Genomic DNA, 72,089 nt, shown 5'->3' on the forward strand with positions numbered 1-72,089 from the left:
TGTGTTTGCCCTTCTGGTTACCTGATGGACGATGATACTTGTCAACCCGAAAGAGAGTGTGGATGTTACCTGTCTGGAGCCAATGACGGCAGGGGATTAGTTTTGCCGGTAAGGTGTACTCTCGCTAATTTATAACAAATGTCTAACATATCATCAAAACTGAAATTAACTTCAAAAATTGTGGTCTGTCGATCGAAGTCAATGAAAATTCCAAAAATGTAAACACTGAATGCTTAATATATTGATATAGAACAGATTTTACATGTAAATTAGACACGCGATTTGTTTTGTTCCTGTGTCATTAGATATCTTTTTTTTTCAAGAAGGCTTTAATTATCCTCTTCGAGCTAGCTGGATATGTTTGTCTTTGTGTTTTTTCTTTGGTGGGGGGCGGGAATGGGGGTGCTACTATTCTAATGGTGTTTTAACTCTTTTGTACATTTAACTTTCAAATGTAGTTTGAAGTTAATTCATCACAGTTCTGTTTATCATTGCAGGAAGGAGAGGAATACATTGCTCCCAACTGTCAGAGCAGATGTTCCTGTAGTAATGGTCAGTTAGATTGCGATGACAGCTATCAGTGCCACCCTAACGCAATCTGTGAAGAAAGAGACGATCTCTTGCAGTGTTACTGTAATGTAGGGTACACGGGAAACGGTTTGTTATGTACAAGACTAGTACCACCGTCAGACTGCCAAGAAATATACGGAAGTGGCGAGAGAGATAATGGTATTTACCAAATCAAGCCAACCTCTTGGACTGGTTCGCCTTTCGACGTTTACTGTAACATGACAGATGAAGGAGGTTGGACGGTAAGGTGTAGCCTATCGTATTTAATATGAGTGGTAAATAACGCATAACCAATTGGTATGCCTCTATTTCTAACTTTTAATGTGTTACCCGAATCATGATCGGCGGCGAGGAAATCAGAATAATTTAAAGATGAGTCAGTTGCTGAATGAACATAAAAAGGAGCAGAAAGAATAGATATGTGATCATTTTTATGTATGGAGATTAATTGGAGTTTGACTGTATTTTTCAAGTATTCTTGGGGGTCTAGTAACTGGTACTTCACGTTTGACAATAGAGAGAGAGTGGTTGTAATGTTTTGTCACATTTCTGTCCAAGCTTTTTAATATCGACTACGTTTCTGTCATATTACAGGTTTTTCAGCGTCATATTGACGGGTCTCAAGATTTCTTCCTATACTGGGATAATTACAAGCAAGGTTTCGGTAGTCTTACCAACAACTTCTGGTTAGGCAATGACAAGATATACAGCTTCACGAACCAACGACGTTATCAACTGAGAGTAGATTTAGTAAATAGCAACGGGGTGCCTTATTTTGCTAAATACGACTTTTTTCGCATCAACGACGAAAATGACAACTACAGACTTCAACTTGGTAGTTATCGGTCCGAAAGCAATGCAGGTAAGTCTCCAAAGATACGCAATGTTATTAAGTGATATTAATGTGGCTGACAATGTAACATGTTAAAAGTGAAACAGAGGTCTTGGCAATTTCTAGTTGTAAACATCAAATCAGTATATAGTTGTTGAAGCTGACTTAATTTTAAGATGAACCGTTTTCCTGGAAATATATTGTAGTCCATAATAAGTTGAATCTGTTCTATATCGTTATCATGACATATGTTATTCGAAAGGTTTCTGTTTCATTTTTAAGTTGTTGTTGTTTACTTCACTCTACTTGACCTGGCATTGAAATTTGATACATTTGAACGTGCGCTTAGCTCTCTTTATATTTTATGTACGTCTTAACCAAATACATTTACGATGGATTCATAGAGTTTGGAGAAGACCAAAGACAGTTTACATATTATTTAGTATGACTACATTAGCCATGAAACTGTTAACGATGGTAACTATGGCTTACAATTTTCCGCGGATACAAGAAATCTGATGGGTCTTCCCCCCATTTATACCATACAATGCATTTTATGATAAACAGTCAAGACCGTTATACGTTTACCTACCTTTATACTCGCAAAAAATCTGAACACATCTACTTCAGAAAGATGACCAAATTGAAACACCAAATTTGTGGCTGCGACAAATGCAGCATTTCTTCGAACAGAGATCAACATATTAATTCACGCTGAGAAAATTAGTCAAAAAAAATAACGTCTTCTTTACAGTTCAATGCAATTTTAAAGCAAATGGCATGTTTACACTTTCCACTTCTAAAGGCATTTATAAATTTAAATGTCAAAGAAAACCGTTACTTTACAGAAAGCAATACTAGGACAAATAGGTTTGATGGAGCACAGTGCACTTAAAGAGGGACAATCAAAAAGTAGATACCACAACACCATACCTTTAGTCCGAATATCATTATTCAACTGGAAACAAATATTTATGATATTATAATTTAGAACGATTTTTCATCAAATAAAATGTTTATAGATGGAAGAAACGAAAAATCGAAAAATAGTTAAAATATTTACCTTTTCTAACTATTTTAAATGCTAACTGACGGCCTAATTGTGATAGCAAAGCTTAGCACTTTTATTCCGCGGTTCACAAACTCCCTTTCTCACAATTAGACACGTACACACTGCAGATGTAATTGAAATATACTCTAAGAGAGATTCATCTGCAACGTGGTTGTAACAACCGCTCCCCCTCTCTAAATCAGACAATGTTACTAATATGCCGTTCCCAACGAATTTAATCTCACCGGGGTTCTTGATATTCACATTATGTATTATATTGTCAAAAGTCAACATTTTTTACTTACGTATTAAATGTAAACTTACTTTATTGTATCATCTCTATTTGCTACAGGAGATAGTCTTACGTATCATCACAACCGACCGTTTACCACACGTGACCGTGACAACGATGCTTGGTCTAGCAACTGTGCAACGGATTGTTATTATTATTATTATTATTATTATTGTAACGGTGCTTGGTGGTACGGTAATTGTGCTCACTCGTCTCTCAACTCACCATATGGCCAGAACAGTTTCTATTGGTACCATCTACCTTCCGGTAATAAAAACATCAAATTTTCCGAGATGAAACTACTTCCGGTATGATGGCTAGTCTGCTTATACTTCACAGAAAATAATCGTACAAATTCATAACGCTCTTCAAAGATACACTTAATTTGTGTTTGTCAAATATAAGCAGCTGGCATCTGATTCATAAAAAAAGTAATGTAATTGATCGCTGTTCTTTGGTCGCAAGAAGACACAGATAATTGATTTTGAGGATGAGCTTTTTCGGTAAAAGAATCAAAATTAGTATTAAAGGCATCTATAACTTCACGGTATTTAGTAACATACTTAAATTTCAATTAAACAACACATGAAAAGGAGGTGTACATTAAAATATCATTTTAAGATTCTTTGTTGTAAGTCATGGACTAGTTTTATTAAGTATGTTGGAAAGAAAACATTAATGCTTTATTCAATTTAAATGACATTGAAAAGCATTTCGATTACATTGGTTGATTATCAACAAATTTCAATAGAAAATGATTTATATGCCTGGTCTAATGCGTAGTGGACTTAACGTATCAGTAATAAAGAATACTATACTCTGTTTGAATTATTGGTAACACTTCTTTATGTTAACGTCTTCATGATGCCCTTGACCAATCAGTGACTGTCATTCCGATATGTCTTCATACCTGTTTGTATCTTTGTTTTACTGTGTTAATACCTTTTTTTCTCTTTGTGTTGATTTATGTTGGACCATAAGAGTGACCTAAACATAAACGTACGAATAAAGAGAAAATTTCTTAATCAAACTTGGTGTTCTTGTTTTATTTTGATAATTATATGGAGCTTAACACTGAAGTGATGCGAGCATTTAAAATTCAATTGATTAAAAATGAACCAAAGATGGCAGGCAAATCATGATCGGCTAATTATTATTATGATTATGGTTAACTATAAGTTATCCGTAGTTAGTGTTTATTGTTTAACTTAACTTCGTTTAGAATAGTTTGAACGGGATAGAGATTGTCCCCACCTCTAACTCAACTATAACCATAGATCAAACATTGCTCACAATATCGCTTAGGTCTGTGGAAGTAAGCTCAATCGAGGCGATTGTTGTTACTACAAGGACAAACAAAGACATAATCATACCGAAACAGCTCAAAAGAATATCGTAGGTATTCAAACTGATTAAGACAATTAAACTGTCCCAGTCTCTTACGTTGATATATTTATATCTTCGCGGTGCCCTTAACAGAATTGTCTGGTAGCCCTTAAAAGTTACCTTAAAAAACGATAAATAATTGTTCAAACATGCTTTCAAAATATGAGAACGTTAATGTTGCGTTTGACAGAGAAACGATGTTTTAATCGTTTAGGATGGATATTTCAAATATACTTTGAACAGTACAGAACGTGACGTCAGCTTCGCAAATGCGACATAACCCACGCACCATACAGTTCCTACAGTAATCACAACATAAACCGCGTTTGAATACAGATTAATTTCTTCCTTAATTTTCGGTGAAATTTCTTATAAATCATATATGTTTTTTTTTTAAATCGTTACCGGACGTCATAAATGTAGTGCATCGGGAACTTTTTTTTGTAACACAAGATAAGTTTCAACAGCAGACTCTGCGTTGTTTACACATCGCGCTGTATAGCTCCAACGCGAAGAATGTACGCATGTAGTCTACTCTAACGTAAACGATCGGACAGTTCTGCGAAGCCTAAGCTTCTCGGTACTGCATTCTACTCTGACATCGATTCCGCCAAGTTTTATCTTTCGGTGTTCCAAACACTTTTCAAGTTTCCTTTTATTGTGAAGTTTATCCGTGAATTTTTATTTCAGCGATTTTGAAGAAGAGTTTATGACCTGTGGTTTGATTGTGAGAGTGTATTATGTGCAACGTTATATACGTATATCAACTGGGCATGGTAGGCTGTATGTGTTCGTGATGTGTACATATTATATAATAGGCAATCACCTGTGCGTGTACACGCCAGAGTGTATTTGCTGCGAAAATGGGAGTGAACGTGAAAAGAAGAAAACGTCGAATGGCGGCAATTGTCACATGGTTAGAAAGGGAAAACTAAAACTATGAGAACAATGTATCAAAATCTTCCACCAGACAATTCTTTTAGCAACAAGTTACCCAAGATGGAGTCTAGGTACGGAATCAACGCATATTGACTACATTGACACTCTTAGCTCCTGCAGTACTAGCCACCTTCCACGGAAACTAAATTGTACATTCTGAGGCACAATTATACCCTTGCTATATATTCGGTCTTTGTTTCTGTAAGAACACATGGTGAAGTTGCTAACTAATTTGAAATTTCGGTGCCATTAAAAAGTACGGTAGTTTCCACCCTCGCATCTTCTGGATTTTGACCTATTACCCTATGACCTGTATTTAGAAGACAATTTTCATAAAGGTGAATCTGTTTAGAAGATGTCCAAAATAGGTTCCATTTCCTTTAGCCCTCAACCCAACAACAGTCTTCTTCCCTTGAGGCAGCTTCCGGTTTTGCATAGAATAACAATTAGGGTTTGATCCCAGGTTAAATTAAATATAGGGATCTACCCCATCTAAGGAATATATAGCGCAGTTGGTAGAGCACATGAATGTCTTGGAGACCTAAGTTTGAGTCCTGTCTTAGCCAATAACTCAGGTGCTCTTTGTGAGTACATACAGTCAAGACGCACTTTTGTTTCATGAATTGAAGCAAAAGCTATAGGTTTGAATTCACGTTTTTTTTTGGGGGGGGGGGAGGGTAAAATACCTATTTGTTGTCACGAATCACACCGCTTGACATAGCATAATGTTGTAACCGTTAAGAGATGATTCCAAATAATTGAATAAGTTTATTGTTCTTTCAAGTAGACCATGCTGTTTAAGTGTGCTGATTTCCCTTTATTTACTCACATTTGTTTCAATACAACCAGCTTCACACATTAAATGTTTACTTGAAAGACTTTAAGAAACGTATGAAATAGTCGTCATGAGGGGAATCTGCAGTTATACTTTCTTGTCAATGAAGCTTCAATCTCCAGACTTTTTAAAAAAAAACATATGTTATGATATGTATTACGTTGTTTCTTTTTGTTTCTCTCTCCCTTTTCCTTTTTCATCTCTTTGTTCTTCTTTTGTCTTGTTGGTAAAGTAGCACATTCCGCTGCGATACGTCTGAGCGAAATTACATTTAAGCAATACAAGTGAGAAAAGAAAACAAGATCAAGTTTAACATATTTAATCAAATAACTCTTTTATTGATTTCTACTGAATGTATATCAATCACCATTTTAATACAATCACTATAACTCTCTGCAACGTTGCATGTATCATGATTTTTGTGTTGATTTTTCATTTTCATCTTTGACGGCTTCTGTTATTTCTTTTTACGTTACAGCTGCAACTCTAAGGTTTCCGCCTCATTAAAGCGATATGTTTACGAAATGTACTTTGATGTTTTTGAACTGTTATTACGTCAAGACTCACTGAAGACATCAGATAGGTCGAATTTTCATTTTTGTGAACTTCAAGTGGTTTCTGGTGATGTCATGGTTTGACCAGATGGTATTTTTCAGTCTTCCAAAAGCCCAGGAAGCCAACCTAATGCGGCGTTTGACGTCTTCTTCCATTGCGGGGACATTGCTGCCAATGAAGACAAAGTTGTCAACTTTCTCAACATGTACTTGGTTAAGGAGAACATATTTGGTGTCTTCAGACATTATTTTACACTTTGTTTGGTTGAATATATATATATATTGTTGCGTTCCGAGGGTCCTCAGCACGGCCAAGAATTCTGCCAGGAGATCTGTTTGGAGAAATCGTTGCTAGCCTGTGTATCAGTTAACCACCGCAGGGCAGCAACTAGAGACCAGGCCAGGTTACAAACACACAACAAAAATGACTCTGCGCACAAGACTTTAGAGTGTGTGAGTGCCAGTTCTTCAGAAAAGAACAATTTTACAGGCGTTTATTTGACCGTCTCACTCTGGTCCATATACCACGCAATATAACAGTACAACATGAGAAGTACAATCCCTTTAACTATTTAATTAACAACAATAACATTATGCCCCCAAACATGTGCAGACATGTCGTAGACATATAACGTAATGATAACGTTGGTTTACTAAATCCATAACTCTCTTAATAAGTCTATAAAACACAGCAATTAACATTTAACCCCCTAAAATTACATCCTAATAGATTATGAATATTCATGACATAGCTGGCTATGAAGCTAAGTGCAGTTTACTACGGATGAGTATAAAGGCCATTCACGTTACACTGCCCCCCACTTTCTAGAACTCGACCCGAGTTCTAAGGTATTCGAGTCGTAACTAACTTAGCTTAACACATAGCACAAAAAAAGGTCTTCGATAAGAAAAATACAGAAAGGCATGAAATTTAAAGTTCGAAAAGTGGAAAAGCTTATATATGGCATATATACAATGTGATGACCTCTAATGTAAGAGTACAAAACAATAGGCAGTGTTTAGATAAAGTACATAAACAAAGCAATACAATTCACTACGTCACCGATCCAAAACATGTGACATGAACAACAACAAACATCGCACTATCGAATACAAGAATTGACGGTTAGATTAATATAAGGTTCAGATGCAGATAACGTCCATGCTCTCATACGTTTAACATTCACTAATATCAACGACATAAACAAAGAAAATACATTTAGAAAACTTATCACAACTTAATTAAATGAATTTACAGTTTGGTAAACATCATGGAAATCTTCTGACGCGAAGTAGCGGCTTTGATATAGCTGACCTAAACTGAACTAATACACGTAGACCTAAAATCACGTACACATTGACGCGGAGCTAAACTAAATCACAAGCTATAACTATAAACGCGGTTGGTGTCTCGGTAGTTTGTCTCGGTAGTTCGTCTCGGTAGTTCTACATCACATCGTTCGTCTGAGTTGGTTTGTTTGGTTAGGCAAAATCCAAGCACTATCATGGCAGCGTATGACCTTGCCTAAGGGCCTTCACCATGCCATATAGTAGGTAGAAACCATTTCCATTAACCATAAAGTAGAGGTTGACCATACCGATCAACGGGTCGTCTCGTCCTCCTGGGTCGTCTATTCGAAGATGGGTCAGAGTTGACGTTCTGACCTGCAGGAACTGATGAGTTGGGGGTTGGTGAGTCAGTATGATATGTCTGACCATTTCCAGGCATCTTGTCTGTGGTGTCGTCTGCAGTGTCTTGTGACATGACACTTTCTCTGTCTGGTTGACCAAAGGCAGAGACATCAGCCACTTCAACTGTTGCAGTCGATGGTTTCATTTTCCAGGTTGGTGGGTTCCTGCCATCATACGGTAAGAGTTTGTTGTGGTGCACTATTTTTGGCTTACTGAGTGGTCCCATTTGCACTCGGTAGGTAACATCGGATATCTTCTTAAGTATTTTGCCAGGTCCAATCCAAGATTTCTGAAATTTAGGAGAAATCCCTTTCTTGCGTTTTGGTTCGTACAGCCAGATGTTGTCGCCTTCTTGATAGCTCCTTAGACTTGAGTTCCTGTCGTAAGTCTTTGTCTTCCAAACATTGGTCAGGTCCAGGTGGTTACGGGCAGATTGGTGTACTTTCTCTAGTCTGCTTTCTAATCTGTCTACGTACTCACAGTAGGTATTGGCTTGGTCTGTCATTTCTGGTTTCTCTGTAAGGAGTGTGACTGGGATGGAAGCTCTTCTGCCCATTAGAATCTCGAAGGGAGAATAGCCTGTGGACTCATGTATTGCAGATCTGTAGCTTAGCATTACGTACGGGAGCCAGCAGTCCCAATCTCGTTGGTCCGGTGCGACAACTAATGCCAGCATAGCTTCTAAGGTCCTGTTGAATCTTTCAATCATGCCGTCGGATTGTGGGTAGTATGGAGTTGTCCTTGTTTTGTTAATCTCCAGAAGTCGGCACAGCTCTTGAAATAATTTGGCCTCAAATTGTCGACCTTGATCAGTGTGTATCTCGGACGGGATGCCATAACGACAAATGAATTCTTCAACAAGGGTGTTTGCTACAGTTGTGGCCTCTTGGTTAGGTATTGCAAAAGCTTCCTTCCACTTGGAGAAGTAGTCACCAATAACCAGGATGTATTGGTTTCCACGGTCTGTCTTAGGCAGGGGACCAATGATATCGATGGCTATTCTCTGCATCGGTTCTCCTGACTTGTAGTTCTGCATACCAGCCTTATTCTTCCTATTGGGGCCTTTCCGGGCACTGCAGAGGTCGCACTTCTTACACCATTTATCAATATCGTTACGATAGCCACTCCAGTAGTAGTTGTTCCGGACTCGGTCGATGGTCTTCTTGGTTTTAAAATGACCTGCTACTTTGTGGTCGTGAGACAGTTTCAGTATATTCTCTCTCATAACTTCCGGAACTATCAGCTGATATGTAAACTTTTCACCAGTTGGAGATTCAAATTTTCGGTAGAGTATACCATTCTTCACTTCAAGTTGTTGCCATTGGTTCCAGTAATTTCTAACAGCATTATTGTTTCCAGCTACTTGTTCCCAATGGGGTCTGTCATTCCCATTTTCTTTCCAGCCTAGCACAATGCCCAGATCTTTATCTTCTTTCTGTTTGGATCTGATTTCATCATGTGTAAGGCAACCAAACCAATGCTGTTCCTTCTCTTCTGTGCTACCATCAGCTTTTAGCAAATCTTGTTTACTGGTTCCTTCTGGTGGTTTCGCAACATTAGATTCCTTACTGGTGGAATCGGTTTGTCCAATGGCACGAACTTTTATCAAACTACAACTTGCTCCATCGGTGTTATTGGTTGTTGTAAGTTTTTCCTCCAACTTGTCGCAATGGTTACAGTCACTGCACGGCCTTCGGGAGAGGGCATCTGCATTGCCGTGAAGTCTTCCTGCTCGATGTTGGATTTCATAGTCATAAGTGTTGAGTACCTCCAGCCAGCGGGCGACCTGACCTTCGGTCCACTTAAATGATGTCAACCAGCGTAAGGCACCATGATCTGTTCTGATGGTAAAACGTCGACCGTACAAATAATGGTGGAAGTGCTTCACAGATGCCACAATAGCCAGGAGCTCCTTCCTCGTGGTGCAGTAACGTCTTTCCGGTTTAGACAATGTTCGGCTAAAGTATGCCGTGACTCGTTCTTGTCCTTCCTGACATTGTGACAGTACACATCCAAGTCCAAAGTTACTAGCATCGGTGTCGATTATGTAGGTTCCATCATCTGTTGGGTAGGCCAGTATTGGTGCTGTGATTAGGGCAGTCTTCAATTTCTGGAAAGCTCCTTCACATTCTTCTGACCATGTGAATTTTGACTCCTTTTCGGTGAGTTTGTGGAGAGGTTTTGCTATGTCGGCAAATCCCTTTACGAACTTCCTGTAATAAGTGCAGAGACCCAAGAAACTTCTCAGTTGAGTTACTGTCATCGGTGTTGGCCAATCTTTCACTGCTTTGACTTTAACTGGATCAGTGGAAACGCCCTCACAAGACACCAAGTGTCCTAGGTATGATACTTCCTGCTGGAACAGACAGCATTTCTGGGGGTTTAACTTCAGTCCAGCTTCTTTGATGCGGTTGAACACCTGTGTTAGACGAACTAGCTCTTCATCAAAAGTCTTACTAAAGACAATTATATCATCTAAGTACAGAAGACAAGTCTGCCAGTGAAGTCCCTTCAATACTCTCTCCATTAAACGTTCAAAAGTCGCCGGAGCATTGCAGAGACCAAAGGGTAGCACGTTGAATTCGTAAAGACCACTGGTTGTAATGAACGCAGTCTTGCTCTTGTCGGCAGGGTCCATCTCTACTTGCCAGTACCCGCTCTTCATATCCAAGATCGAAAACCATTTAGCCCCGGATAGTGCGTCCAGACTGTCATCAATCCGTGGAAGGGGGTATGAATCTTTGATGGTGATATCGTTGAGACGTCGGTAGTCCACGCAGAATCGAGTACTGCCATCTTTCTTTGTTACCAAGACTATCGGTGAAGACCAGGGACTGGATGAAGGCTGAATAATGCCTCCCTCTAGCATGCGCTGTACCTCTGTCTGTTCTTTGTCTCGGCGATGAGTTGGTAACCTTCTAGCAGTTTGTCTTATTGGTCGTTCTGTCCCGGTGTTGATTTTATGTTTCACCAGATTTGTCTTTCCGATGTCTATTGAAGTAGTAGCGAAAGTGTCTCTATAGGTATATAGTAAGCTCATAACTTGATCTCTCTGCCGTGGTTCAAGCAAATTGGTGCTCCTATCTAGAAGGTCCTTCAAGTCGGCATGAATCTCACGTGGGACTTCCGTTGACTCTTGGGAACATTTCTCTTCAGTAGGGCTAGTGTTGATCATTCGGCAGGAGATCTCCTTGGCAGGTTCACAGGTGGCAACATTTGTACCCTCATAGATCGTCTTGTGTTGGTCCGTCAGGTTCAGCACTCTTACTGGGATAACTGACATCGAGGCATCAACCACTGCTCGAGCTACCATCATTCCATGTTTCTCAAGAAACCTCGGCAGCATCTCTACAACGGCAATTCCATTGGATTTCTTTTCCAGGGATCCCGGTACAACTGCTTCACAGCCAGGAGGAATCATGACATTCTCGGCAATCCTAATGCGGCAGCAAGACACTTCAACTTGCTCCACATTCCCGGAGGTTTGCTCTCCTATTGTCACCTTTCCGCTACCAGCCTCAATCTGACAGTTGTAGTCCCGCAAGAAATCAATTCCCAGGATTCCTTCAGTCTCGATGTCCGCTACCCATACTTCGTACTGGACCAACTTTTCTTTAATAGTCAGCGAGAAAGTTGCGAAGCCGTCGTAGCCTAAGGGCTGTCCATTTGCCATTCCCACTTGCACTGAAGATTTCTGCAACTTCGGTTTTAACTCTTCAGAAATGGCATTGTAGACATCTGGCCTTACGATGGTGACATCTGCCCCGGTGTCTACGACAAATGACAATTTGACGTTCTCCAATTGCCCTTCAACTGTTACATCTCGGCTACTTCTTCCCCTTTTCGCTGACTTCACGGAGGGTCTGTTGTCCCCTACTGCCGACCTTCGACCCCTAAACTCGACAGGTTGGAGTTTTCCTGTGGTGATGTTTGCATGGCATCTTCAGGACAATCTCTAGCCCTATGACCTTGCTTGTTGCATTTAAAACATCGTCCTCTGAACTCCACTCCACTTTGTCTGTTACTTCCTGTATATCTCTGGCTCCTGTTATTATTCTTGAGCTCGCCTTTAAGTTCGTTAAAGCCACTCTTAATAGCTTCGATGAGGGCGCTTGTCATCTCACTTTGAGTCTGCTGAGTCTGCTCTCTGGTTTTTGTCTGAACAAATTCACCGGAAGTCACAGTTTCGCCGGAAGCCACAGCTCGAACAAGCTTTCTTGCAGCACCTTTCTTCTGCTCTGCAATGGTGAAAGCCTCCATTTCAACTGCAATAGTGACAGCTTCCTGTAGAGTCGCAGGTCTAGATTGGTAAACCCGCCATCTGGTATCTGGGTCTTGCAAGCAGTCAACAAAATAATCTTTTGCCAATGCATCATGCATGGAGCTGGGAGCATCAGGATAGGCCTTAACTACTTGTCTACGCAGATCTTGTGCCAATTCTGGTAGACTCTCTGTCATTTTACGGCTTCTGTTCCGGAGTAGGGCTTTGTGCAATTCGCATTGATTTTCTGGAGCGAACCTCTGCTTTAATGCTACTGTCAGGGCCTGGTAATTTCTCCTATACTCTTCAGGGAGATCTGCCAATAGTGCTTGAGCTGGCCCTCTGAGATTTGCTGCCAGGTTTAATGCCATCGAAAGCGGGCTCCAGCCATGGAGTTCTGAGACTATCTCGAATTGAACGAGAAAATCTTTCCATGGGGTTGATCCGTCATATGTCGGAGTGTTAGCTGTTACACGTGCTCCGGATGATTGAGGGTACCTGAACTGATTGTTGGTTCTGGGCACATATCCATGACTTTCTCTTTGGTATGGTGTGTAGCATAAAGATTGGTTCTGATCCCTTTGGTCGAAGTCTGTATTCAGGAAAGGATTGGTCTCGTGTCTTTCTTCCTTCTGAAATGGATTCCTTGATGGCTGTGAGCTGACAGGTGACGTACATTCGTCCATTAGCAGCCAGTGTTCACTTGAACGTGCCTCTGACATAATTGGTGTAAGCAGAGTATTTTCTTGATGATTTCGGGAATAATTTGACAAGTCCGAAATTGTTCTTCCTTCAGATATCAGAATTCCTCTCTATCAGTGGTTCAAGCTCTGGTATTGCCAGACTGCATTGTAGATCAGTCAGAAGGTTGTACTTGTTCTCTGCACTATGTTCCTCAGCATGTGAAACAAACTCTTTTCGTAAAAATTTAGCAGAGTTCCTTGTTGTAGAGCCAATCTTTTCTGTGAGAAAACATCAGAGACCCTCGATGGTGAGCCAATCTTTTCTGTTAGAACCAGAGTCTTTTCTGTGAGAAAACATCAGAGTCCCTCGATGGTGAGCCAATCTTTTCTGTGAGAACCAGAGTCTTTTCTGTGAGAAAACATCAGAGTCCCTCGATGGTGAGCCAATCTTTTCTGTGAGAACCAGAGTCTTTTCTGTGAGAAAACATCAGAGTCCCTCGATGGTGAGCCAATCTTTTCTGTCGGAGAGCCAGTCTTTTCTGTTTTTCAGATCCTGGTGTGGTTTAGTATTCTTCTCCAGGAGTTCAAAATCCCACCGTTGCCACCAGTTGTTGCGTTCCGAGGGTCCTCAGCACGGCCAAGAATTCTGCCAGGAGATCTGTTTGGAGAAATCGTTGCTAGCCTGTGTATCAGTTAACCACCGCAGGGCAGCAACTAGAGACCAGGCCAGGTTACAAACACACAACAAAAATGACTCTGCGCACAAGACTTTAGAGTGTGTGAGTGCCAGTTCTTCAGAAAAGAACAATTTTACAGGCGTTTATTTGACCGTCTCACTCTGGTCCATATACCACGCAATATAACAGTACAACATGAGAAGTACAATCCCTTTAACTATTTAATTAACAACAATAACATTATGCCCCCAAACATGTGCAGACATGTCGTAGACATATAACGTAATGATAACGTTGGTTTACTAAATCCATAACTCTCTTAATAAGTCTATAAAACACAGCAATTAACATTTAACCCCCTAAAATTACATCCTAATAGATTATGAATATTCATGACATAGCTGGCTATGAAGCTAAGTGCAGTTTACTACGGATGAGTATAAAGGCCATTCACGTTACAATATATATATATATATATATATATATGTATGTATATATATATATACATACATATATACATTTCCGTAGTTGAATGAAATATATATAATCTTTAGCTATTAATCTCAAGATGTGTAATTTTTGATAACGAACTTAGAAAAGGAACAAAAAAAGCAAAACAACAACATCCAATGGCAACACAACGTAACCGGATATAGACTGAATATTTATGGTTTTTTTTCAAGCTTTGGGTGCCTATTTCACAGGTGTTAACAATACAAAAAACTACTGTGTTGTGTACAATCTCCATCTAGATAAATGATAATGTAAACAAAAACATATTGAATGTAAACAAGCATAAAAAACGTCTTTGATTAAAAATCAAAACAATTCAAGAGATGGATTTGACATAGGCCACACAGAATGAAACGAAAGAAAGCATTTACATCAGATCACCGTTTTTAGGAAGCTTTCACAAAGTTGAATGTTATTCAGGTCACTATTGTTTAATATATAAATATATATAAAATAAATACATATACCGATATATATATAATATATATACGGAAAAGCTCAGCAAATAAATGTATATGACCATTGTCAGATGTTTTATGTGGTTGCGTTCCCCTGCCATGTGGCTCCATTTGAAACCCCCACACCCACCTCTTCTCAAATTATCTTTAAAACCTCTTCCAAATATATATATATATATATATATATATATATATATATATATATATATATATATATCTTCTCAAATTATCTTTAAAACCTCTTCCAAATATATATATATATATATATATATATATATATATATATATATATATATATATATATATATATTTAGTGAAGTGATGCGAGTCTTAAAAATCAATTGAATAGAAATGAACCAAAGGTTGCAGGCAAACCTTGATCGGCTAATTATTATCATTATTATTATGAGTAAACTATAAGTAATCAGTAGTTAGTATTTATTGTTTAACCAAACTTCGTTTAAAATAGTTTGAACGGGATAGAGGACGGCCGCACCTCTAACTCAACTATCACCATAAATCACATATTGCTCAAAATATCGCTTAGGTCTGTGGAAGTAAGCTCAATAGAGGCGATTGTTGTTACTACAAGGACATACAAAGACACAATCATACCGAAAACAGCTCAACAGAATATCGTGTCCCAGTCCCTAAAGTTGAAATATTTATATCACGGTACCCTTAAAAGAATTGTTTGGTAGCCCTTAGAAATTGCCTTAAAACACGATAATAAATATGAGAACCTTAATGTTGCGTTTGACAAAGAAACGATTTTTCAATCGTGTAAGATGAATATTTCAAATATACTTTGAACAGTACAGAACGTGACGTCAGCTTCGCAAATGCAGACTTCATGCGACATAACCCACGCTCCATACAGGTCCTACAGTAATCACAACATAAACCGCGTTTGAATACAGATAAATTTCCTCCTTAATGTTCGGTGAATTTCTTATAAATCATATATATTTTACAAAATCCTCAAGAAGTCATATATGTAGTGCATTGGGCTGCTTTTTAACATTTTATTAAGTATATATGACGGAAATGAGAACGGATTATTCTACGGTGATATTACGCAGAATCCGCAGATTGAATATGGCCCTATCCCCTACCCCCTTATGCACCCTTCATAGGAGCTAAAGGCCTACAGCCAAGAGAAAACGTTGGAGCCGTAAAATATTATTTCTTTAGAGAAGTCTTGCGGTCAATAAGAAATATCGGTAAACGCAACATAATGAATTCAGTACTTATTCATCATGGTCATAGCTACTATAGTAACTGTATTCATTACACTTTGTAACCCAAATATGAAACGTTTGTATCAAATATGTTCAACGAAACATAAATAATATGTACAATATTGTCGCCTTATTTGCACAATCATAATATTGAGATATCAATGTAACTTTCCAATGTCAATTTCGTATGTAGCTTCTTCTAACTAGCCATGCATTTCAAAGCATCCAAATCTGACACTACACATGTTCTTTGTACCATTTTGTGTTTCAATCCTCCTCCGAACACGATTATACTGGGATCGAAACATCTGGTCTTTTAGTTTATGTATATTTTAAAATAAATTTGTTTCCACAATCTACTCTCCCATAAAATCAATCCCGATGATAGAGTGGGGTAGCTAATAGATGATACACTTTATACCTGACCTGAAAACGCTCCAACTCTCTATCAAATTACTGCAAATAATTCCCTCTGAAAAAAATCGCCGATTTGAAATATGTGTCTCCAAATAGTGCAGTGTTTGCCCACAGATTGAAGTGCAACACAACAGTATTTACGGCTATCATTCGTATCGATGCGCAATAGACTATACCGGGAAAGTTCCTTTCCCAACGTTGGCATCAGTGCGGGAGGGCGTTGATAAATCATCGCATATGCATTATGATCATTTATACTTCTGAAAACATATAGCTGTGTAGAGTCGTGGTCCATATTTGAACTGGTGTAACGCTACTATTACTTGTTATGTTGTTGATGTATAATATTCAGTTTAAAATAGATTGAATAAACGATAGGTCACATTAAAGGTAACATTGAAAACCCCTTGTTAACCCGGTAGCGTGTATATATCAAGTTGAGATATTTATCTCACAGATGCCTTCTTGACTTTGTTTGACAAATATTTCAGAAATATTCTACAGAAGATAACCTGGACATGACGACTAATGTCACTAATCCAAGATCTTCCACTGATATATAAACTCTCTTCCTCAGTCCCATTACCTTGCACAAGTTTAAACGAAGGTAAACAGTGGAAAACATCAGTTTGCATGATACATGGTAACATAATTCATGGGTATGAAAATCAGCACATTAAGTTCACTGCGCGATACCACACTCAGGTCTGAGCATCGTCAATGGGACGTTGACTACACAGTAATGCCTGACAAGCCGAGACTAGCTTGACTGCTTTAAAGACACAAATTACGGTGTAGAAACATGTCTTCTCTTTATTCCGTCCTAAGACCCTTACTTTCCCTTGATTAACGAGATTATGTGAGGTATTGCAATATATAACAACCAGTTAGGAACGAGTTCTTTTTTATAGCCAAATTAGGTGGCTTACGTTAAATTCATAGTATGCAATGTTTAGGTACAGCTGAAGGGACTAATGTGGACCTCTGTAGCTGTGTACATTTACAAGTTTGCTAAACGACTACTATATATATATATATATATATATATATATATATATATATATATATATATATATATATATATATATATATATATATATATATATATATATATAGCAATGGTATATATATATACCATTGCTATCCTTATTATACTTTTATTTTAAATATATAACTATTTTATTACTATGATTATTAATTTTATTATCATGTTTTGCTTTGTTTGGTTATATAACTCTGTACATTTACTCTATGGCTGCGATTTATTTTAGAAAAAACACCCAAAAGCTTCGGTCGTATTAACGATATGTTCTTTCTATTATTTAATATATTGGCACGATGGTCTTGGCATTCATCCAAATAGTCACGCGATCTATAGCCTACGGTGGCTCTAAGATAAAACTTGGAAATGGCATGGTATCTCTTTTAACCTTAACTAAACTTAACACAACTTCTGATTACGTTACTTTTTAAAAAGCCAAACACGTTGTGGCATCAGTTTTCTACCGTGCCCTCCTACTTCCTTGTATCTCCTCGTCACCGTCAGAACAAAAATACTTAAAATACTTCATTACGACTTCAGACGAGCAGCAAACGTAACCTCTTCCATCACGATGTTGTGTATTGTTCGTTTTACGGCCTTTGCCGTAATTTTACTTATTTCGTTGACAACGAAGAGCGCTGTCTCACAAGAACTGGTGAGTTGAGTTTTAAATATACATTTCTTTCGAAACAAAATGTTAGCATTTCGGGTACAGTATTTCAAGACATCATGATTTGGCAAAAAAAAGAGTGATGACTTAGTCTAGAAGACTGGTCTATTCGTATACATTGCTTCATTTAGACCGTATTGGTTCGAAATTTAATTATGAATTCCATTTTGCAAAAGACATTACTTACGAAGTGTCACAAACATTTGCTTCAATTGTTACATACAGTATATTTTGTCTTCAGCATATAGTGGCAACTGTGACGTGGATCATAGAACTAGTTATACTATATATTTATATCGATAATAACTATGATTTTCCACCCACTAAACGATATGATAATCGTATATTTTTATCTGTAGCATCCTTTTGGATACATGATTTTTATGCAATAGTGTTTCAATTTGGTTTAATTTAAGCAGCCTTAAGTACCTTCCAAAAATTAAACTACACACAGAATCGTTACAAATTTTAATCTGAATTCGGTACCATCGTTCAGTTTGCCTATTTGATCAAAAAGGGGTTTCTTTCAATATGAAAGTGATGCAATCTATCTGATAATTAAACTTTGCCAGTTTCATTTAAATAAGTATATTAAACTCAAATGTTCTCAATAATGTGCTTTATACTGAATTTAAAGGGGATGCGCCGATTGAATGAGAACTTGCATCATGTTTGGTTAGTAGTTTTGGCTGCATTGAATCAAACAACCTTTAGCAGTTCATGTATTAGTTTTATTCTTTATTATACTTTACATTGGACAGTAAGGAAATTAGGATTAGTTAAAACAATTAAAATTATCAAAGAACATTACCAGTTAATATCTTAGACAGAGAAACTTGAAGAAAATGCATCGTTTTCAAGAAGCTATTTGTAGCTTAAAGCAAAACCGAAGTTATACATGTCTCCCATACTTCACTATATTATAAAAACAGATATTTGTATCTTCATTTAATTTTTTTTTCCACCGTTTATTCATCGTTTATCATCAATGCAACAGAAATTTGCTTTAGATTTGTAACCTAAATTCCTTGTTTTGTTTTTTTTGTAAGTATACATATTACATGGAACACCACTTTTCGAGTACATGTGCAAGTATATAGCAAAATACTAGGGTAAAGGAAACGGAGTCGATATGGCTTAATTGAATAAATCAGGACATAAAGAAAATGCGTGTTATAACTCCACAAAAGTAACTTTATGTTTTCTAAAACTGGAAGTTCTTAAATAATTGAACCTTTCAATACTGATTATGAATTTGAATTTAAAGAAAAACTCATTGATTAATGGATTTCGTTCATACCTTTTGCAATCATAAATATAGTATTTCATATGAAGTATCAAAAAGTTGTAGGGATGTCCCCTCCCGTTGTTATAACCAAAAAAGATATCCTGCTTTGAAAAAAAGAACTGCTTCTTAAGAAACATACATTCAACATCTCAAAATAAAAAAGGCAGTTATGAGACATTTCCAAGAAAAGTGCTCAATATTCTCAGTTTCAATTTTACAAAAGCTACAAAGATCTGAATCACTTTTTCCCATCAATGAAAGGAGCCTATTCGTGCCAACAATTCTATGAATAAATTTGAACTGGAAAAATTGGATTTTAGCTTCAGAGACATAATTGAATAAAATGTGGAAGATACTTAATTTTCCAAACAATAACGAGTAATTGATTTGATCATTTCAAAATTTGTATACAAATTATAACATCCGAATTTCCTTCACAAGGTACCGGGTATGAAAGTAACCAACTCGGTAAAGTATATCCCAGTTAGTAGGGCATTGGATTTAACATCCTAGTAAAATTCTTCTTGTATAATTCCTATAATTTAATTCCTCTGTAAACGAACGCAAGTATTTCTCCCGTTCATTGAACACAACGTTTGATATCATTGGAAAACCCTGTAATACTATAACAACAGTTTAAACTAGTATTTTCTTGTGGCATATCGCACTGATAGTATTGCTTAAAGATATGTAATACATTACATAACACTCCGTAACGAATGGCATTTTGTATTCTTCTCAAGTACTTTCTAATTTGAATTCAGGTTAAACATTTCATATTATACTTTGTCGACGCAAGTAGCTGTTGCAACAATTTAGGATTTAGTAAATGCACAATTTGTATCCTCTAAGTTTGAATACACAATTTATAAAAAGTTACTTTTTCCAAATGTTGTTGCAATTCTTAAATTGTGAGAAAATAAATATATTGCAGCGTTTATATGAAAAATAGACCAATTACTTAAATCTAGTTATATAGCTTATCTAGCTGTTTTATATAACGGAACGTATAGTTACTAGAAATACGTGTTTGAGAGGTTTACGATCTTCTAATGGATTTCCACAAGACGATACTTTGCAATGCTAAGAATGAGTAAACTTTTCTTAAAGTAACACATTTGATAACAAATATTTGGAATTTATTTTATTAACATCATCTCTGATAATGGTATTACTGCTGTATATTGGCATTTTCTTCGTAGTACTCTAGTTTGCGTTAATTTTATTCATCACATTTTAGGTAACGTGATTATTGCAGGCATATATTTTCGTCATTACCACCGCAACGAAATTTCATTTACTCGACTTTTACGATAAACTATCGATGTCTAGTAGCAAGATTCTGATTCAAAATTTTTCGTCTTTTTATACAATATAAACCGAATTCAGAAACCAAAATTCCTTAAGCGAATTCAGTTGTTTATTAACAGTAAACACTGTTTATCCTCACTTTTTAAACTTTTACAACTCACTATTCCCTTCTTTTATTACAGAATGCCCGACAAACTCCCCTCGAAGATATAGACAGCAAGATTCCACGTATGTATTATATTGCCATTAATATCCAAACAACTATTGGTACATTTTATAGCAAACTATGATCAATTGTTTCAAACATATTTTCTATTGTCAAATAAATGTACACTTTTTTATGTATTCTTACCCCAATCACATTGTTTTATCTTCATAAACATATTTGTTTGTTAAGTAAAAGCTCGACGAGGTTTATCAACCCCTATGGAGGTTATTCTATAAAACATCAGTTTATTGTTCAGGAAAGAAGCAAGTATTTCCGTTGTTTAGCTTGGTGACTTTTTTTCATTTATTGACATTACTTACGATACTACAAATGTTTTCCAATTCTGCGTTAAATGAATTGGAGCACTCGAAAATATTTAAAACACATTAATTTCATATCGTGTGGACTCACAAAGCGGTTTTGTTCATATTTATGATGTTATGCGATATTAATGTTGATTCTGACCCAATACTGTTATGAACATAAAAACTCTCGTTACATCAAGAAATCAATGATGCACCACGCTGATGAGAATTTTACTACAAACATTAACATTGCATTGATAAATGTAAACGTTGTTTTTAACGGTAGGACCAATAGGAATTATTCATGTCGTTGCAACTTTCTATTCTTCTCCATTTTTATGTGCTTTGATATGTTAAAGTTGGTTTCATTTTCTTTAAATCGCTTAAAACATTTTTCATTATTCTCCAATAGTATTGAAGGCAATGTCAGCATCAAAATGAAAGCACTTAAACTTTGTAAGTTTCTTGTTTAAATTTTATTGTATTCATGTATGGTACAGTAAAGGTATCTTCCTTGATAAATTACTCATTATTAATTAAGTGCTATATGGACGATTTGTTTTACAGAGTCCTATTTCTTTTATCGTGAATCCGAGTTTCCCGTAGACTGTTACGATGCCATGCACCAATGTTCCTCCTCTGTCGAAAGCGGCGTCTACTTCATCAAACCCGCCGGTTATCCGGAACCATTTGAAGTTTACTGCGACAATAGCTTAGAAAATAGTGGATGGACGGTATGCGATTCAATATTTCCTATTTCCAAGTTAGCATAAAAAATCTTTTTTTTTTTCTTTTTTTTTTTTTGAATAAAAAAATTACTAACTTTCATCATTTTGAAAGTTACGTGAAAGAGATGGCTTAATTACTGCCATATTTTTAATTCTTGTATCTAAATTAAGAGTGTATAAGGTGCTTTTTAGTTCAACGTGTCTAGTCAATTCCCGAAAATTAATTATTTCCTTTACTCAACCGCTGAAGTAAGTTAAAATTGGCCGGTTTGGGCAAAACAACATTTAATCTTAATAATTTTATATTTTGATTCTATTAGATACGAAAACAATAGTTGAAATATTAAAATTGAAGTTCGTTATAGCCAGGCTAATCATATTCTTTGTTCGTAATATTGAACAGAAATTTTGGTTTTCTTTTATGTGGTAAAAGCACCTACATATAATGAAGTGTGAAGAGGCGACGAATCTTTTATGTTCGAATGAATGATTATAACCCAAATAAATTATCTTCATCATAAAAGCTGGCTCCGAAACTTTAAACAAAAAACACATTTCTTTAACACTAGTTTCATCTGGTTTGTCAACAGGTACTGCAACGTCGACTGGATGGATCAATTGACTTTAATCGAACATGGGAGGAATATGAGGCTGGATTTGGATTTCTCTCAAATGAGGTTTGGCTTGGAAATGATAGAATTGCATATCTTACAAACCAGAGAACTTACCAACTTCGAATTGAAATGACAAAAGCAGATGGCTCCATGTTTAACTTGACATACAACGACTTTCGCATCAGTGACGGCTACAGTAACTATAAACTTGTCAGTGTCGGACAAGCTAATCTAACGTCAGGTACGTTGTAGTTCTATACCCTTTATAGTAGTGCAATAAAAAGTAACATAGGTCGTTTGTTATTTTCTTTGACCATCAAATGTACACAATCACTTGAATATTAACTTTAATTGGTAGTTTGATGCAGTATTTAATATGACACCATAGCAAAATTTCTTACGAAAGTGATCAATGATTTGATAACTTAAACACATAGTAGGAGAAATACAATTTTGAACAGACGTACCCTGCTCAGTATCCCTTCCACTGAAAAGTTGGGACTAAAATTATTCATGAACTCTCAAGTTTTATGAAAAATAACTGTTATACTTCATCTTATTCATGAACAGACAATTGTGATTCAATAGTTGTGATCCAGGCTATTGTGATCCAACCAAACAGTTGGGCTAGTAACTTTTGTTATCGGTTTGGGAAGTAATAAATGATGTTCAAATGTACAAACAGCAGACAAAAATGCCAAAACAAACCATGTTCGTCTCGTAAGATTCCACAAAAAACAAAATGGAGTTGTATCTCTTCATTTACCGTTATTGCAACTTGTATTGTCAGCCTCCGTCATAACTGTATTCTCTCCTCTTTGTTTACCATCATTTACTACATGGAATGTTGTATACGCACCGAGTTTTGTGATTTCTCTAAAATACATTGTTCAGTGAAACATATATTTTCATACTACGTTTTCTTCACAGACGTCACTATCACTTTGTGTCCAACCAACAAAGTGTTTGGCAACTGTACTTGTGAGGGCTCTTGTTCTGACCCGAACGGTTGCACTAATTCCTGCAGTAGTGGATCAACAGCATGTGTTTGCCCTTCTGGTTACCTGATGGACGGTGATACTTGTCAACCCGTACAAGAGTGTGGATGCTACCTGTCTGGGGCCAATGACGGCAGAGGAAAAGTTTTGCCGGTAATGTGATCTCTCGTTAATGTATAACAAATGTCTAAAATATCATCAAAACTGGTATTAAGTACAAAAATTGTGGTCTGTCGTTCAAAGTCATTGATAATTCCCAAATCGTAAACACAGAATGCTTAATATATTGGATATAGAACAGGTTTAACATGCAAATTAGACGCGCGATTTGCTTTGTTCCTGTGTAATTAGATATCTTTATTTCAAGAAGGTGTGTAATTATACTCTTCAAGCTAGCTGGCTGTGTTTATTTGTTGTTGTTGTTTTGTTTGTTTTTTGGATGGGAGGGGATGCTACTAATCTAATGGTGCTTTAACTCTTTTGTACATGCAACTTTCAAATGTAGTTTGAAGTTAATTCATCAAAGTTCTGTTTATCAATTGCAGGAGGGAGAGGAATACATTACTCCTAATTGTCAGAGCAGATGTTCCTGCAGTAATGGTCAGCTAGATTGCGATGACAGCTATCAGTGCCACCCTAACGCAATCTGTGAAGAAAGAGACGATCTCTTGCAGTGTTACTGTAATGCAGGGTACACGGGAAACGGTATGTTATGTACAAGGCTAGTACCACCGTCAGACTGCCAAGAAATATACGAAAGTGGAGAGAGAGATAATGGTATTTACCAAATCAAGCCAACCTCTTGGACTGGTTATCCTTTCGACGTTTACTGTAACATGACAGATGAAGGAGGTTGGACGGTAAGGTGCAGCCTGTTGTTTTTAATTTGAGTGGTAAATGTGCATAAACAATTGATATGCCACTATTTGTAACGTTTAATGTGGTACCTGAATCATGATCGGCGGCGAGGAAATAAGAATAATTTAAAGATGAGTCAGTTGCTGAATGAACATAAACAGGAGCAAAAATGATAGATGTGTGATCATTTTTATGTATTGAGATTTATTAGAGCTTTACTGTATTTTTCAAGTTTTCTTGGGGGTCAAGTAACTGGTAGTGCATGTTCGATAACAAAGAGAGAGCAGGTGTCACGTTTTGTCACATTTCTGACCAAGCTTGGAAATCTCAATTACGTTTTGTTCATATTACAGGTTTTTCAGCGTCATATTGACGGATCTCAAGATTTCTTCCTATACTGGGATAATTACAAACAAGGTTTCGGTAGTCTTACCAACAACTTCTGGTTAGGCAATGACAAGATATACAGCTTCACGAACCAACGACGTTATCAACTGAGAGTAGATTTAGTAAATAGCAACGGGGTGCCTTATTTCGCTAAATACGACTTTTTTCGCATCAACGACGAAAATGACAACTACAGACTCCAACTTGGTAGTTATCGGTCCGAAAGCAATGCAGGTAAGTCTGAAAGATACGCAGTGCTATTCAGGGATATTAAGGTAGCAGACAATGTAAATCTTAAAATTTAAAATTGCAACAGAGTTCTTGACAATTGCTAGTTGTAAACATCAAATCAGTATATAGTTGGTGAAGGTGACTTAATTGTGTCAGATGAATGGTTAAGCTGAATCTGTACTCTGTTGTCCGATGTAATTCAAAATATGTCTTTTTCATATTTAAGTTATTGTTGTTGACTTGACTTGACTCGACATTGAAATGTGATACATTTGAACGTAAACGCTTAGCTCTCTTTATATTTTATATACTGTGTCTCAACCAAATGCAAACCTGTTTTAACATATTTGTAACACGATGGATTCATAGATTTTGAAGAAGACCAAAGACATTATACAAATCATTAGCCATGAAACTGTTAAGGGTGGTTACTATGACTAACAATTATCCGCGGATATAACAAACCTTTAAGCTTCTTCCCCCTATTAGACAATACAATGTATTTCATGATAAACGGTCAACACCGTTACACCTTTACATACCTTTACACTTGGAACAAATCTCAACACGTCTGATTCAGAAAAGACAGTTTAGGAAATTGGGAAGTATGAGTATATTAAGCTTGTTTATATAGTAGCTAATGTTTATGTTCTAAGTGACTGTCTTGTTTATGAAGAAACAAATCATAATAAGGTACGAAGTTTTTCTGATGAAGACTGTTAGATGACCAAACGGATTAACAAAATGTAATACTGTGCTAAATCATTTGTTTGAACAAAGATCAACATATATATATTCACACTGGGAAAATTAGTCAACAAAATTAAAATTAACGATTTCTTTACATTTCAGTGCAGTTCTAAAGCACGTTAACAATTTTACTTCCAAAAGCATTTAGAAATTAACATGTAAAAGAAAGACGTTACTTTACCGCAAGCAGTACAAGAACATATACGTTTGATGGAGCACGTTGCATTTAGAGAGGGACAATTAAAAGTAGATACCACAACACCATACCATTAGCCCGAATATCATCATTCAACTGGAAAAAAATATTTATGATATTATAGTTTGGAATGATTGTTCATAAAATGAAATGTTTATAGATGGAAGAAACGTAACATCTCAAAGTAGTTCAAATATTCACCCTTTCAAACGGCTTGTGATAGCAAAGCTTATTTAGCCCTCTTATTCCGCGGTACTCACCCACCCCTTCCTCACGTTTACGCACACAACCGCTACCCCCCCCCATCCACCCCATCCCTATCGGGCCCCTCCCTAAATCAGACAAGGTTACTTGTACACCGTTCTCTGGAGATGTAACCTCTTTTTGATATTCACATATAACAATATGGATTAAACTGTAAAAAAGTCAAATTTCTTACATACGTTTAAAATGTAAGCTAACTTTATTGTATCACCTCTATTTGCTACAGGAGACAGTCTTACGTATCATCACAACCAACAATTCACCACACGTGACCGTGACAACGATGCTTGGCCTAGCAACTGTGCAAAGGATAATGGTTATAATTGTTATTATTATTATGATCATTGTAATGGTGCGTGGTGGTACAAAACTTGTGCTCACTCGTCTCTCAACTCACCATATGGACAGATCAGATTTTATTGGTATCATCTTCCTTCCGGTAATAGTAACATCAAATTTTCCGAGATGAAACTACTTCCGGTATGATGGCTAACTTGCTTATACTTCACAGAACATAACGGTACAACTTAATAACGATCGTCGACGAAACACTTATTCTTTGCTGCTAATGTTTGACAAAAGCGAGATTCTACTATAATAAGATTAACATAGTACTTATCTGAAGGATGACTTTTCTACTGGTCGTAAGAAAATACAAATAATTAATTTTGAAGATGAGCTTTAAGGTAAAGAATAAAATTAATATTGTAGGGATATTTAACTTCACGTTATTTAGTTACATACAGAAATTTCAATTAAACTAGATAATAAATGTAGTTGTACGTACAAGTATAATGTAAGATTTGTTGTTTTAAATTAACTAATTTTATTCTGTTTGTCGGTAAGAAAATATGATTGCTTTATTCAGCTTAAATGACATTGAAAAGGATTTCGGCTACATTAGTTGATTATCGACAAATTACCATACTATATGCCTAGTCTTCTGCGTAGTGAATTTTACGTATCAGTAATATTACTATACTATATATACTCTGTTTGAATTATAGTTAACCCTTTTTAAGTTAACTTCTACACGGAATAGTGAAATATGGCACTTGATGGGCTTGACCAATCGGTTACTGTTTTTCCGAAATGCTTTTATACGTGCCTGTATGTTTGTACCACTGTGTGTATCTTTTTTTCTCGTTGTGTTGATTAAGAGTGACCTAAACATAAAATTATGAATAAAGAGAAAATGTTTATCAAACTTGGTCTTCTCGTTTCATTCTAATAAATATGTGGAGCTTCACACTGGATTATTGCGCGCAGTTAAAACTCAATGGAATAGAAATCAGATGCCTCAGATGGCTGGCAAATCTTGATCAGCTTATTTATAAATAGTATGATGGTAAACTATAAGTAATCGGTAGTAAGTATTTAATGTTTAACAAAACTTCGTGTAGAATAATTTGAAAGGAGAACGTCCGCACCCCAACTCAACTATCACCATAAATCACGTATTGCTCACAATATCTCTTAGTATGTTAAAGCGAGCTAAATAGCGGCGATTGTTGTTACTACAAGGACATACAAAGACATAATCATACTGAAAACAGCTCACTGTTAGTGAGATTATCGTGGGTATTCAAACTGATTAAGACCATAGAACTGTCCAGCCCTTTACGTTAAAATATTTACATCGCCACGGTACCCTTAAAGACAAATTACCCAATATGAAGTTTATGAACGAAATGAACGCAAGTTGACTGCATTGTACTCTCAGCTCCTGCAATAATAGCCTCCTCCTACTCCCGAAACCAAGATAGTAAATTCTGAAGCACAATTAGACCGTTGCTATTATTCGGTCTCTATTTAAAAAAACACATGGTTAAGTTGCTAACTAATTTTGCAATTTCGGGGAAAAAGTAGTCTACACCCTCGCATCTTGACCTGTATTTGGAAGACACTTTTTCATGAAGGTTAATCTGTTTAGAAGATGTCATAAGATGTACAAAAAAAGTTCCATTTTCTTTAGCCCCCAACTCAACAACAGTATTCCTCTCTTCATCTAGTTTTCCGGTTTTGCATAGAATGAAACCGGTGTTTGATCCCAGGTTAAGTTAAATATAGGGATCGAATCCTTAGGGTTGTATACCACAGCTGGTAGAGCACATGAATGTCTTAGAGGTCCAAGTTTGAGTCATGTTCTAGCCAATAATTCGTGTGCTCTTTGTGAGTATATACATTCACGACGCACTTTCGTTTCATGAATTGAAGCTATAGGTCTGAATTCACTTTTCTTTTTCTTTTTTCCTTTTTTTTTCAAAAGTTTTATTTGTTGTCACAAGGCACACCACTGGACAGAGCTTATGTTGTCAACATTAAGAGATGATTCAAAATACTTATAAGGGGTTAATCAACGGTCTAGCGGGTGTTAATACTCCGGGTGTTAATGCTATCGCTGGATGCACTCGGGCTCCGCCCTCGTGCATCGCTCGCATTATCCCCCGATCGTGCATTAATCCTGTGAGTAACGCACGCTAGACCGTTGATTAACCCCGTTCATTCATACGCTACCATTTGTGTGGGGGTAAAATCATAAAACAAAACATTTTTTCATAAGCAAAGATATATTAAAGTAATGCCCCGTAATTTTACCGTGCGTTACTCACAGGATTAACCACGGTCAGCTGACCTGAATGGACCAATAGGATTTAGGAATCTTTACTAAGTATGAATGAATATAACTTTATTGCCCTTTCAAGTGGACCATGCTGTTTAAGTGTGCTGATTTACCTTCCTTTTCTGATATTTGTTTCAATACAACCAGCTTCACACATGAAATGTTTACTCGAAAGGGCTGTAAGAAACGTATGAAATAGTCGTCATGAGGGACATCTGCACTTATACTGTCTTTTCTCTGAAGCTTCCATCTCCAGACAAAATCAAAACAATATATTTTATGGTATGTTTTACGTTGTTTCTTTTGGCAAAGTATCTCATTCCGCTGTGATACGTCACTACTTGAGCTTAAATTAAACTTAAGCAATTCAAGTTAGAAAAGAAAACAAAAACACGAAAACTTGTTGTTAAGCACAGAGTAAACCCGTATCGCATCCAGTAAACCAAAATGAAGCAAACCAAAGATAAAGCAGCGTATCAGTGTTATAAAAACGTTTCTCATAAAGACATGCTTATCATGTCCAATAGTGACAATTAATCAAAGTAAATTTAGTAAAGATTCACTAGATTCCTGTACCTATCAATCGAAAGGAATATTCAGTTTGCAAAAAAAAATCATATGATCACGTTTACATAGCTTGTAACAATAATCAACTTTAAAGGAGAAATAAGTAAAACATGGATTATTCGGTTTTTGGCTATTCGAATCCAAGACCCAACATTCATAATAATGTACGTCCTGTGCGTGTATCAAGATGTAATTTATTAACATATTTCTACATGAAAACGTAGCATCTAACCACATTTTCTTGTTGAAGAATTGTAAAATATAAGGGAGTGTAGTGCAATGACATATGTGCCATTGTGAAAAAAATATATATGAAAATCCGATCATGCGTACCTGACTAGCGTTCCATATTAAAATATGAGTATGCTTTGATACTTGAAAAGAGTATATGGTTACTGACATCTCATAAAGCGCTATCTAACGTTTCGGTGTGTACAGTCTAACATTACTCCATGATGATGTTGCTTTGGCAATGACAGTATCGCTTGGCAGATTCATAAACTTCAGGATGCCCTGCAGGGTAGCTGAGAGTCGGGTTGAGACAATGTTATCACCGGGCTGTCTTTTTAACATTTTATGTAGTATATATGAAGGAAATGAGAACGAATCATTCCTACGGGGATATTTCGCCGAATCCGCTAATTGAATATGGCCCTATCCCCTACCCCCCCCCCCCCCATTCCTCTGATACACCCTTTATAGGAACTAAAGGCCTTAAGCCAAGAGAAAACTTTGGAGCTGTAAAAGTTTATTTCTTAAGAAAAGTCTTGCGTAAATAAGAAATATCGGTGAACGCAACATAATGAATTAAGTACTTATTTATCATGGTCATAGCTACTATAGTAACTGTTTTCCTTTACACTTTGTAATCCAAATATGAAACGTCTATATTAAATATGTTCAACGAAAAACAAATTATATGTACAATATTGTCGCCGTATTTGCACAATCGTAAATTGAGTTATCAATGTAACTTCCCAATGTCAATTTCGTATGTAGCTTCTTCTAACTAGCCATATATTACTCAAGGCATCCATATCTGACACTACTTATGTTCTTTGTACTATTTTTGTGTTTCAATCCTCCTCCAAACACGACTATACTGGGATCGAACATCTGGTCCTTCAGTTAATATATGTTTTAAAATAGATTTTGTTTCCCAAAAGCTCCTCTATCGTTAAATCAATCGCAAAGATAGAGTTAGGGTAGCCAAAACAAAATGATATAATAACTAACGTCAAAACGCTCCAAATGTCTATCGAATTACTGCAAATAATTCCCGCTGAAGAAATCGCCGAACTAAAATTTATGTCTTCAAAGAGTGCATTGTTTGCCCACAGATTTAAGTGCAACACAACAATATTTACTGCAAGCATCGATGCGTAATAGACTATACAGGGAAATGCTAACAACAACTTCCTTTCCCAACGTTGGCATCAGTGCGGGAGGGCGTTGATAAATCATCGCATATGCATCATGATCATTTACACTTCTCAAAACATATAGCTGTGTAGAGTCGTGGTCCATATTATAGCTAGTGAAACGCCAGAGCAATAGATAGTTCACCTTGAAGGAAGCATTGGAGACCGCTTGATACCCCGGTAGCGTTTATATATCGAGCTGAGATATATAGATCACAGATGCCATCTTGACTCTGTTTGACAAATATTTAAGAAAGTTTCATAACCTGGGCATGACTACTAATACAAGATCTTTCACTGATATATAAACTCTCTTCCTCAGCCCCATTACCTTGCACAAGTTTAAACGATGAAGGTAACAGTGGGAAACCTCAGTTACATAATGCATGGTAACATAATGCATGGGTACGAAAATCAGCACATTAAATTTACTGCTCTGTACCACACTCAGGTCTGTGCAGTGTCAATGGGACGTTGACCACATAGTCATGACTGGACAAGCCGAGACTAGTTTGGCTGCTATACAGACACAATTTACGGTTGAGAAACATGTCTATTTGTTTTAAAGTTATTTTGTCCTAAGATTGGCTGCGATTTATTTTACAAATACACCCAAAAGCTTTGCTCGTATAACGTTTATGTTCTTTCTATAATTTAATATAATGACACGATGGTCTTGGCATTCATCCAAATAGTCACGCGATCTATAGCCTACGGTGGCTCTAAGATAAAACTTAGAAATGGCATGGTATCTCTTTTAACCTTAACTAAACTTAACACAACTTCTGATTACGTTACTTTTTAAAAAGCCAAACACGTTGTGGCATCAGCCGTACTCTCCTTCTTCCTTGTATCTCCTCGTCACCGTCAGAACAAAAATACTTAGAATACTTCATTGCGACTTCAGACGAGCAGCAAACGTAACCTCTTCCATCACGATGCTGTGTATTGTTCGTTTTACGGCCTTTGCCGTAATTTTACTTATTTCGTTGACAACGAAGAACGCTGTCTCACAAGAACTGGTGAGTTGAGTTTAAATATAAATTTCTTTCGAAACAAAAAGTTTAACATTTCGGGTAAATGATATCAAGAAATCTTGATTTGGCAAAAACAAAGTTGACAACTTAGTCTGGAAGACTGTTCTATTTGTATTCATTGCTTCACTTAGACCGTATTGGTTCGAAATTTAATTATAAATTCCATTTTGCAAAAGACAGTACTTAGGAAGTGTCACAAACATTTGCTTCAATTGTTACATACATTATACTTTGTCGTCAGCATATAGTTTTAACTGTGACGAGGATCATAGATCTAGCTAAACTAAATAACTATATCGACAATAACTATGACTATCCACCACCTAACGATATGATAATTGTATATTTTTATCTTTAGCACCCTTTTGGATACAAGATTTTTATGCAATAGTGTTTCAATTCGGATTAATTTAAGCAGCCTTAACTACCTTCCTAAATTCAAACTACACGCAGAATCGTTGAATTTTAATCAGAATTTGCGTCAGTAACGGTACCATCTTTCAGTTTGTCTATTTCATCAAAAAGGGTTTCCTTCAATATGAAAACTGGTGCAATCTATCTGATAATTAAACTTTGCCAGTTTTATTTAAATAAGTATATCAAACTCAAATGTTCTCAATAATGTACTTAATACTCGGCTTAAATGGGATGAGCCGATTGAATGAGAACTTGCATCATGTTTGGTTAGAAGTTTTGGCTGCATTGAATCAAACAACCTTTAGCAGTTCATATATTAGTTTTATTCCTTATTATACTTTACATTGGACAGTAAGGAAATTAGGATTAGTTAAAACAATTAAAATTATCAAAGAACATTACCAGTTAATATCTTAGACAGAGAAACTTGAAGATAATGCATCGTTCTCAATAAGCTATTTGTAGCTTAAAGCAAAACCGAAGTTATACATGTCTTCCATACTAAACTATGTTATAAAAACAGATATTTGTATCTTCATTTAATTTTATTCCACCGTTTATTCATCGTTTATCACTTCATCATTTTTTTTGTAAGTATACATATTACATGGAACACCACTTTTCGAGTACATTGAAAGTATATAGCAAAATACTAGGGTAAAGGAAACGGAGTCGATATGGCTTAATTGAATAAATCAGGACATAAGGAAAATGCGTGTTATAACTCCACAAAAGTAACTTTATGTTTTCTAAAGCTGGAAGTTCTTAAATAGTTGAACCTTTCAATACTGATTATGAATTTGAATTTAAAGAAAAACTCATTGATTAATGGATTTCGTTCATTCCTTTTGCAATTATAAATATAGTATTTCATATGAAGTATCAAAAAGTTGTAGGGATGTCCCCTCCCGTTGTTATAACCAAAAAAGATATCCTGCTTTGAAAAAAAGGAACTGCTTCTTAAGAAACATATTTTCAAGATCTAAAATAAAAGAGGCAGTTATGGGATATTACCAAAATAAGTGCTCAATATTCTCAGTTTCAATTTTACAAAAGCTACAAAGATCTGAATCATTTTTACCCATCAATGAAAGAAGCCTATTCGTGGTAACAATTCTATGAATAAATTTGAACTGGAAAAATTGGATTTTAGCTTCAGAGACAGTGTAATACGGCATTTAATTAATGTTGTTTGTTTATATCTCCTCTGGAAAACATTATTTTCTAAACTTTTTGAACTGTCATAAACATTTTGGTAACACTTATTTCGTAGTTTCTCCGTTACATAAAACTGATTGAGATATTTTTAATGTTGTACATTCGTTTTAAATGTGTCATTAAGATATTGAGTCCTTTAGTTCTTCCTATATCAAATTGGTTCCCAAATAAAGACTACTTGAATTAACTTCTGTGAAACTTTTTGACAAAATTATCGGTCAATTTCATTTGGTTACAATTGTTATCGTTTTCATTTAGCATAATAATACTTTCATTGCAAATACGTTAATAGTATTATACTTATAATTATATATATGCGTTAATTGAAAAATGGTTATTTAGTGACTTCAGGTAGGTTAAAATAAAGAAACTGTAGTACATAATTGAATAAAACATGGAAGATATTTTATTTTCCAAACAATAACGAGTAATTGATTTGATCATTTCAATATTTGTATACAAGTTTTCATATCCAAATTTCCTTCACGAGGTACCGGTATGTAAGTTACCAACTCGAAGAAGTATATCCCAGTTAGTAGGGCAATGGATTTCACATCCTAGAAAAACTCTTCTTGTAACATTGCTAAAATAACTTTAAATTCCTCCTGCAAACGAATGCAAGTATATCTCCCATTGATTGAACACAACGTTGGATATTATTGGTAAACTAGCGTGAAATTTACCCCTATAATATTATAGCAACAGTTACAACTAGTATTTTCTTGTGGCAGATCGCACTGATAGTATGGCTTATAGATATGTCATACATCATATAACACTCCGACACGTATGACATTTTGTACTTCTTCTATGTACTTTCTGATTTGAATTCAGGTTAAACAATTGCTAATATTCTTTGTCGATGCAAGTAGTTGCTGCAACGTTTTACTTTATAGTGAATGCACAATTTTAATCCTCTAAGTTTGAATAAACAATTTATAACAAGTTATTTTTTTGAAATGTTGTTGCAATTCTTTAAATATATGAAACAAATATATTGCTGTGTTTATATGAAAAATATATTAATTACTTCCATCTACTTAATAAGCTTTCTTATATAACGGAACGTGTAGTTACTAGAAATACGTGTTTGAGAGGTTCACGATCTTCTAATGTATTTCAACAAGAAGATACTTGGCAATGCTAAGAATGAGTAAACCTTTCTTAAAGTTAAACATTCGATAAATAATATTTGGAATTTATTTTATTAACATCATCTCTGATAATGGTATTACTGCTGTATATTGGCATTTTATTCGTAGTAATCTAGTATGCGTTAATTTTTCTCATCATATTTTAGGTAACGTGATCATTGCAGTCATATATTTTCGTTATTACCACTTCAACTACATTTCCATTTCGTCGACTTCTACGATAAACTATCGATGTCTATTAGCAAGATTCTGATTCCAACGTTTTCGTATTTTTATACAATATAAAACGATTTCAGAAACAAAACTTTCTTAAGAGAATTCGGTTGTTTTTAACAGTAAACACTGTCTCAATATCAAATTTCATAATTATTAAATCGTTTTAAACTCACTTTCCATTCTTTTATTACAGAATGCCCGACATACTCCCCTAGATGATATAGACAGCAAAATTCCACGTATGTATTATTTTGCCATTGATATCCTAGCAACTTTTGTTACACTTTATAGCAAACTCTGATCGATTGTTTCAAATATATCTTATTTTGTCAAAAAAATATACATTTTTATGATATATTCTTACCCCAATCGCATGGTTTTATCTTTATTAACATATTTTTTTGTTAACTAAAAGCTCGACGATGTTTATCAACCCCTATGGAGGTTATTTTATACAGCCTCAGTTTATTGTTCAGGAAAGAAGCAAATATTTCCGTTGTTTAGCTTGGTGACTTTTTGTTCTGTTTTGTTTTCATTTATTGATACTCATTACGAAACTAATTGTTGTCAAGTTCTAGGTTAAATGAATTTGAGCAGCTTCAAAAAATGTGAAAACACAATAATTTCATATCGTGTGGACACACAACGTTTTTGTCCATATTTATAATGCTATGCGATAATAATGTTGATTCTTTTCCAATACTGTTATGAACATGATAACTATTATTACACCAAGAAATCAATCATGCACCACGCTGATGAGAATTTACTACAAAAATTAACATTGCATTGATCAATGTAAACGGGTTTTTTTCACGGTAGGACCGATAGAAATTATTCAAGTCGTTGCAATTTCCATTCTTCTTCATTTGTTGTGCTCCTTTATATGATAAGTCGTTTTCATTTTCTTTAAATCGCTTAAAACATTTTTAATTCTTCGCCAACAGTATTGAAGGAAATATCAGCATCATAAATGAAAACACTTGCTGTTTGTAAATAAATTGTTTAAATTTCTTTTTTATTCATGTATGGTAATGTAAAACATCTCCCTTCATAAATTACTTACTATTAATTAAGAGCTATATGAATGATTTGTTTTACAGAGTCCTATTTCTTTTACCGTGAATCCGAGTTCCCCGTAGACTGTTACGATGCTATGCACCAATGTTCCTCCTCTGTCGACAGCGGCGTCTACCTCATCAAACCCGCTGGTTATCCGGAACCATTTGAAGTTTACTGCGATAATAGCTTAGAAAATGGTGGATGGACGGTATGCGATTTAATATTTCCTATTTCCATTTCCTTTTTTTCTTTTCTTTATATATTTTGAATAACAATATTACTAACTTTCATCATTTTGAAAATAACGTAAAATAATAATAAAAATGGCCTTGATAACTGCCATAGTTTTAATAATTGTATGTAGATTGAGAGTGTATTATGTGTTTTTCAGTTCAACGTGTCTAGTCGATGCACAAAAAGGTAATTATTTCCGTTACTGAACCGCTGTAGGAAGATGAAATTGGCAGGTTTGGGTTAAAACAACATTTCATCTTAATGATTTTAGTTTTTGATTATGTTCGATACGAAAACAAAAGTTGAAACATTAAAAGTGAAGTTTGTTATAGCCAGGCTAATCATATTCTTTTGTTCGAAATATTGAACTGTAATTTTGGTTTTCTTTCATGTGTGAAAAGCACTTACATATAATGAAGTGTGGATGGGCGACGAATCGTTCATATTCGAATGAATGATTAAAACCCAAATTAATTAACTTCATTAAGGAAAAAACAGCGTTAGTCGGATTGCCTAAAAATGTCTTCTTTTGAGTAACGTATGGTTAGTTTAAAATCATCATAAAAGCTGGCTCCAAATTTAAAAAACAAAAAACCATTTCTTTAAAACTTGTTACATCTGGTTTGTCAACAGGTACTGCAACGTCGACTGGATGGATCAATTGACTTTAATCGAAAATGGGAGGAATATGAGGCTGGATTTGGATTTCTCTCAAATGAGTTTTGGCTTGGAAATGATAGAATTGCATATCTAACAAACCAGAGAACTTACCAACTTCGAATTGAAATGACAAAAGCAGATGGCTCCATGTTTAACTTGTCATACGACGACTTTCGCATCAGTGACGGCTTCAGTAACTATAAACTCGTCAGTGTCGGACAGGCTAATCTAACGTCAGGTTCGTTGTAGTTCTATACCCTTTATAGTAGTACCGTAAAAAGCAACATAGGTCGTTTGCTAATTTCTTTGACAATCAAGTGTACACAATCACTTGAATAGAAACGATAATTTGGTAGTTTGATGCAGTATTTAATATGACAACATATCAAAATTTCTTACGAAAGTGTTCAATGACTTAATATAGCAAACACATAGTATCAGAAATACAATGTTAATCAGACATACTTTGCTCAATATACCTTCCACTGAAAAATCGGGATCAAAGTTATTTACGAACTGTTCACTAAGTTTTGATTGGAAAATCAATGTTATAAATCATCATATTCAAGAACAGACAATTTTGATCCAACCATTGCAATCCAGACTATTGTGATATAGACTATTATGATCCAACCATACAGTTGGGCTAGTAACTTTTGTTATTGGTTTGGGAAGTTATAAATGATTTTTAAATATACGAACAGCAGACAACAACATTAAAACAAACCATGTTAGTCTCGTAAGATTCCACAGCAACCAAGATGGAGTAGTATCTCTTCATTCACCGTTATTGCAAGTTGTTTTGTCAGCCTACATAATAACTCTATTCTCTCCTCTTTGTTAACCACCATTTACTGAATGGACTGTTGTATACGCACTAATTTATTTGTGATTTCGCTTAAATGCATTGTTCATTGAAACAATATTTTCATGCTATGTTTTTTTTTGTGCAGACGTCAATATCACTTTGTGTCCAACCAACAAAGTGTTTGGCAACTGTACTTGTGAAGGCACTTGTTCTGACCCGGACGGTTGCACTAACTCCTGCAGTAGTGGATCAACAACATGTGTTTGCCCTTCTGGTTACCTGATGGACGGTGATACTTGTCAACTCATACAAGATTGTGGATGTTACCTCTCTGGGGCCAATGATGGCAGGGGAAAAGTTTTGCCGGTAAGGTTCACCCTCGTTATTTAATAACAAATGTCTAAAATATCATCAAAACTGATATTAACTTCAATAGTTGTGTTCCGTCGAACAATGTCAATGAATCATTCCCAAGCGTAAACATCGAATGCTTGATATTTTTGATATAGCACATGTTTGCATGTTAATTATACGCAATATTTGCTTTGTTCTTGTGTCATTTGATATCTTTAGTTCAAAAAGGTGTGTAATTATTTTCTTCGAGCTAGCTGGCTGTGTTTATTTGATTTTTTGTTAGTTTGGGGCAATGCTTCATTCTAATGGTGATTTAACTTTATGTACATTTAACTTACAAATGTATATAGTTTGAAGTTAATTCATCAAAGTTTTGTTTATCAATTGCAGGAGGGAGAGGAATACATTGCTCCCAATTGTCAGAGCAGATGTTCCTGCAGTAATGGTCAGTTAGATTGCGATGACAGCTATCAGTGCCACCCTAACGCAATCTGTGAAGAAAGAGACGATCTCTTGCAGTGTTACTGTAATGCAGGGTACACGGGAAACGGTTTGTTATGTACAAGGCTAGGACCACCTTCAGACTGCCAAGAAATATACGAAAGTGGAGAGAGAGATAATGGTATTTACCAAATCAAGCCAACCTCTTGGACTGGTTCGCCTTTCGACGTTTACTGTAACATGACGGAAGAAGGAGGTTGGACGGTAAGGTGCAGCCTTTTTTTTAATTTAATTTGAGTAGTAAATAACGCATAACCAATTGGTATGCCTCTATTTCTAACTGTTAATGTGTTACCTGAATCATGATCGGCGGCGAGGAAATAAGAATAATTTAAAGATGAGTCAGTTGCTGAATGAACATAAAAGGAGCAGACAGAATAGATATGTGATATTTTTTTATATATGGAGAGAGTTTGACTGTATGTTTCAAGTATTCTTGGGGGTCTAGTTACTGGTAGTTCACGTTTGACAATAAAGAAAGAATGGTTGTAATGTTTTGTCACATTTCTGTCCAAGCTTTTAATATCGACTACGTTTCTGTCATATTACAGGTTTTTCAGCGTCATATTGACGGATCTCAAGATTTCTTCCTTTACTGGGATAATTACAAACAAGGTTTCGGTAGTCTTACCAACAACTTCTGGTTAGGCAATGACAAGATATACAGCTTCACGAACCAACGACGTTATCAACTGAGAGTAGATTTAGTAAATAGCAACGGGGTGCCATATTTTGCTAAATACGACTTTTTTCGTATCAACGACGAAAATGACAACTACAGACTCCAACTTGGTAGTTATCGGTCCGAAAGCAATGCAGGTAAGTCTCTAAGATACGCAATTGTATTAAGGGATATCAATGTTGCTGACAATGTAAATGTTAAAAGTGCTACAGAGGTCTTGACAATTTCTAGTTGTAAACATCAAATTAGTATATACTTGTTGAGGCTGACTTAATTGTGTCAGATGAACCGTTCTCCTGGAAATATATTGTAGTCGTTAATTAGCTTCATCTTTACTACTTTTGTTTTCATTATAAAGTTGTTGTTGAATTGACATTGGAATGTGATAATTTGAACGTACGCTTAGCTCTTATTATATTTTATATACGATGTCTTAACCAAATGCAAACCTGCATTTACATTTTTGTAACTCGATGGATTCATAGATTTTGAAGAAGACCAAAGACATTATACAAATCATTTAGCAGGAATGCATTAGCCATGAAACTGTAAACTGTGGTTACTATGGATAACAATTTTCCGCTGGTTTGACAAACTTCATGTGTCTTCCCCCTATTATACAATACAATGCATTCAATGATAAACAGTCAACACCGTTTCACCTTTACATACCTTTATACTCGGAACAAATCTCAACACGTCTGATTCAGAAAGAGACAGTTTAGGCAAAATTGAAAGTATGAGTATATTAAGCTTGTTTATATAGTAGCTAATGTTTATGTTCTAAGTGACTGTCTTGTTAATGAAGAAACAATCAAAATAAGGAAGGAAGTTTTTCTGATAAAGTCTGTTAGTTGACCAAACGGAAACAACAAAATATATATTTCTGTGCTACATACAGCATTTGTTTGAAAAAAGATCAACATATGTTCACGCTGGGAAAATTAGTCAAAATAAATAATAAATTACGTCTGTTTTATAGTTCCGTGCAATTCTAAAACCAATGACACGTTTACACTTTCACTGTCAAAGCATTTAGAAATTACATATTAAAGAAATAAGTTACTTTACCGCAAGCAATACTAGAACATATTCGTTTGACGGAGCACAGTGCATTCAGAGAGAATGACAATTAAAAAGTAGATACCAAAACACCATACCATAAGCCCGCATATCATCATTCAAATGGATTCAAATATTTATGATATCATAATTTGAAAAGATTGTTCATAAACTGAAATATTTATAGATGAAAGATACGAAACATCAACAAGTAGATAAAATATTCACCATTTCAAATTATTTCCAATGCTAACTGAAGGCTTAATTGTGATACAAAATATTAGTTTGTTCTCTTATTCCGCGGTACTTACCCAGCCCCTTTCTCACAACTACATACCAAAAACGCTGCAGATGTAGTTCAATTATACTCTAAAAGAGATCCATCTGCAACGTGGTGGCCAATCTCCCACCGCCCCCCCCCCCTCCTCTCCCTCCGTAAATCAGACAAGGTTACTGATATTCCGTTCCTAGCAAATTTAATTTCTCCGCGGTTCTTGATATTCACATATAACAATATGGATGATATTGTCTTTAACTAAAATTTGGTACATACGTATAAAATGTAAGCTAACTTTATTTTATCACCTCTGTTTGCTGCAGGAGACAGTCTTACTAATAATCACAACCAACAATTCTCCACACGTGACCGTGATAACGATGCTTGGGGTAGCAACTGTGCAACGCAAAATACTTATTATGGTCACCTTTATAACGGTGCGTGGTGGTACAATGTTTGTGGTTACTCTTTTCTCAACTCACCATATGGCCGGAACAGTTTTTATTGGTATCATCTACCTTCCGGTAATTACAACATCAAATTTTCCGAGATGAAACTACTTCGGGTATGATGGCTAGTCTGCCTATACTTAACAGGAAAGAATCGTATAAATTAATAACGCTCGTTAACGATTCACTTAATTTGTGATTCTCTGCGGCTAATGTTTGACAAAAACAGCTAGAATATGTTATAACAAGATGCATAATGTACGGTAGTGATCTAGAAGACGGCTGTTCTACTGTTTGCAAGAAGACACAGATAATTTATTTTTTGAGGCTGGTGTTTAAGAAAAAGTATAAAAAATAATATGGTATGCATATTTAGCTTAATGGTATTTAGTTACATACTGGAATTTCAATAAAACTCTGTTTTAAGTAAACTAATTTCGCTCTGTATTTTGGAAAGAAAATATGATTGCTTTATTCAACCTAAATGACATTGAAAGGTATTTCGGCTATATTGGTTGATTATCAAGAAATCTCCATAGTTAATGTTATGTATGCCTAGTCTTAATTGTAGTGGATTTCACGACTCAGAAATAAAGAATAATATACTATGTTTTAATTATTGGTAACTACTTTACGGAATAGTTAATTATGGTACTTGATGGCTTTGACCAATCGGTTACTGTTTTTCCGATATTTTTTACACGTGCTTGCATGTTTATACTACTGCGTGTATCTTTTTTCTCTTTGTGTTGATTAAGAGTGACCTAAACATAAAATTATGAATAAAGAGAAAATGTTTATCAAACTTGGTCTAATCGTTTCATTTTAATAAATATGTAGAGCTTCACACCTTGCGTGATGCGAGCAGTTAAAACTCAATGAAATAGAAATAAAACACAAATGGCTTGCAAATATTGATCGGCCTATTTATAAATAGTATTATGACAAAATATAAGTAATCGGTAGTAAGTATTTAATATTTAACCAAACTTCGTGTATAATAGTTTGAAAGAAGATCGTCCGCACCTCTAACTCATCTTTCACAATAGATCACTTATTGCTCACAATATCGTGTTTATCAAAAATGTTTATCAAACTTCTCGTTTCATTTTAATAAATATGTAGAGCTTTACACTGGAGTGATGCGAGTAGTTAAAACTCAATTGAATACAAATAAACCACAGAATCTGACAAAAATGGCAAACCTTGAACCGCTTATTAACAACTAGTATTATGGTAACATATAAGTAATCGGTAGTAAGTATTTAATGTTTAACAAAACTACGTTTAGAATAATTTAAAAGGAGAACGTCCGCACCTCTAACTCAACTATAACCATAGATCACATGTTGCTCACAATATCGCTTAGGTCTGTTAAAGCGAGCTAAATAGATGCAATTGCTGTTACTGCAAGGACATATAAAGACATAATGGTGCTGAAAACTGCTCACTGTTAAGTGAGATTACAGTGAGTATTCAAACTGATTAAGACCATTAAACTGTCCCAGCCTCCTACGTTAAAATATTTACATCGCCACGGTACCCTGAACAACCAATTACTCACGATGAAGTATAGGCACGGAATCAACACAAGTTGACTACATTGCAACTGATTCACAAAGGAATTACAGTAACTATTGTACATCTAAAGTTTTGTACCACAGTAAAAACTGGATCGTGCTGATAAATATGATAAATCGGTAGCATTTGCTATGAGGATTACAGTAAGACCTGAGGATATGTGTAATCCCAAAATTCCGAACAACTGAATTTCTTGGAATTACATTTATCCTCATTTCTTACTGTAATCCTAATATCACATGATACCGATTTTAGAACGATCCAGATTTTCCTTTGGTACAAAACTGTAAGATTGATATTAGTAACTCTGTTTTCTGCGTGTATCGGGTGTACATTGACAATCTCCGCTGCTGAAGTACTAGCCCCATCCCACTCCCCGGGAACAAAATAGTACATTCTGAAGAACAATTAGACCGTTGCTACTAACCGGTCTCTGTTTCAGCAACAACAAAAAACACACGGTTAAGTTGCTTACTAATTTTACAATTTCGGTGCCATTGAAAAGGTAGTCTACACCCTCGCAACTTGACCTGTATTTGGAAGACACTTTTTCATGAAGGTTAATCTGTTTAGAAGATGTCATAAGATGTATAAAAAAAAAATCATTTTTTCAACCCTCAACCCAACAACAGTCTTCTGCTCTTACGACAGCTTTCCGGTTTTGCATAGAATGAAACTGGTGTTTGATCTCAGGTTAAGTTAAATATAGGCATCGGCCCCATCTAAGGAACATATACCACAGTTTGTAGAGCACATGGATATCTTGGAGACCCAAGTTTAAGTCCTGTTTTAGCCAATATCGCATGTGCTCTCTGTGAGTATATACATTCACAACGCACTTTCGTTTCATGAATTGAAGCAGAAGCTATAGGTTTAAATTCACGTTTTTTTTTTTTGTTTTTTTTTATAAAGTTTTATTTGTTGTCACGAGGCACACCGCTGGACAGAGCTTCATAATGTCAACATTGAGAGATGATTCCATAAAATTGTGTATTGCTCTTTCAAGTGGCCCATGCTGTTTAGGTGTGCTGATTTACCTTACTTTACTGATATTTGTTTGAGAACAACCAGCTTCACACGTGAAATGTTTACTTGAAAGGCTAAGAAACGTGTGAAATAGTCGTCATGAGGGGAATCTGCAGTTATACTTTCTTGTCACTGAAGCTTCCATTTCCAGAAAAAAATAAAAGAATACATGTTATGATATGTTTTACGTTGTTTCTTCTTGTTTCTCTCTATCTTTTTTAGTTAAGTAGCACATTCCGCTGCGATACGTCACTATCTGAGCTTAAATTAAACTTAAGCAATTCGAGTGAGAAAAGAACACAAGAACACGAAAACTTGTTGTTAAGCATAGAGTAAACCCGTATCGCATCCAGTATACCAAAATGAAGCAAACCAAAGATGGCAAAGCTGGATACATAATAGAAAACGAAAAATTTGCAATTGTGCATGGAATATCACATTACAAATAATTTATGCAACAAGTATTATATATATATATATATAAATAGTATACTTCGTATCAGTGTCATAAAAAAATGTTCTCATAACGACAATTAATCAAAGTAAATTTAATAAAGATTCACTAGATTCCTGTACCTATCAATCAAAAGGAATATTCCGTTTGCAAGAAACAAAAACAAAAATAAAGAAACACATATGATCGCGTTTAGCATAGCTTGTAACAATAATCAACTTTAAAGGAGAAATACATTAAAACACGGATTATTTGGTTCATGGCTATTCGAATCCAATACCCAACATTAATAATTCTTTATGTCTTGTACGTGTATTGAGATGTAATTTATGAACATATTTCTACATGAAAACTTAGCATCGAATCACATTTTCTTGTTAAAGTAAAGTTAAAATATAATGTAATGTTATACAGTAACATAGTACCATTGTACTTTTATTTCTTGCATAAATATATCTGAGAATCCGATCATACGTACCTGACTAGCGTTCCATATTAAAACATGAGTATGCTTTGATACTTGAAAAGAGCATCTGGTTACTGACATCACAGCAGTCTATTGAAGAGTTATCTTACGTTGCGGTGCTCACAGTCTAACATAACTCCATAGTGGTGTTGCTTTGGCAATGACAGTATCGCTTGGCAGATTCATAAACTTAAGGATGCCCTGCATGGTAGCTGATGGTCGGGTTGGGCTTTGGGAATTATCGGTAAAAGCAACATATTGAATTCTGTACTTATTTATCATGGTCATAGCTACTATACCTAGTAACTGTATTCATTACACTTTGTAACCAAAATATTAAACGTCTGTTAAATATGTTCAACGAAACACAAATAATATGTTCAATATTGTTGCCTCATTTGCACAATCATAAATTGAGATATCAATGTAACTTCCCAATGTCAATTTCGTATGTAGCTTCTTCTAACTAGCCATGCATTACTCAAAGCATCCGTATCTGACATTACTTTTGTTCTTTGTACTATTTTGGTGTTTCAATCCTCCTTCGCAAACAAATAATACTGGTATCGAAACATCTGGTCTTTTAATTTGTAAATATTTTTAAAATACATTTTATTTCCCACAAACTACTCTCAATCATCGCATATGCATTATGATCATTTATACTTCTGAAAACATATAGCTGTGTAAAGTCGTGGTCCATGTTATAACTAGTGTAACGCTAGTATTACCTTTTATGTCACTGAGGTATAATATTCAGTTTTAGTTAGATTGAGCAAAAGATAGTTCACCTTGAAGGTAACATTGAAAACCGCTTGATACCCCGGTAGCGTGTATACATCGAGCTGAGATATATAGATCACAGATGCCATCTTTACTCTGTTTGACAAATATCTAAGAAGGTTTCGGCAGAAAATAACCTGGGCATGGCTACTAATACAAGATCTTTCACTGATAGATAAACTCTCTTCCTCAGTCCCATTACCTTGCACATGTTTAAACGATGAAGGTAACAGTGGGAAACCTCAGTTAACATATTGCATGAGAACATAATGCATGGGTACGAAAATCAGCACATTAACTTCACTGCACTGTACCACACTCAGGTCTGTGCAATGTTAATGGGACGGTGACCACATAGTCATGACTGACTATGTGGACTAGTTTGGCTGCTATAAAGACACAATTTACGGTATAGAAACATGTCTTCTTTTTTAAAGTTATTCCGTCTTAAGATTTGTATTACCCTTACTAGCACTTGGAGTAACGAGATTATGTGAGGTATTGCAATATTTAACAACCAGTTACGAACGAGTTCTTTTTGATAGTCAAATTAGGTGGGTTACGTTAAATTCATAGTATACAAGGTTTAGGTGCTGCTGAAGTTAATACTGTGGACCTCTGTAGCTGTGTATATGCACAGTTTTGTTAAACGACTTCTAAATATATACCATTGCTATCCTTATGATACTTTTTTTTAAATATATAAACTATTTTATTGCTATTATAATTAATTTTATTATCATGTTTTGCTTTGTTTGGTTATATAACTCTGTAGATTTACTCTATGGCTGCGATTTATTTTACAAATACACCCAAATGCTTCGGTCGTATTACGATTATGTTCTTTCTATTATTTAATAAATTGACACGATGGTCTTGGCATTCATCCAAATAGTCACACGATCTATAGCCTACGGTGGCTCTAAGATCAAACTTGGAAATGGCACGGTATCTCTTTTACCCTGAACTAAACTTAACACAACTTATGATTACGTTACTTGTTGAAAAGCCAAACACGTTGTGGCATCAGCTTTCTACCGTACTCTCCTACTTCCTTGTAACTCCTCGCCACCGTCAGAAGAGAAATACTTAAAATATTTCATTACGACTTCAGACGAGCATCAAACGTAACCTCTTCCATCACGATGCTGTATATTGTTCGTTTTACGGCCTTTGCCGTAATGTTACTTATTTCGCTGACAACGAAGAACGCTGTCTCACAAGAACTGGTGAGTTGAGTTTTAAATATACATTTCCTTCGAAACAAAATATTTAACATTTCTGGTACAATACTTCCAGAAATCTTGATATGGTAAAATAAAAAAGGTGATTACCTATTCTACAAGACTCGTATTTTCGTATAGCCTACATCGCTGCATTAAGGAAACACATTAAACCGTATTGGTTTGAAATTTAATCATGAATTTCATTTTGCAAAAGACAGTACTTACGAAGGTGTCACAATTGTTTTCTTCAATTGTTACATACAGTATATTTTGTCTTCAGAATATAGTGGCAACTGTGACGTGGTTCATAGACCAAGTTAAATTAAATAAATATATCGACAATGAATATTATTCTCCACTACTTAAACAACATTGATAATCGTATATTTTTATCTGTAGCATCCTTTTGGATACATGCTTTTCATGCAATAGTGTTTCAATTTGGTTTAATTTAAGCAGCCTTAACTACCTTCCATAATTGAAACTACGCACAGAATCGTTATAAATTTTAAATCTGAATTTGCGTCAGTAACGATACCATCTTTCAGTTTGCCTATTTCATCAAAAAGAGTTTTCTTTCAATACGAAAGTGGTGCAATCTATCTGATAATTAAACTTTTACAGTTTTAATAAAATAAGTATATTAAAATTAAATGTTCTAAATAATTTCATAAATAGTGGATTTAAAAGGGATGTGCCGATTGAATGAGAGGTTGTATCATGTTTAGTTAATAGTTTTAGCTGCATTAAATCAAACAACCTTTAGCAGTTTATATATTAGTTTTATACGTTATTATAATATATTTTGGACAGTAAGGAAATTGATTAGTTACAACAATTTAAAATTATCAACGAACATTGCCAGTTATTATCTTAGACAGAGAAACTTAAAGATAATGCATCGTTCTCAAGAAGCTATTTGTAGCTTAAAGCAAAAACGTAGTTATACATGTCTCCCATACAGCACTATATTATAAAAACAGATATTTGTATATTCATTTAATTAATGTTGTTTGGTTATATTTTCTCTGAAATACATTATCTTCTGAACTTCCCATTGTCATAAGTATTTTGATAACACTTATTCAGTAGTTTATCTGTTACTTGAACTGATTTTTTAATTTTGAAATGTTTCATTAATATATTTAGTCCCTTAGTTATGCCTATATCAGATTGGTTTTCAATGAAAGACTACTTAAATTAACTATGTTTAACTTTTTGGGAAAAATATCATTCAATTCCATTGGTCACAAATTCTTATCGTTTTCATTAACGGTATAATATTTTCATTGCAAGTACGTTCATAGTATAATACTAATAATTATACATATGCGTTAATCGAAAAACGGTTGTTTAGTGACTTCAGGTCGGTTAAAATAAAGAAACTACAGTATATAATTGAATGAAACATGGAAGATATCTTTTCTTTCCACACAATGATGAGAAATTGATTTGATCATTTCAAAATTTGTATACAAATTTTAATAGCCGAATTTCCTTCACAAAGTACCGGGTATAAAAGTTACCAACTCGATGAAGTATATCCCAGTTAGTAGGGCAATGAATATAACTTCTAAGAATAACATTTTCTTGTATAATTCCTAACACAACTTTAAACTCTTCTGCAAAGGAGCGCAAGTATTTCTCCCATTCATTGAACATTACGTTTGATATCATTGATAAACTAGGGTAAAATTTAACCCATTTATTCTATAGCAACAGTTACTAGTATTCTGTGTGGCAGATAGCACAGATAGTATTGATTATAGATATATCTTACATCATATAACACTCTGTTACGAATGACATTTTGTACTTCTTCTAAAGTATTTTCTGATTTGAATTCAGGTTAAACTTTCGATACCATTCTTTGTTGACGCAAATAGTTGTTGCAGCGTATTACACTATAGTGAATGCACAAGTTTGATCACCTTAGTTTGAATAAACGATTTATAACAAGTTACTTTTTTTTCATATATTGTTGCAATTCTTTCATTATGTGAAACAAATATATTGCATTGTTTGTATAAAAAATGGATCAATTACTTTAATCTACTTAATGAACTTTCTTATATAACGGAACTTATATTTACTAGAACTATGTGTTTAAGAGGTTCATGACCTTCTAATGGATTTCAATAAGAAGGTACTTGGCAATGCTAAGAATGAGTAAACTGTTCTTCAAGTAAAACATTTGATAACAATCACATCACATTTTAGGTAACGTGACCATTACAGGCATATATTTTCTTCATTACCACATTAACTAAATTTCATTTACTCGACTTCTAAGGTAAACTATTGATGTTTAGTTGCAAGAGTCTGATTCCAACTTTTTCGTTTTATATGCAATATAAACAAATTTTAGAAACCCAAAATTCCTTAAGGAATTCAGTTGTTTATTAACAGTAAACACCGTTTAAATATCTACTTTCATAATTATTAAATCGTTTTAAGCTCACTTTTCCCTTCTTTTATTGCAGAATGCCAGACAACCTCCCCTCGAGGATATAGACAGCACAATTCCACGTACGTATTATTTTATTTTGCTTTTAATACCCTAACAACTGTTGTTACACTTTATAGCAAAACTCTGATCGATTGCTTCAAAACATATTTTTTTTTGTAAAACAAATGTACATTTTTATGATATATTCATACCCCAATCAATTCTTTTTTATCTACATTGACATATTTGTTTGTTAACTAAAAGCTCGACGAGCTTTATCAACCTTTATGGAGATTATCCTAAAAAACCTCAGTTTATCGTTCAGGATAGAAGCAAATATTTTCGCTATTTAGCTTGGTGTTTTTTTTTTCATCTATTGATATTAATTACGAAAATACAATTTTTGTCAAATTCTGGGCTTAATGAATCTAAGCAGCTCGAAAATTGTTAACACACAACAATTTCGTATCGTGTGGACCCACAGCGTTTGTATACATATTTATAATGTTATCCGTTAATAATGTTGATTCAAATACTGTAATGGACATAATAACTATTATTACACCACGAAATCAATCATGCACCTCGCTGATGAGAGTTTACTACAAAAATTAACATTTCATTGAAAAATGTAAACGTTGTTGTTAATGGTAGGACCAATAGGAATTAGTCATATTGTCGCAATTTCCATTCTTGTCCATTTTTTGAGCTTTTATATGCTGAAATTGGTTTCCTTTTCTTTAAATCGCGTAAAACATTTGTCATTCTTCGCCAATAGTATTGAAGGCAATATCAGCATCAAAAATGAAAACACTTGCACTTTGTAAATTTCTTGTTTCAATTACTTTTATTCATGTACAGTCATGTGAAAACATATCCCTTGATAAATTACTCATTATTAATTAAGAGCTATATGAATGATTTGTTTTACAGAGTCCTATTTCTTTTACCGTCAATCCGAGTTTGCCGTAGACTGTTACGATGCTATGCATCAATGTTCCTCCTCTGTCGACAGCGGCGTCTACCCCATAAAACCCGCTGGTTATCCGGAACCATTTGAAGTTTACTGCGATAATAGCTTAGAAAATGGTGGATGGACGGTATGCGATCTAATATTTCTTATTTCCAAGTTAGCATGACCATTTTTTCTACGTTTTTTTTTTTCTGGGGGATGTCACGATAATGATATATTAATAACGAAATATTAAAACTGAACTGTTGTTTTGATTTTCTTTCATGTGTGAAAAGCGCTTACATATAATGAAGTGTGAATGGGCAACGAATCGTTTATATTCGAATGAATGATTTAAACCCAAATTCATTATCTTTATTAAGGGAAAAACTGCGTAAGTCTGATTGCCTGCAAGTGTCTTCTTTTGAGCAACGTATGGTCAGTTTAACTCATCATAAAAGCTAGCTCCAAAACTATAAAAGAAAAAACATTTTTTTAAATAGTTATATATGGTTTGTCAACAGGTACTGCAACGTAGACTGGACGGATCAATTGACTTTAATAGGAAATGGGAGGAATATGAGGCTGGATTTGGATTTCTCTTAAATGAGTTTTGGCTTGGAAATGATAGAATTGCATATCTAACAAACCAGAGAACTTACCAACTTCGAATTGAAATGACAAAAGCAGATGGCTCCATGTTTAATTTGTCATACGACGACTTTCGCATCAGTGACGGCTACAGTAACTATAAACTCGTCAGTGTCGGACAGGCTAATTTAACGTCAGGTACGTTGTAGTTCTATACCCATTATAGTACTGCAGTGAAAAGCAACAGAGGTCGTTTCATATGTTCTTTGACCATCACATGTACATAATCACCTGAATAGAAACTATCATTTGTTAGTTTGATGCAGTATTTAATATGACAACATATCAAATCTTCCTACGAAACTAATCAATGACTTAATATATTAAACTTAAACACATAGTACAAAAACTACAATTTTATCAGACGTACCATGCTCAATATACCTTCTTCTGAAAATCGGGACTAAAGTTATTCATAAACAATGATTTGATTGGAAAATAACTGTTATAATTCATCTTATTTAAGATCAGACAATTGTGATCCAACTGTTGCAATCCAAACTATTGTGATGTAGACTATTATGATCCAACCAAACAGTATTTGGGCTAGTAATTTTTGTTATTGGTTTGGGAAGTTATAAATTATTTTTAAATATACCAACCGCAGACAAGAATGTCAAAACAAACCATGTTAGTCTCGTATGATTCCACAGCAAACAAGATGGAGTTGTATATCTTCATTTACCGTTATTGCAAATTATTTTGTCAGCCTCCTTTGTATTTGTATTCTTTCCTCTTTGCTTACCATAATTTACTACATGGACTGTTGTATATTTTGATTTCTCTTAAATGCAATGCTCAGTGGACAATATTTTCATGCTATGTTTTCTTTGCAGACGTCCCTATAACTTTTTGTCCAACCAACAAAGTGTTTGGCAACTGTGAGGGCTCTTGTGCTGACCCGGACGGTTGCATTATTTCTAGCAGTAGTGAATCAACTACATGTGTTTGCCCTTCTGGTTACCTGATGGACGGTGATACTTGTCAACCCATACAAGAGTGTGGATGTTACCTCTCTGGGGCCAATGATGGCAGGGGAAAAGTTTTGCCGGTAATGTTCACCCTCGATTGTTAATAACAATTGTCTAAAATATCATCAAAACTGATATTAACTTCAATAGTTGTGTTCTGTCGAACAAATTCATTTAATCATTCCCAATCGTAAACATCGAATGCTAACTATTTTTGATAAAGCACATGATTGCATGTAAATTATACGCAAGATTTGCTTTGTTCTTGTTTCATGAGATATCTTTAACTCAAAAAGGTGTGTAATTATCCTCTTTGAGCTAGCAGGCAGTGTGTATTAGATTTTTTGTGAGTTTGGGGCATTGCTTCATTCTAATGGTGATTTAACTTTATGTAGGCCTACATGTAACTTACAAATGTTGTTTGAAGTTAATTCATCAAAGTTCTGTTTATCAATTGCAGGAGGGAGAGGAATACATTGCTCCCAATTGTCAGAGCAGATGTTCCTGCAGTAATGGTCAGTTAGATTGCGATGACAGCTATCAGTGCCACCCTAACGCAATCTGTGAAGAAAGAGACGATCTCTTGCAGTGTTACTGTAATGCAGGGTACACGGGAAACGGTTTGTTATGTACAAGGCTAGTACTACCGTCAGACTGCCAAGAAATATACGAAAGTGGAGAGAGAGATAATGGTATTTACCAAATCAAGCCAACGTCTTGGACTGGTTTGCCTTTCAACGTTTACTGTAACATGACAGATGGAGGAGGTTGGACGGTAAGGTGCAGCCCATTGTATTCAATTTGAGTGGTAAATAACGCATAACCAATTGGTGTGCCTCTATTTCTAACTTGTAATATGTTACCTGAATCATGATCGGCGGCGAGGAAATAAGAATAATTTAAAGATGAGTCAGTTGCTGAATGAACATGAAAGGAACAGAAAGAATAGATATGTGATCCTTTTTATGTATGGAGTTAATTAGAGTTTTACTTTTTGTCAAGTATTCTTTGGGGTCTAGTAACCGGTAGATCACGACAATAAAGAAAGAGTGGTTGTAATGTTTTGCCACATTTCTGTCCAAGCTTTTATTTCGATTACGTTTCTTTCGTATTACAGGTTTTCCAGCGTCATATTGACGGATCTCAAGATTTCTTCCTATACTGGGATAATTACAAGTAAGGTTTCGGTAGTCTTACCAACAACTTCTGGTTAGGCAATGACAAGATATACAGCTTTACGAACCAACGAAGTTATCAACTGAGAGTAGATTTAGTCAATAACAACGGAGTGCCTTATTTTGCTAAATACGACTTTTTTCGTATCAACGACGAAAATGACAACTACAGACTCCAACTGGGTAGTTATCGGTCCGAAAGCAATGCAGGTAAGTCTGAAAGATACGCAATGTTATTGAAAGATATTAATGTAACTAAAAATGTAAATGTTAAAAATAAAACAGAGGTTTTAACAATTGCTAGTTGTAAACATCAACTTAGTATTATGTTGTTGAAGCTGACTTAATTGTTTCAGATGAACCGTTCTCCTGGAAATATATTGTAGTCCATAACAAGCTGAATCAGTACTCTATTGTCATCATGACATATGTTATTCAAAAGGTTTCCGTTTCATTTTTAAGTTGTTGTTTACTTGACTTGACTTGGCATGAAATGTGATACATTTGAACCTGCTCTTAGCTCTCTTTATTTTTGATAAACGATGTCCTAACCAAATACCAACCTGCATTTAACGATGGATTCATCGGTTTTGGAAAAGACCAAAGACATTTTACAAATTATCAAGCATGGTTACATTAGCCATGAAACTGCTAACGATGGTTTCTATGGCTAACAATTTTCCGCTGATTTAAGAAACTTAATGCGTCTTTCCCCTATTAGACAATACAATGCATTTTATGATAAACAGTCAAGACCGCTATACGTTTACATACCTTTATACTCGGAAAAAAATCTGATCACACCTAATTCAGAAAGATGACCAAAAGGAAACAACAAAATGTGTGACTGCGACAAATGCAACATTTTTTTGAACAGAGATCAACATTCACGCTGAGGAAGCTAGTCAAAATAACCACAAAAATAACATATTGTTTACAGTTTAATGCAATTCTATAGCAAATGGCATGTTTACACTCTCCACTTCTAAAGGCATTTATAAATTTACATGTCAAAGAAAAACGTTACTACCGAAAGCAATACTAGGACATATACGTTTGATGGAACACAGTGCATTTATGGAGGGACAATTAAAAAGTAGATATGACAACACCATACCCTTAGCCCGAATATCATCATTCAACTGGAAACAAATATTTATGATATTATAATTTAAACGATTTTTTTTATAAAATAAAATGTTTATAGATGGAAGCAGCGAAAGGTCGACAACTAGTTCAAATGTTCACCATTTCGAACTATTTTAAATGCTAACCGACGGTTTTAGTTAGCACTCTTGTTCCTCGTTGCACACATTCTCACCAATAGACACATACACACTGCAGATGCAATTCAATTATACTCTAAGAAAGATTCATCTGTACCTTGGTTGTAAAACAACTAAATCAGACAGTGTTACTAATATGCCGAATTTAATCTCACCGGGGTTCTTGATATTCACATAATGTATTATATTGTCAAAGGTCAAATTTCTTACGTACGTATAAAAAGTAAGCTAACTTCATTTTATTACCTCTGTTTGCTACAGGAGACAGTCTTACGTATCACAACAACGTTCCATTCACCACACGTGACCGTGACAACGATGCTTCGGGTAGCAACTGTGCAAAGGATTATTTTAGTCATCATCATATTCATTATTATAACGGTGCATGGTGGTACCGTTATTGTGCTTAATCGTCTCTCAACTCTCCATATGGCCAGAACAGTTTCGATTGGCACCATCTTCCTTCTGGTGACAAAAACATCAAATTTTCCGAGATGAAACTTCTTCCGGTATGATGACTAGTGTGCTTATACGTCACAGAAAATAATCGTATAAAGTAATAAAGCTCTTAAACGATACTAATGTGTGTTTGTCAATAAGCAGCTGACATCTGATTCATAGAGAAGTAATCTAATGGATCGCTTTCCTTTTGGTCGAAAGAAGACACGATAATTGATTTTGTGGATGAGCTTAAATGTAAAAGAATAAAAATTAATATTAAAGGCACAAAAAACTTAACGGTATTTAGTAACATACTTAAATTTCAATTAAACAAAACATGAAAAGTAGTTGTACATTAAAATATAATTTAAGATTCTTTGTTGTAAGTCATGGACTAGTTTTATTAAGTTTTTTTGACAAAAAAAAACATTATTGCTTCAATTTAAATGACATTGAAAGGCATTTCGATTACATTGGTTGATTATCAACAAGTTACATTAGAAAATGTTTTAGATGCCTGCTTTAATGCGTAGTAGATTTTACGTATCAGTAATAAAGAATAATATACACTGTTTGATTTATTATTATTTTTATTATTATTATTATTACACTTTTTATGTTAACGTCTTCATGATGGGTTTGACCAAACGGTTACTGTCATTCCGATATGTCTTCATACCTGTTTGTATCTTTGTACTACTGTGTTCATACCCTTTTTCCTCTTTGTATTGATTTATGTTGGACCGTAAGAGTGACCTAAAGATAAACTTACGAATAAAGAGAAAATTTCGTAATCAAACTTGGTGTTTTAGTTTTATTTTGATAAATATGTGGAGCTTCACACTGAAGTGATGCGAGCATCTCAAAATCAATAGAATAGAAATGAACCAAAGATGGCAGGCAAATCTTGATCGGCTTATTAAAGCCGTAAGCTGACCGAAGTCAGTCTCTTACATTCATATTTAACGTCCATGATTATGAATTGTTAATTGTCAACAACTCTGTAACTGGACGACACACATTAATCTGGGAGTGACTCGAACCGGGGACCTTATGATTGAAAGGCACCGGCGTTAACCACTGAGCTAACACTCCACGATATCGCTTAAGTCTAATATCGATTAGGTCTGTGGAAATAAGCTCAATAGAGACGATTGTTTTTACTACAAGGACATTCAAAGACATAATCATACTGAAAACAGCTCAAGAGAATATCTTTTGGATTCAAGCTGATTAAGACAATTAAACTGTCCTAGTTCCTTACGTTGAAATATTTATATCTTCACGGTACCCTTAAAAGAATTGTCTGGTATCCCCTAGAAGTTACCTTAAAGAACTATAAAAAATAGTTATGAGAACGCTAATGTTGCGTTTGACAGAGAAACGATTTTTCAATCGAGTTCAGATGATTATTTCAAATATACTTTGAACAGTACAGAACGTGACGTCAGCTTCGCAAATGCTGACTTCATGCGACATAACCCACTCTCCATACAGTTTCTACAGTAATCCAAACATAAGCCGCATTTGAATACAGATAAATTTCTGCCTTAATTGTTGGTGAAATTTCTTATAAATCATATATGTTTTAATAAAATCGTTACTGGACGTCATAAATGTAGTGCATCTGGACCTTTTGTGTAACACAAGATAAGTTTCAACAGCAAACTCTTCGTTGTTTATACATCGCGCTGTCCAGCTCCAACGCGAAGAATGTTCGCATGTAGTCTACTCTACTAACGTAAACAATCGGACCGTTCTGCGAATTTTTTTAAAACATGCTTCTAAAATATGAGAACGCTAATGTTGCGTTATAAAGAGAAACGATTTTTTAATCGTGTGGGATGGATATTTCGAATATACTTTGAACATTACAGAACGTGACGTCAGCTTCGCAAATGCAGATTGCTACATAACCCACGCTCTATACAGTTCCTAAAGTAATCACAACAAACACCGCGTTTGAATACAGATTAATTTCTTCCTTAATTTTCGGTGAAATTTCTTATAAGTAATATATGTTTAAAAAAAAAATCGTTACTGGGCGTCATAAATGTAGTGCATCTGGAACTGTTTTTGTAACACAAGATAAGTTTTAACAGCAAAATCTTCGTTGTTTATGCATCGCACTGTCCAGCTCCAACGCGAAGAATGTTCGCACGTAGTCTACTCTAACGTAAACAATCGGACCGTTCTGCGAAGCCTAACTTCTCGGTACTACATTCTACTCTGACATCGATTCCGCCAAGTTTTAGCTTTCGGTGTTCCAAATACTTTTCAAGTTTCCTTTTACTGTCAAGTGTATCCGTGAATTTTATTTCAGCGATTTTTGAAGAAGAGTTATGAACTGTGGTTTGAGTATGAGAGAGTATTATGTACAACGCTATATGTACGTATAACAACTGGGCATGGTAGGCTGTATACGTTCGTGATGTGTACATATTATATAATGGGCAATGACTTGTGCGTGTACACGCCAGGGTGTATTTGCTGCGGATCACCAAATCGATGCGTTCGAACAAACGGTGCTTTTGGTGAGAAACTGGGGAATTTGAAAACCAGATTTCTACAAGAAGAAAACGTCGAATGGGACAATCTTCACATGGTTAAAAAGAGAAAAATAAAAACTACGAGAACAATGTATCAAAATCTTCCACCAGACAATTCTTTTAACAACAAGTTACCCAAGATGGAGTCTAGGTACGGAATCAACGCATATTGACTACATTGACACTCTCAGCTCCTGCAGTACTAGCCCCCTTCCACGGAAACTAAATTGTACATTGTGAGGCATAATTACACCGTTGCCATTTTTTGGTCTCTGTTTTGGTAAAAATACATGGTAAAGTTGCTAACTAATTTTCCAATTCCGGTGCCGTTAAAAACATTACAGTAGTCTACACCCTCGCATCTTCTGAATTTTGACCTGTATTTGGAAGACACTTTTTCATGACGGTGAATCCGTTTAGAATATGTCATGTGATAATCCAAAATAAGCTCCATTCCTAGAACCTCCAACCCAACAACAGTCTTCTTCTCTCAATGCAGCTCTGTGGTTTTACATAGAATGCAACTGGTGTTTGATGCCAGGTTAAGTTAAATATAGGGATCTACCCCCATCTAAGGAATATATAGCGCAGTTGGTAGAGCACATGCATGTCTTGGAGACCAAAGATTGAGTCATGTTCTAGCCAATAACTCATGTACTCTTTGTGAGTATATACTTTTGTTTTATGAAATGAAGCAGAAGCTACAGGTTTCAAAGTTTTATTTGTTGTCACAAGGCACACCACTGGACAGAGCTTCATGTTGTCAACAATAGGAGATGATTCCTAATAATTGTATAAGTTTATTGTTCTTTGAAGTGGACCATGCTGTTTAAGTGTGCTGATTTCCCTTCCTTTACTGATATTTGTTTCTATACAACCAGCTTCACACATTAAATGTTACCTTGAAAGACTGTAAGAAACGTATGAAATAGTCAGAGTAAACCCGTATCGCATCCAGTAAACCAAAATGAAGCAAACTAAACATGGCAAAGCTGTATACATAAAAGAATACGAAACATTGCAATTGTGCATGGCATATCACATTACAAATAATTTATGCTACAAGAATTAGAAAAATATATAGGCTATATATAAATAATATAGTTCGTATCAGTGTTATAAAAACGTTTATCATAGATGCATGCTTATCATGTCCAATAGTGACAGTAAAGCAAAGAAAATTTAGTAAAGATTCACTACATTTCTGTACCTATCAATCGAACGGAATATTCAGTTTGAAAAAAAAAAACATATGATCGCGGTTTACATAGCTTGTAACAATAATCAACTTTAAAGGAGAAATGCAATAAATTCATGACTATTCGAATCCAATACACAACATGCATAATTCTTTATGTCATGCACTATGATTCTTTATGTATTCTTTATGTATCAAGCTGTAATATATTAATACATTTCAACATTACAAGCTGTAATATATTACAAGCTGCAACATTACAAGCTGCAACATTACAAGCTGTAATATATTAATACATTTCAACATGAAAACTTAGCATAAAAGCCAATTTTCTTGTTAATGTCAAGTTAAAATATAATGCAATGTTAAACAGTAACATATGTACCATTGTACTTTTATTTCTTGCATTGATCATGCGTTCCTGACTAGCGTTCCATTTTAAAACATGAGTATGCTTTGATACGTGAAAAGAGCATCTGTTTACTGACATCACAGCAGTTTATTAAAGCGCCATCTTACGTTTCGGTGCTTACAGTGTAACATTACTCCATAGTGATGTTGCTTTGGCAATGACATTACCGCTTGCCAGATTCATAAACTTAAGGATGCCCTACAGGGTAGCTGAGAGTCGGGTTGGGCTTTGGGACAATGATATCACCGGGAAAACTTTTAACACTTTATTTAGTATATATGACGTAAATGAAAACGAATTATTCTTACGGTGATATTTCGCAGAATCCGCTGATTGAATATGGCCCTACCCCCACCCCCCTGATGCACCTATTATAGGAACTGAAGGTCTTCAGCCAAGAGAAAACGATGTAGCCGTAAACTATAATTTCTTTAGAGAAGTCTTGCGGTCAATAAGAAATATCGGTGAACGCAACACCGTGAATGCAGTACTTATTCATCACGGACATAGCTACTATATATAGTAACTGTATTCATTACAGTTTGTAACCCAAATATGAAACGTCTGTATTAAATATGTTCAAAGAAACACAAATAACATGTACAATATTGTTGCCTTATTTGCACAATCATAAGTTGAGATATCAATGTAACGTCCCAATGTCAAATTCGTATGTAGCTTCTTCGAACTAGCCTTGCATTATTCCAGGCATCCACATCTAAAACATTACTTATGTTCTTTGTACTATTTGTGTTTCAATACACCGATCACGATTATACTGGGATCGAAACATCTGGACCTTTAGTTTATATATGTTTTAAAATTCATTTTATTTTCGTCTCTCTTCAAACCAATCCCGATGATAGAGTAGGGGAAGTCAAAACACAATGAACTTAATAACTGACGTCAAAAACGCTCCAAATGTCTATCAAATTACTGCAAATAATTCCCTCTGAAGAAATCGCCGATTTTAAATGTGTCTCCAAAGAGTGCAGTGTTTGCTCGTCGACTGAAGTGCAACACAACAGCATTTACTGCTAGAATCATAATCGATTCGCAATAGACTATACCGGGAAATTCTAACAACAACTTCCTTTCCCAACGTTGGCATCAGTGCCGGAGGTCGTTGATAAATCATCGCATATGCGTTATGATCATTTATACATATAGCAGTGTAGAGTCTTGTTCCATATTATAACTAGTGTAACGCTAGTATTAGTCTTCATGTTGCTGAAGTATAATATTTAGTATTAAATAGATTGAGCAAAAGATAGATCACCTTGAAGGTAACATTGAAAACCGCTTGATACCCCGGTAGCGTGTTAATATCGAGCTGTGATATACAGCTCACAAATGCCATCTTTACTCTGATTGACACATATTTAATTAAGTTTAGGCAGAAGATAACCTGGGCATGAATGCTAATACAAGATCTTTCACTGATATATAAACTCTCTTCCTCATTCCCATTACCTTTCACAAGTTTAAACGATGAAGTTAAACAGTGGGAAACCTCAGTTAACATATTGCATTAAAACATAATGTATGGTTAAATGTGCTGTACCACACTCAGGTCTGTGCAGTGTCAATGGGGCGTTGACCACATGGTCATGACTGACAAGCGGAGACTAGTTTGGCTGCTATCAAGACACAATTTACGGTAAAGAAACATGTCTTCTCTTTTAAAGGTATTCCGTCCTAAGATTTGTATTACCAATACTTTCCCTTGGAGTAAAGAGGTATGTGAGGTATTACAATATGTAACAACCAGTTACAAACGAGTTCTTCTGATAGTCAAATTAAGTGGCTTACGTTAAGTTCAAAGTACACAATGTTTAGGTGCTGCTGAAGGGAATAACGTTGACCTCTGTAGCTGTGTATATGCACAGGGGTGCTAAACGACATATATATATATATATATATATATATATATAACATTGCTATCCTTATTATACTTTTATTTTAAATATATAAACTATTTCATTGCTATTATGATTAATTTAATGATCATGTTTTGCTTTGTTTGGTTATGTAACTCTGTAGATGTACTCTATGGCTGCGATTTATTTTACAAAAACACCCAAGATCTTCGGTCGTATTACGATTATGCCCTTGCTATTATTTAATATATTGACGCCATGGTCTTGGCATTCATCCAAATAGTCACGCGATCTATAGCCTACGGTGGCTCTAAGATCAAACTTGGATATGGCACGGTATCTATGTTACCCTTAACTAACCTTAAAACAACTTCTGATTACGTTACTTTTTTAAAAAGCCAAACACGTTGTGGCATCAGCTTTTTACCGTACTCTCCTACTTCCTTGTAACTCCTAGCCACCGTCAGAACAAAAATACCTAAAATACTTCATTAAGACCTCAGACGAGCAGCAAACGTAACCTCTTCCACCACGATGCTGTGTATTGTTCGTTTTACGGCCTATGCCGTAATTTTACTTATTTCGTTGACAACGAAGAACGCTGTCTCACAAGAACTGGTGAGTTGAGTTTTAAGTATACATTTCTTTCAAAATGTTTTACATTTCTGGTACAGTACTTCCAGAAATCTTGATTTGGTAAAATTGATAAAAGGTGATAGCTTAGTCTGGATGACTGGTCTATTCGTATACATCTCTGTATTAAGGAGAACGCATTAGACTGCATAGATTCGAAATTTAATTATGAATTCACATTTTTTTTGTGCAAAAAAACAGTACTTACGAATCAAACATTTGCTTTGTCACAAACATTTGCTTTAAATGTCGCATACAGTATATTGTTGTCTTCATCACATAGTGGCAACTGTCACGTGGACCATAGGCCTAGTTCCATCACTTAAACAATATGATAATCGTTTATTGTTATATGGAGCATCCTTTTGGAACCTTCCTTTTATGCAATAGTGTTTCAATGTGGTTTAATTTAAGCAACTTTTACTACCTTCCAAAATTAAACTACACAGAATCGTTACAAATTTGATCAAAAAGGGGTTTTCTTTCAATATGAAAGTGGTGCAATCTATCTGATAATTAAACTTTGCCAGTTTTATTTAAATATGTATATAAAAATCAAATTCTCTAAATAATTTGCTTATTATTGGATTCATAGCAGAGCTGTGCCGATTTAATATGAACTTAAATCATGTTTGGTTATTAGTGTTAGCTGCACTGCATCAAACAACCTTGAGCAGATCATATATTAGTTTAAGTCGTTATTATTATTATTTACTTTGGACATTAATGAAATTGATCAGGTACAACAATTTAAAAATTGTCAATGAACATTGCTAGTTATTATCTTTGACAGAGCAACTGGAAGATAATGCATCGTTCTCAAGAAGCTACTTGTAGCTTAAAGCAAAAAAAAAAAAAGGGTTTACATGTATCCCCTACTTAACTATATTATAAAAACAGACTCTTGTATATTCATTTAATTAATGTTGTTTGGTTATATCTTTTCTGGAACACATTTTCTTCTAAAATTTCCATTGTCATAAACATTTTGATCACGCTTATTTTGTAGTTTCTCCGTTACTTGAGACTGATTGAGATATTTTTTTAGTTTTAATTTTTACATTCGTTTTCAATTTTTATTGAGATATTTAGTCCCTTAGTTGTCAAATTGGTTTCCATTGAAAGACTACTTAAATTAACTATGTGAAATTTTTTGGCAAAAGTATTGGTCATTTTCATTGGTCACAAATTGATATCGTTTTCATTAACATAATCATATTTACATTGCAAATACGTTATTATTATACTTATAACTATATATGTATGCGTTAATTGAAAATGGTTGGTTAGATACTTCAGGTAGGTTAAAATAAAGAAACTGTGGTACATAATTGAAAAAAATGTAAGATATCTTTTCTTTTCCAAACAATAACGTGTAATTGATTTGATCATTTCAAAATGTGTATACAAATTTTAATATCCGAATTTCCTTCACAAGGTACCAGGTATGTAAGTTACCAACTCGGAGAAGTATATCCCAGTTAGTAGGGCAATGGATTTAACATCCTAGAAAATATCTTTTCTGTATCATTCCTAGCACAACTTTAAATTCCTCTACAAACAAACGAAAGTTATTCTCCCATCCATTGTACACAACGTTTGATATCATAGGTGAAATTTAACCCTATAATACTATAGCAACAGTTACAGCTAATATTTTCTTGTGGCAGATTGCACTGATAGTATTGATTATAGATATGTCGTACATCATATAACACTCCGTAACGAATGATATCGTGTACTTCTTCTTATTACTGTCTGACTTAAATTCAGGTTAAACATTTCATATTATTCTTTGTCGACGCAAGTAGCTGTTGCAACGATTTAAGATATAGTAAATGCACAATTTTTACCCTTTAAGTTTGAATAAACAATTTTTAACAAGTACTTTTTCCAAATGTTGTTGCAATTCTTAAATTGTGTGAAAACAAATATATTGCAGTGTTTATATGAAATGAACACCAATTACTTCAATCTACTTGATAAACTTTCTTATTTAACGGAACGTATATTTACTAGAACTACGGTACGTGTTTGAGAGGTTTACGATCTTCTAATGGATTTCAACAAGTCGATACTTGGCTATGCTGAGAATGAGTAAACTTTTCTTAAAGTAAAACATTTGATAACAATGTTCTGAATTTATATTATTAACATCATTTCTGATAATGGTATTACAGCTGTATATTGGCATTTTCTACGTAGTAATCCAGTTTGTGTGAATTTTATTCATCACATGTTTAGGTTACGTGATCATTAAAGGCATATATTTTCGTCAATACCACCTTAACTAAATTTCACTTCGTCGACTTCTACGATAAACTATCGATGTCTATTAGCAAGATTCTGATTCCAACTTTTCCGTCTTTTTATACAATATATACTAATTTCAGAAACCAAAATTCCTTAAGGGAGTTCAGTTGTTTATGAACAGTAAACACTGTTTAAATATCTAGTTTCATAATTTTAAAATAGTTTTAAACTCACTTTTGACAGAATACCCAACAAACTCTCCTCGAGGATAAATACAGCAAAATTCCACGTATGTATTATTTTGCCATTTATACCTTAACAACTATTGTTTCACTTTATAGTTAAATCTTATCGATTGCTTCAAACATATTTTCTTTTGTCAAATGAATGTTCATGTTTATGATATATTCTTACCCCAATCACATTGTTTCATCTTCTTTTGTCATATTTGCTTGTTAACTAAAAGCTCGACGAGGTTTATCAGCCCCTATGGAGATTATTTTACAAAACATCAGTTCATTGTTCAGGTAAAGAAGCAAACATTTCCATTGTTTAGCCTGGTGACTTTGTGTTTTGTTTTGTTTTCATTTGGTGCTATTAATTATGAATCTACATTTTTTGTAAAAGTATGCGTTAAGCTCGTAAACATGTACAAATACAATGATGTCATATCGTGTCACAGAATTTGTGCGTATGTATAATGTTGATTCTTTCCCAATACCTTTATTAACATAATAACTCTTATTGCAGCAAGAAATCAATATACACAACGCTTATAAGAATTTTAGTACAACAATTAACATTGCATTAATAAATGGAAGCGTTGTTTTTAAAGTTAAGACCGATAGGACTGATAGGAATTACCCATGCTCGCTGCAACCTCTTTTCAACATATAACTCTCCTACATTGTTCTCAGTTTGTTTGTGCTTTAGATGCTCAAGTCGATTCCATTTTCTTAAATCGCTTAAAACATTTTTCATACTGTGCCAATAGTATTGAATGCAATGTCAGCATCAAAAATGAAAACAGTTACATTTTGTAAATGTCTTGTTTATATTTCTGTTTATTCATGTATTGTGATGTGAAAACATCTCCCTTGGTAAATAACTCCTTATTCATTAAGCTCTATATGAATTGTTTTACAGAGTCATATTTCTTTTACCGTCAATCCGAGTTTCCCGTAGACTGTTACGATGCTATGCACCAATGTTCTTCCTCTGTCGACAGCGGCGTCTACCTCATCAAACCCGCTGGTTATCCGGAACCATTTGAAGTTTACTGCGATAACAGCTTAGAAAATGGTGGATGGACGGTATGCGATTTAATATTCCTATTTCCAAGTTGACATGACAACTCTTTCTACTTCTTTTTATTAACAAAATAACTTACTTTCATCATTTTAAAAATAACGTGAAATAGATGCCTTTGTATCTGCCGTAGTTTTAATAATTGTATCTAGATTGAGAGTGTATTATGTGATTTTACAGTTTATCGTGTCTTTTCAATTAACGAGAAGGTAATTATTTTCTTTACTCAACCGATGAAGTAAGATGAAATTGGCCGGTTTGGGTGATAAAAGCATTTCATCTTAATAATTTTAATTTTCGATTCTATTAGATACGATAACAATAGTTGAAATATTAAGAGTGATGTTCGTTATAGCCAGGCATATCTTTTGTTCGAAATATTGAACTGTAGATTTCGTTTTCTTTTATGTGTGAACAGCACTTATATAATGAAATATGAAGAAGCGACGAATCGTTTATATTCAAATGAATGATTATATTTATAACCAAAATTAACTATTTTCATTAAGGTCAGAATTGCTTTAGACTGATAGCATTAAGTAATATATGATGAGTTTAAACTCATCATAAAAGCTGGCTCCAAAACTAAAAAAAATCATTTCTTGGAAACCCTTTACATCTGGTTTGTCAACAGGTACTGCAACGTCGACTGGATGGATCAATTGACTTTAATCGAAAATGGGAGGAATATGAGGCTGGATTTGGATTTCTCTCAAATGAGTTTTGGCTTGGAAATGATAGAATTGCATATCTAACAAACCAGAGAACTTACCAACTTCGAATTGAAATGACAAAAGCAGATGGCTCCATGTTTAACTTGTCATACGACGACCTTCGCATCAGTGACGGCTACAGTAACTATAAACTCGTCAGTGTCGGACAGGCTAATCTAACGTCAGGTTCGTTGTTGTTTTATACCCTTTATAGTAGTACCGTAAAAAGCAACATAGGTCGTTTGCTATTTTCTTTGTCAATCAAGTGTACACGATCATTGAATAGAAACTATGATTTTGTAGTTTGATGCAGTATTTAATATGACAACATATCAAACTTTCTTACGAAAGTAATCAATGACTTAATATATCAAAATAGTACAATAAATACAATATTAATCAGTGTACTTTCCAATGAGAATTTGGGACTGTTAACTAAGGTTGGAAAATGACTGTTATAATTCATCTCATTCAAGAGCAGACAATTGCGATGCAACTAATGTAATCCAAACTATTGTGATATGATCCAACCAAACAGTATTTGGACTAGTAAGTTTTGTTATAGGTTTTAGAAGTTATAAATGATTTTTAAATATACAAACAGCAGACAACAATTTCAAAACAAACCATGTTAGTCTCTTAAGATTCCACAGCAAACAAAATGGAGTTGTATCCCTTCATTAACCGTTATTAAATATTATTTTGTCAACCTCCATAGTAAATGTAATCGTTCCTCTTTGTTTACCATAATTGACTACATGGACTGTTGTATACGCACTCATTTATTTGTGATTTCTCTCAAATGCATTGTTCGGTGAAACAATATTTTCATGCTATGTTTTCTTTGCAGACGTCCCTATCACTTTGTGTCCAACCAACAAAGTGTTTGGCAACTGTGAGGGCTCTTGTGCTGACCCGGACGGTTGCACTAATAACAGTAGTAGTGGCTCAACAACATGTGTTTGCGCCTCTGGTTACCTGATGGACGGTGATACTTGCCAACCCGTACAAGAGTGTGGATGTTACCTCTCTGGGGCCAATGGTGGCAGGGGAAAAGTTTTGCCGGTAATGTTTACCCTCGTTAATTAATAACAAATGTCTAAAATATCATCAAAACTGATATTAACTTCAATCGTGGTGTTCCGTCGAACATAGTCATTGAATCATTCCCAACCGTTAACACCAAATGCTTAATATTTTTGATAAAGCACATGTTTGCATGTAAATTATACGCAAGATTTGCCTTGTTCTTGTGTCATTAGATATCTTTAGTTTAAAAGCAACTATTCTAATGATATTTTAACTCTTTTGTACATTTAACTTACAAATGTAGTTTGAAGTCAATTCAAAGTTCTGTGTATCAATTGCAGGAGGGAGAGGAATACATTGCTCCCAATTGTCAGAGCAGATGTTCCTGTAGTAATGGTCAGTTAGATTGCGATGACAGCTATCAGTGCCACCCTAACGCAATCTGTGAAGAAAGAGATGATCTCTTGCAGTGTTACTGTAATGCAGGTTACACGGGAAACGGTTTGTTATGTACAAGCCTAGTACCACCGTCAGACTGCTAAGAAATATACGAAAATAACGAGAGAGATAATGGTATTTACCGAATCAAGCCAACCACTTGGACTGGTTCGCCTTTCGACGTTTACTGTAACATGACAGATGAAGGAGGTTGGACAGTAAGGGGCAGCCTGTTGTTTTTAATTTGAGTTGTAAATAACGCATAATCATTGCCTGAAGATTGGTTACAGCTTTACTGTGGTATTCAAGAATTCATGGGAGGTCTAGTAACTTGTAGTTCACGTTCGGCAATGAGGAGAGAGAGCCTGTCAGGTGTTGTCACAATTCTGACCAAGCTTGGAAATCTCAATTACGTTTTGTTCGTATTACAGGTTTTCAAACGTCATATTGACGGATCTCAAGATTTCTTCCTATACTGGGATGATTACAAGCAAGGTTTCGGTAATCTTACCAACAACTTCTGGTTAGGCAATGACAAGATACACAGCTTCACGAACCAACGACGTTATCAACTGAGAGTAGATTTAGTAAATAGCAACGGGGTGCCTTATTTTGCTAAATACGACTTTTTTTCGCATCAACGACGAAAATGACAACTACAGACTCCAACTTGGTAGTTATCGGTCCGAAAGCAATGCAGGTAAGTCTGAAAGATACGCAGTGCTATTCAGGGATATTAAAGTAGCACATGAGGTAAATGTTCAAAGGGCAACAGTGACAATTGCTAGTTGTAAACATCAAATTTGTATATAGTTGTTGAAGCTGACATAATTGTTTCAGATGAACCTTTCTCCTGGAAATATAGTGTAGTCAATAATTAACTGCATCTGTACTCTATTGTCATAATGACGATGTTATTCAATAGGTTTCTTTTCATTTTTATGTAGTTGTCGACTTGACTTGACATTAAAATGTGATACATTTAAATGAACCAGTAGCTCTCTTTATATTTAAATACAGTGATTTAACCATATGCAAACTTTCCTGTACGTTTTCGCAATTCCATGAACCAAACAAATTATGCAAATCAGTTTACCATGAATGCTTTAGCCATGAAACAGTTAACGGTGTTTACTATGGCTAACATTTCTCCGTGGTTTTCAGAAATGTTAAGAATACAAAGTTAATGCGTCTTGCCCCTATTAGATAAATACAAAGCATTTTATGATAAACTGTCAATACCGTTACACCTTCATACTCGGAACAAATCTGAACACGTCTGATCCAGAAAGAGAGAGTTTAGGCAAACTTGGAAGTATAAGTTTATTAAGCTTGTTTACATAGTAGCTAATGGTTATGTTCTTGTTTAGGAAAAATAAGTCATAATACGGAAGGAAGTTATTATGATAAAGATTGTTATACGACCAAACGGAAACGACAGGATTTGTAAGTGCGCCAAATGCAGCATTTGTTTGAACAGAGATCAAGTGTATTCACAAGATATATTTGCCAAATCAACAACATATCTATTCACGCTGGGAAAATTATTCCAAAAGGAACAAAGATTAACGTCTTTATTACAGTTTAATGCAATTCTAAAGCGAATTATATATTTACACTTTCCACTTCCAAAGGCTTTTATAAATGTACATGTTAAAGAAAGACGTTACTTTTCCGCAAACAATACTAGAACATATATGTTTGATGGAGCACAATGCATTTAGAAAGGGACCATTACAAATTAGATATCACAACACCGGCCCATACCGTAAGCCCGCATATCATCACTCAACAGAAAATAAATATTAATGATATTATAATATAGAATTATTGTGTATAAAATCAAATGATTATATATGGAAGGAACGGAACATCGACAAGTAGTTCAAACATTCACCATTTGAAAATATTTCAAATGCTAACTGACGGCTTGTGATAGCAAAACTTAGCTGACTTTGTTTCCGGTACTCACCCACCCACCCCCTGTCTCACAATTACACACACTGCAAATGGAATTCAATTATACTCTAGGAGAAATCAATCCGCAACGTGTTTGTATAACAACCGCCCGAACAAACCCCCTCCCCCCACACACCCCTCCTACTCCCTAAGTCAGAAAAGGTTACTAATATTCCGTTTCTAACAAATTTAACCACTCCGCTGTTCTTGGTTTTCACATTACGGATTTTACTGTCAAAAAGTCCAAATTTCCCTAACATCTAACATAAGGTACGTATAAAATGTGAGCTAACGTTATTGTATCACCTCTATTTGCTACAGGAGACAGTCTCACGTATCATCACAACCAACAATTCACCACACGTGACCGTGACAACGATGCTTGGTCTAGCAACTGTGCAAAGGATTATGGTTGTTATTATTATTATTACTATTGTAACGGTGCATGGTGGTACAATTATTGTGCTTACTCCTCTCTCAACTCACCATATGGACAGAACAGTTTCTATTGGTATCATCTTCCTTCCGGTAATAATAACATCAAATTTTCCGAGATGAAACTACTTCCGGTATGATGGCTAACCTGCTTATATTTCACAGAACATAACCGTATAACTTAATAACGATCGTCGACGAAACACTTTTTCTTTGCTGCTAATGTTTGACAAAAGCAGCAAGAATTTGCTATAATAAGATTAACATAGTATTTATCTGAAGGATGACTGTTCTACTGGTCGTAAGAAGATACAAATAATTCATTTTGAAGATGAGCTTTAAGGTAAAGAATCAAATTAATATTGTAGGCATATTTAACTTAACGGTATTTAGTTACATACTGAAATTTCAATTAAACTAGATAATAAATGTAGTTGTACGTGCAAGTATAATTTAAGATTCTCTGTTTTAAATTAACTAATTTTATTCTGTTTGTCGGTAAGAAACTATGATTGCTTTATGCAGCTTAAATGACATTGAGAGGCATTACGGCTACATTAGTTGATTATCAACAAATTACCATACTATATGCCTAGTCTTCTGCGTAGTGAATTTTACGCATTAGTAATAAAGAATACAATACTCTGTTTGAATTATTGTTAACACTTTTTAAGTTAACTTCTTCACGGAATACTTCAATATGGCACTTTATGGTTTTGACCAATCGGTAACTGCTTTCCAATTTGTTTTTATACGTGCCTGTTTGTTTATACTACTGTTTTTATCATTTTTATCCTTGTGTTGCTTTATGATGGACCGTAAGAGTGACCTAAACATAAAACTATGAATAAAGAAGAAATTTCTTAATCAAACTTTGTGTTTTCGTTTCATTTTAATAAATTTGTGGAGTTTCACACTGCAGTAATGCGAGCAGTTAAAACTCAATGGAATAGAAATAAACCACAGAATCTGGCAAAAATGGCAAATCTTGACCAGCTTATTAATAATTAGTATTATAGTAAAATATAAGTAATCGGTAGTAAGTATTTAATGTTTAACCAAATTTCGTATAGAATAGTTTGAACGGGATGGGAGTGTCGGCACCTCTAACTCAACTATCTCACCATAGATCACATATTAATCAAAATATCACTTAAGCGTGTTGAAGCGATCTGAACAGAGGCGATTGTTGTTGACACAAAGACATCCAAAGACATAATCATACTGAAAACATCCCAATGTGAAGTGAGATTATCGTCGATATTCAAACTGATTAAGACAATTAAACTGTCCCAGCCCCGTACGTTGAACTATCTACATTGCCACGATACCCTTTACAACATATTACCCAAGATGGAGCCTAGGCACAGAATCAACGCAGTTGAATGAATCAATACTCTCAGTTCCAGCAGTACCCCCCCCCCCCCAATTTCGGAAACAAAATGGTACATTCTGAGGCATAACTAGACCGCTGTTATAAACAGGTCTCTAATTTGGTAAAAACACACGGTTAAGTCGCTAACTAATTTTGAAATTTCGTCGCCGTTGAAAAAGTAGTCTACACCCTCGCATCCTGACATGTATTTGGAACACACTTTTTCATGATCATGAGAATCTTTTTAGACGGTAACTGGTAATGTATTGTGACATCTTTTATAGAGACGACATGTCTGCTGATAACACATTGTGACATTCTCGATTTCAGCTCTACAACTTTCCTTTTTGCTCTCCTACCTTAAGCTTTAATGAGTTTTGTGTCGGTCCTTAATGCTCAACTGATGGCCCGTAGTGGGTCTATTTTATTATGACACTCAAACTATATACTATATATCAACATTCTTTAACTTGCAGACGAGCATGGGGAAGAAGAAAGACAGATACTTGCTGTAGTCAGGGACGTGGCTAGAGGGGTGGGGGGGGGGGTGTCTCAACCCAAACTTGGTAATACTGACGATAGATGGAAAATTGGGGTGCGATAGCCGGAATTTCCGACTGTCGCACTCTAATTTACCTAGGCCTATTCATATATTCCTGTGATTGTGAATGACCTAAAAATTGAAAAATTCCGGTCAAAATTGACTTTTAATCAGTTATATAAACATCGTATGATTTCGAATACGCTCAAGAAAATGCCTAATAGAACTACCGTACAGCGTTCGACAGCTTCAATTCGGTTTATTTATGTACTCATTTTGCGCAGGGGGGGGGGGGTTCAGGGCAGCAGTCGGAATTTTCTGGCTTCAAAACCCATCCAGTTGGAATTTCAGCCACTACCCACCCCTCCCCCCCTCCCTCCCAATCATCAGGCCTTAGCTACGTCCCTGGCTGTAGTACAAATCCATTTAGAACACGAAAGAGCAGAACATTGGCCAAACTAGATTCGAACCAGTGAACTCATGAATATGTATATGTCATATGCATATGTACAAAAAAGTTCAATTTCCTTTAACCTCCAACCAAACAACAATGTGCTTCTCTTAATGCAGCTAAGATATTTTTGACAGTATAGCTGTTGCTCTTATCAAACTAATAGACCGTTTTATGCTTTTTGTACAAATTTTTTGCTCTTTGAAGTGGAACATATTGTTTTAGTCTGCTGATTTGCGGTTCCTTTGCTGATATTTGTAACAAAACAACCAGCTTCACACATTAAATGTTTATTTGAAATACTGTAAGAAGCTATACATGGGCAGCTATAGGGGTAGCTATACGGGGGCAGCTATACGGGGGCAGCTATGCACTAGTTGTCACGTGGGGCCTCTGCAGCTATACTTTCGTGTAACTCGATACCAACCGAAAGCTTTCATCTCCAGACAAAAGAAAAAAAG

General features: G+C 35.0%; 5 protein-coding genes across 6 annotated transcripts in view; all 5 read left to right on the forward strand.

Annotated features, from left to right (window-relative positions):
- The window catches only part of LOC139973924 (uncharacterized), an 8,410-nt gene extending 5,351 nt beyond the window's left edge, over positions 1–3,059 (forward strand). The window contains exons 5-8 of the mRNA XM_071980814.1: positions 1–108; positions 498–812; positions 1,165–1,432; positions 2,806–3,059. The exon at positions 1–108 is cut by the window's left edge and continues 113 nt beyond it. Of these exons, the coding sequence (XP_071836915.1) occupies positions 1–108; positions 498–812; positions 1,165–1,432; positions 2,806–3,059 (945 nt within the window). The remainder of the gene's footprint in view (positions 109–497; positions 813–1,164; positions 1,433–2,805) is intronic.
- Positions 3,060–21,845: 18,786 nt separating this feature from the next.
- Positions 21,846–26,737, forward strand: LOC139973925 (uncharacterized). Its single transcript, XM_071980815.1, has 6 exons — positions 21,846–21,959; positions 22,544–22,808; positions 23,498–23,718; positions 24,111–24,425; positions 24,777–25,044; positions 26,478–26,737. The coding sequence occupies exons 1-6, from the start codon at positions 21,846–21,848 to the stop codon at positions 26,735–26,737; spliced, it is 1,443 nt and encodes a 480-aa protein (XP_071836916.1).
- Positions 26,738–31,736: 4,999 nt separating this feature from the next.
- LOC139974490 (uncharacterized) lies at positions 31,737–41,798 on the forward strand. Its single transcript, XM_071981677.1, has 8 exons — positions 31,737–31,884; positions 35,098–35,143; positions 36,008–36,174; positions 36,834–37,098; positions 37,814–38,034; positions 38,413–38,727; positions 39,075–39,342; positions 40,868–41,798. The coding sequence occupies exons 1-8, from the start codon at positions 31,801–31,803 to the stop codon at positions 41,113–41,115; spliced, it is 1,614 nt and encodes a 537-aa protein (XP_071837778.1). The 5' UTR covers positions 31,737–31,800; the 3' UTR covers positions 41,116–41,798.
- Positions 41,799–46,422: 4,624 nt separating this feature from the next.
- On the forward strand, positions 46,423–54,416 carry LOC139974494 (uncharacterized). Its single transcript, XM_071981680.1, has 8 exons — positions 46,423–46,532; positions 49,013–49,058; positions 49,912–50,078; positions 50,455–50,719; positions 51,418–51,632; positions 52,013–52,327; positions 52,670–52,937; positions 54,275–54,416. The coding sequence occupies exons 1-7, from the start codon at positions 46,449–46,451 to the stop codon at positions 52,730–52,732; spliced, it is 1,155 nt and encodes a 384-aa protein (XP_071837781.1). The 5' UTR covers positions 46,423–46,448; the 3' UTR covers positions 52,733–52,937; positions 54,275–54,416.
- Positions 54,417–60,996: 6,580 nt separating this feature from the next.
- On the forward strand, positions 60,997–70,133 carry LOC139974497 (angiopoietin-1-like). 2 transcript variants are annotated; one of them, XM_071981686.1, is made up of 7 exons: positions 60,997–61,111; positions 63,623–63,668; positions 64,526–64,692; positions 65,322–65,586; positions 66,251–66,465; positions 67,299–67,567; positions 69,148–70,133. In XM_071981686.1, exons 1-6 carry the CDS (start codon positions 61,028–61,030, stop codon positions 67,518–67,520), a joined length of 999 nt encoding a protein of 332 aa, XP_071837787.1. In that variant the 5' UTR covers positions 60,997–61,027; the 3' UTR covers positions 67,521–67,567; positions 69,148–70,133. The 2 variants fall into 2 exon arrangements, with proteins under 2 accessions (XP_071837787.1, XP_071837788.1); XM_071981687.1 differs by lacking the exons at positions 67,299–67,567; positions 69,148–70,133 and adding an exon at positions 66,771–67,081.
- Positions 70,134–72,089: the final 1,956 nt, after the last annotated feature.

The sequence above is a fragment of the Apostichopus japonicus genome, chromosome 9 (genome assembly GCF_037975245.1).
Source record: "Apostichopus japonicus isolate 1M-3 chromosome 9, ASM3797524v1, whole genome shotgun sequence".
In the NCBI taxonomy this organism is placed as follows: Eukaryota; Metazoa; Echinodermata; class Holothuroidea; order Aspidochirotida; family Stichopodidae; genus Apostichopus; species Apostichopus japonicus.

Bases quoted from the DNA above. Each gene is read 5' to 3' on its own strand.
- LOC139973925 (XM_071980815.1), top strand. From the start codon at position 21,846: ATGCACCAATGTTCCTCCTCTGTCGAAAGCGGCGTCTACTTCATCAAA. The intron at 24,426-24,776 runs GTAAGGTGCAGC...TTCATATTACAG, and splicing joins CAGATGAAGGAGGTTGGACG to GTTTTTCAGCGTCATATTGA. The intron at 25,045-26,477 runs GTAAGTCTGAAA...TATTTGCTACAG, and splicing joins TCGGTCCGAAAGCAATGCAG to GAGACAGTCTTACGTATCAT.
- LOC139974490 (XM_071981677.1), top strand. From the start codon at position 31,801: ATGCTGTGTATTGTTCGTTTTACGGCCTTTGCCGTAATTTTACTTATT. The intron at 37,099-37,813 runs GTTCGTTGTAGT...TTTTTTGTGCAG, and splicing joins ACAGGCTAATCTAACGTCAG to ACGTCAATATCACTTTGTGT. The intron at 38,035-38,412 runs GTAAGGTTCACC...TATCAATTGCAG, and splicing joins GCAGGGGAAAAGTTTTGCCG to GAGGGAGAGGAATACATTGC.
- LOC139974494 (XM_071981680.1), top strand. From the start codon at position 46,449: ATGCTGTATATTGTTCGTTTTACGGCCTTTGCCGTAATGTTACTTATT. The intron at 50,079-50,454 runs GTATGCGATCTA...GTTTGTCAACAG, and splicing joins TAGAAAATGGTGGATGGACG to GTACTGCAACGTAGACTGGA. The intron at 51,633-52,012 runs GTAATGTTCACC...TATCAATTGCAG, and splicing joins GCAGGGGAAAAGTTTTGCCG to GAGGGAGAGGAATACATTGC.
- LOC139974497 (XM_071981686.1), top strand. From the start codon at position 61,028: ATGCTGTGTATTGTTCGTTTTACGGCCTATGCCGTAATTTTACTTATT. The intron at 61,112-63,622 runs GTGAGTTGAGTT...CACTTTTGACAG, and splicing joins ACGCTGTCTCACAAGAACTG to AATACCCAACAAACTCTCCT. The intron at 66,466-67,298 runs GTAATGTTTACC...TTCGTATTACAG, and splicing joins GCAGGGGAAAAGTTTTGCCG to GTTTTCAAACGTCATATTGA.